Below are 72,089 nucleotides of genomic sequence, written 5' to 3' on the forward strand. Positions count from 1 at the left end.
AGGTGTGATCCCACCGATTCCCCTCCCTCTACCCACCCCCCCTTTCCCACTTCCCCCTATTGTTAAGTTGTAGCTGGGTTATAGCTTTCATGTGAGAGTCCCAAATTAGTTTCATAGTAGGGCTGTGTACATTGGATATTTTTTCTTCCATTCTTGGGATACTTTACTAAGAAGAATATGTTCCAGCTCCATCCATGTAAACATGAAAGAGGTAAAGTCTCCATCTTTCTTTAAGGCTGCATAGTATTCCATGGTATACATATACCACAATTTATTAATCCATTCGTGGATCGATGGGCACTTCGGCTTTTTCCATGACTTAGCAATTATGAATTGGGCTGCAATAAACATTCTGGTACAAATATCTTTGTTATGTTGTGATTTTTGGTCTTCTGGGTATATGCCCAGCAGAGGAATTACAGGATTGAATGGCAGATCTATTTTTAGATCTCTGAGTGTTCTCCATATATCCCTCCAAAAGGAATGTATTAATTTGCATTCCCACCAGCAGTGCAGAAGTGTTCCCTTTTCACCGCATCCACGCCAACATCTCTGGTCTTGAGATTTTGTGATATAGGCTAGTCTCATTGGAGTTAGATGATATCTCAAAGTAGTTTTGATTTGCATTTCTCTGATGATTAAAGATGATGAGCATTTTTTCATATGTCTGAAGGCCGTGCGCCTGTCTTCTTCAGAGAAGTTTCTCTTCAAATCCCTTGCCCAGCCTGCGATGGGATCCCTTGTTTTTTTCTTGCTGATGCGTTTGAGTTCTCTGTGGATTCTGGTTATTAAACCTTTGTCAGAGTTATACCCTGCAAATATCTTCTCCCATTCTGAGGGCTGTCTGCTTGCTCTGCTTACTGTGTTCTTAGCTGTGCAGAAGCTTTTTAGTTTGATCAAGTCCCAGTAGTGTATTTTTGAAGCTGCTTCAATTGCCCGGGGGGTTCTCCTCATGAAATACTCACCCAGACCAATTTCTTCAAGGGTTTTCCCTGCATTCTCCTCTAGTATTTTTATAGTTTCATGTCTTAAGTTTAAATCTTTAATCCAATGAGAGTCTATCTTAGTTAATGGTGAAAGGTGTGGGTCTAATTTCAGTCTTCTGCAGGTTGCCAGCCAGTTCACCCAGCACCATTTGTTAAATAGGGAATCTTTTCCCCACTGAATGTTTTTAATTGGCTTGTCAAAAATCAAATAGCGGTAAGTAGCTGGATTCATCTCTTGGTTCTCTATTCTATTCCAGATATCTACTTCTCTGTTTTTGTGCCAATACCATGCTGTTTTGATCACTATCGATTTGTAGTAAAGTCTGAGGTCTGGTAGTGTGATTCCTCCTGTTTTGTTTTTATTTCTGAGTAAGGTCTTGGCTATTCGAGGTTTTTTCTGATTCCATATAAAACGAAGTAATGTTTTTTCAAGATCTTTAAAATATGACAGTGGAGCTTTAATAGGGAGTGCGTTGAAAGTATATATTGCTTTGGGTAGTATGGACATTTTGATAATGTTGATTCTTCCTAGCCATGAGCATGGTATGTTTTTCCATTTGTTAACATTTTCAGCTATTTCTTTTCTTAGAGTTTCATAGTTCTCTTTATAGAGATCTTTCACGTCTTTTGTTAGGTAAATTCCCAAATATTTCATCTTCTTTGGCACTACTGTGAATGGGATAGAGTCCTTAACTGCTTTTTCAATTTGACTGTTGTTGGTGTATATAAAGGCTACCGATTTATGAATGTTGATTTTGTAACCTGAGACGCTGCTGTATTCCTTGATCACTTCTAGGAGTTTTGTAGTAGAGTCCCTAGTGTTTTCCAGATACACAATCATATCATCTGCGAAGAGCGAGAGTTTGATCTCTTCTGACCCTATATGGATACCCTTGATCGCCTTTTCTTCCCTAATTGCGGTGGCTAAAACTTCCATTACAATGTTGAAAAGCAATGGAGACAATGGGCAGCCTTGTCTGGTTCCTGATCTGAGTGGAAATGATTCCAATTTAACTCCATTCAATATGATATTGGCTGTGGGGTTGCTGTAGATAGCCTCTATCAGTTTAAGAAAAGTCCCTTCTAGACCAATTTTCTTGAGTGTTCTGATCATGAAGGGATGCTGGATATTATCAAAAGCTTTTTCTGCATCAATTGAGAGAATCATATGGTCTTTGTTTTTTAATTTGTTTATGTGCTGAATTACATTTATAGATTTACGTATATTGAACCAGCCTTGAGACCCTGGGATAAAACCAACTTGGTCATGATGTATAATTTGTTTGATGTGTTGCTGGATTCTGTTTGTTAGGATCTTGTTGAATATTTTTGCATCTATATTCATTAGTGATATTGGTCTATAATTTTCTTTTCTTGTTGGGTCTTTTCCTGGTTTGGGGATCAGGGTGATATTTGCTTCATAGAACGTGTTGGGTAGTCTTCCTTCTTTTTCTACATTTTGGAACAGGTTGAGTAATATAGGTACTAATTCCTCTTTAAAGGTTTGGTAGAATTCTGACGTGAAACCATCTGGTCCCGGGCTTTTCTTTTTAGGGAGGTTTTGTATAGTTGATGCTATTTCTGAACTTGATATGGGTCTGTTCAACATTTCCACTTCATTCTGGTTAAGTCTTGGAAGGTGGCGTGCTTCCAAGTATCGGTCTATTTCCTTCAGATTTTCATATTTCTGAGAATAAAGTTTCTTGTAATATTCATTAAGGATTTTTTGGATTTCTGATGAGTCTGTGGTTATTTTGTCTTTGTTGTTTCTGATTGATGATATTAGAGATTTTACTCTTTTTTTCCTGATTAGGTTGGCCAGAGGTTTATCTATTTTATTGACCTTTTCAAAAAACCAGCTTTTTGATTTATTGATCTGTTGTATTATTCTTTTGTTTTCAATTTCATTTAATTCTGCTCTAATTTTGGTTATTTCTTTTCTTCTACTGGGTTTGGGGTTGGAATGTTCTTCCTTTTCCAGTTGCGTGAGATGTCCCATTAAGTTGTTAACTTCCTCTCTTTCCGTTCTCTTGAGGAAGGCTTGCAGTGCTATAAATTTCCCTCTTAGAACTGCCTTTGCAGTGTCCCAGAGGTTCTGATAGCTTGTGTCTTCATTGTCATTTTGTTCCAAAAAATTGGTGATTTCTTTCTTAATCTCATCTCTGACCCAGCTATCATTCAGCATAAGGTTATTTAACTTCCATGTTTTTGTATGGGTATGCAGATTCCTGTTGTTACTCAATTCAAGTTTTATTCCATGATGGTCCGAGAAGATGCACGGAATAATTTCTATTCCTTTAAATTTACTGAGGTTAGACTTGTGACCTAAAATGTGATCAATTTTGGAGTAAGTTCCGTGGGCTGATGAGAAGTATGTGTATTCAGTTTTGTTGGGATGAAATGTTCTGTAGATGTCTGCTAAATCTAAATATTGGATGGTTAGGTTTAAATCTAAGATTTCTTTGCTCAGCTTCTTTCTGGAGGATCGATCCAACACTGCCAAGGGAGTGTTGAAATCTCCAACGATTATGGAGCTGGAGGAAATCAAGTTACTCATGTCTGTTAGAGTTTCTCTTATAAATTGAGGTGCATTCTGGTTGCGTGCATAGATATTAATAATTGAGATCTCGTCATATTGAGTATTACCCTTAACAAATATGAAGTGACCATTCTTGTCCTTCCTTACTTTTGATGGTTTAAAGCCTACTGTATCTGCAAATAAAATTGCAACACCTGCTTTTTTCTGATTACCATTTGCCTGAAATATGGATGACCATCCTTTCACCCTGAGTCTGTATTTGTCTTTTAAGTTGAGATGTGACTCTTGTATGCAACAAATATCTGGCTTGAGTTTTTGTATCCAGTCAGCTAACCTATGCCTCTTTAGAGGACAGTTTAAGCCATTCACATTGATGGAGAGTAAGGATAAGTCTGGTGGAATTTTGGGTATCGAGTTTTTCAAAGGTCCAGTGGACATTTTTAATCCTTTCGCCAGTGTGGAAGTTGGAGTTTGATCCGAAGTTTCTGAGTGAGTTTACTTTTGTGGTATAGGATTGGGTTGGTCATTGTGGAGGATAGGTCTGAGAACATCCTGAAGAGCTGGTTTACTTATCCTTTATTTTTCTTTTTGAGAGAGGGTCTCACTCACACAGGCTAGTGTGTGGTGGCATCTTTATAGCTTGCCGTAACCTCAAATTACAAATTACAAAACCTGGGCTCAAATACTTTTAACAGCATGAAAAGACAGGCCAGGCACAGTGGCTCACGCCTGTAATCCTAGCACTCTGGGAGGACAAGGTGAGTGGATCGCTTGAGCTCAGGAGTTTAAAACCAGCTTGGGCAAGAGCAAGACCCCGTCTTTACTAAAAGTGGAAAAAGTAGGTGGGTATGGTGGTGGGTACACAGCTACTTGGGAGGCTGAGGCAAGAGGATCAGCAGATCCTTATATTTCAGTTTTCTGGTTTTGAGCCCAGGACTTTGAGGTTGCTGCGATTTATAACACCATGGCAATCAACCCACGGTGACAGTGTGAGACTCCTGTCTCAAAAAATAAATAAATAAATAAATACATACATACATACATACACACACACACACATACATAAAATTTAAAAAGAATGAAAAGGCAAACCACAACCTGAGAAAAGAAAAAAGATAGTTACTAAACACATACCTGAAAGACTTGTATCTAGAGAATAAAAAGTACTCTTAAAACTAAACAAGAAGATAAATATCAATTAAAATACAGGATCAGATTTGAACAGATAATTCAGTACAGAAGATATTTACACATGAATAGATATTCAGCAGCATTAACTATTACAGAAATGCAAATTAAAACCACAATGAGATTCCACTATACATCTACTAGTAGATTTTTCAAGAAAACTGAAATAAGGATCCGCTGAATACCTGTAGCAACTGCAACTTTCACATTGCTGGTGGGAATACAAAATAGTACAGCCGCTTTAGGAAAGAAGTTAGCAGTTTCTTAAAAAGTTAAATATGTCCTTAGGATGTGATACAGTAGTCCCACCCTAGGTACTGACCTGAAAGAAATGAAAACGTATGTTCACACAAAGACATGAGTATGAGTGTTCTTAGCAGTTTTCATAATTGCCAAAAAATTGAAAACAACCCAATTGTTCATAAATTGGTGAAAGGATAAGCTGATATAGCCATACGACACTGTCCCTTGCTATCTGTGGGGAACTGGTTCCAGGACTCTGCAGATACCAAAATCTGTGAATGCTATAATATTTGCATATAATCTCTAGTATACTTGAAATCATCTCTAGATTACTCTTAGAATATTATGTAATACAGTGTAAAGGCCATGTACATTGTTGCTATACTGTATTTTAACACATATTAGTTTTTATAGTTTATTCTCCCCCCACCCCCCGACCCCACCCCAAATATTTACCAGCTGTGCTTGGTTGAAGCTGTGAATGAGGAGAGGACTAACTGCACTGACAGATACAACATGAATAGTAATATAATATCAAAACAATTATGCTAAGTGAAAGAAGCTTCACACAAAAGGTTACATACTACATCTAATTTCATTTCTAAGACAGTCGGGAAAAGGCAAAACTATGCGGATGTAAATCAGATTGTGGTTGCCAGGGGCTGATGGTGGAAGGAGGGGACCGACTGCAGAGGAACATGAGAGGCTTTTTTTAGGGCGCCAGAAACATTCTATTTGGGGAATGTGATGGTGGTTACATAATTATACATTTGTCAAAATTCATTGATTGGTGCACCTAAAAAGAGTGAATTTTACTGCATAAAAATTATACCTCACAAAAACTGACTTAAGAAAATATAAACCTAAAAAAAGTACTAAGTGAAAATAAAGCTAAGAAAAAAATAACTTACAGTTTTTCCAACTCAAGAGTTGTCATGAGGATGTTCTCGACTGTTGTAAGTGGGGCTTGTGTTGTTCTCATGTCTCTGAAGGAGAAAGTCCGAAGAGTCAAGATATTAACCCCAATAGAAAAATTCTGTACTTAAAGAGATATTTCAAGGACATGTCAGCACTTCAATTTTTGTTTCTATATAAAACAAGCCAGCTCAAGAGTTTATTTGTCATAGAAGATGATTACAGAGCTTTTACTGAAGAAATGTAATTATGTTCATTTGCAGCATCAAATTAATGACATCGAATAATGGAATGTATACACTTTTTAACATTTATCTTCCCATTTTCTTATTGGATTCACCTCCCTGGATTACTTTATTTTATTTTATTTTTTTTAGGGGGGAGGTGTTTTTTTTTTGCAGTTTTTGGCTGGGCTTGGTTCGAACCCGCCACCTCCGGCATATGGGGCTGGCGCCCACTCCTTTGAGCCACAGGCACAGCCCTTTATTTTTTATTTTTAAAATAGAAGCATGTATTCTTTTTTGCTTTCTGGGATAAATGATATTCCTACATGCATCTATATATATTATATTTATATACATTCCTCAATACTACTGTTCTCTTTCCCTGCTGGCTGTCTTACCCATTCATTACACATCCATTCTTAATCTCTTTTCTTTGCCAATAAAATTTTTTTAATAACCAGTTAAAGTTTAAATTATGACTTTTTAGCCTAAATTCAACATACTTAATCTTTGATGAAAATAAAAAATAACAGCAGAAATAATCTCATGATTCATGAGATGACCGCAATACTTACAAACATTTTAATGCTGGCAATTTATAAAGATATGAATCTTCAACAGTTGTCAGAGGATTACGATTGAGAATTCTGAAAAATGCAATTGAATTAAAATTACCTGCATTTCAATGTACATGTAACTCCACAAAGAGTTTATAGTCGTTTTTTAGTATGAAACTTGTAGGTAAAAAAATAAAAACATTTTCTGTTTTTCCCTTAAATCATCCTAAGACTCTGCCAAGCACTTTTCCTTTGGGAACTACCCAGGTTTATTATGCCAGTTACCCTCCATAATCTGAGGTGTTTGTCTTTCATCTTTTGAAAATTTTTTTAAATCCGTGGTTTAATTTATGTGATTAAGAAAAAAATGGACCAAATCCTTGGCTTTAGAGCTAAAGAAAAAGGGATAAATCTGAGAGAAGGGAATTCTTGTCACACACTTGCACTCACATCACAGCCTTTCTTACTGTGCTTGTAATCACCTGGGCACTCGTCAGTCTCCTGGACTGTCACCCCTCGAGAGTGGGGACCACGACTTAGTGACATTGTCATACCTGTGCCTGGCATGGTGCCTGAAATTTACTAGATATTTAATCAATGTTTGTTGAAAACATCATTTTATTTAAATATCAGTGAAACGAATAAATTAATTTTGACGCAAATTTGTATTCCAAAATGCTGGAACAGATTTTCTTTTCCATTCTTAAAAGCAAACAAACAGGGGGCGGAGCAAGATGGCAGCCGAGTAACAGCTTCCTTGCATCTGGGCACTGTGAGTCTGGGGAGATAGGACTCCAGGCATCTCTGGCTGGTGGGAACTGCCTATCATCACTCCTATGAGGATACAGGGAGTCAGCGAGAGACTTCTGGACCCCAAGAGGAGGACTAAAACAGTGGAAAACCGGCAAGTGGTCGCGTGTGTTCAACCCGTCTAAACCCGCCCACAACTGTAAGTTCAGTAGCAGCGAGACTGCAAACCAGAAAGGCCTTACCTGTGAACTCTTTTGATGTCCTTGGACTTGGCACTGAGTTGAACTGCCTTGGGGAAGGCCTGAGTGGGAGTGCGGAGAACTTTGGCCGTTGTCTAGGGCCCCAGTCTGAGCCGCTGAGCCAGACGGAGCTAATAGTGTTTGGTGGTGGGTCACACGGATCCATTGTCAGTGATCTGCCCCGGCAAGCTCCGCCCTCAGGGTCACAGAGCTAGAAACGGGTGGGAGCTGGTAACCCAGCAACCAAGTAGCCTAAGGGTGGGGTCTGAGCCGCCTTGCAGCCCTAACCCTCAGGGGCAGAGTGAGACCGGTTTTGGCACACTGAGTAAGTGGATAGCCACTTCAGCAGCGATTCCAGCGAGAAAGCTGGGAAAGCTTCTGCTCAGCAAGTTTACAAGTTCAAAGTGCCTTTTAAGTGGGCTGAAGAGAGATTTAGGGTGTCTACCTGCTGGGGTTTGAGAAATCAGCAGCCTCCAGTCGTATTGGAACTGTGACTAACATCCCATACCCCAAAAGACCACGTGTTGCCCAGACAATATTCAACAACATATACAAACTGCTTTGTTTTTGGTTGTGTATTTTTTTTTCTTTTTTTTTTTTTTTTGTTTGGTTGGGTTTTTTTGTTTGTTTATTTTGATGTTGTTGATGTTCTTTTGTTTCTTAATTTCAATCTTTTCCATACAGATCCCTTTTTCTTTCTCAATTTTTCTAGTTTAATTATAATTTCCCATTGCTGCCTTTTTTAATAACTACAACTTCATTTTTGCTAGTGTTTCTACCGCTATCACTTGGTTTTTCACCCAATTTTATCGCCATAAAGTTTTCTGTTTGCTTGTTTTGGTTTGAGTTATAGCATTTTTGTTTTTCCTCTCTACTTGGTGGAGGTGGGGTACTGTGTCTGACCAGGTTAGCAAAGAGCTGCTGACCTCAAGGGAACCACCCAACTGGGCACCCAACCCCCAGAAGGTGGGGTTTTTTAAGGTTGTGTCAAAGTACCCTACTGTACACCTATATTGCCCTGTCTCCCTCTTTCTGTGCCTCTCTTCTTTTTGTCAATATTCCTTATCCCTACCCCCTCTCCTTTCTCTATCTTTCTTTTTTTTCTTATCACTCGGTCCTCCTTTCTTTCATCCCTTTTTTGCTCTTCAACCTTCTCACCTTTCTGGTCCTGTAACCCTTAGTCCACAGGCACGAGAACTTAAAGAGCAAGAGGAAGTGAAAGGAAAATTAGGGCAAGGAAACAGATAAAAGAAATCACTCATGAGGAAGAATCAGCAGAAAACTCCAGGCAACATGAAGAACCAGTCCAGAACAACCCCGCCAAGGGACCATGAGGTAGCTACTGCAGAGGATTCCACCTATACAGAAATGTTAGAAATGACAGAAAGGGAATTTAGAATACACATGTTGAAAACAATGAAAGAAATGATGGAAACAATGAAGGAAACTGCTAATAAAGTGGAAAATAACCAAAAGGAAATCCAAAAACAGAATCAAATCAGAGACGAACGATATGAAGAATATAAAAAGGATATAGCAGAGCTGAAGGAAATGAAACAGTCAATCAGGGAACTTAAAGATGCAATGGAAAGTATCAGCAACAGGTTAGACCATGCAGAAGAAAGAATTTCAGAGGTAGAAGACAAAGTTTTTGAGATAACTCAGATAGTAAAAGAGGCAGAAAAGAAGAGAGAGAAAGCAGAACGTTCACTGTCAGAATTATGGGACTTTATGAAGCGTTCCAACATACGAGTTATAGGAATTCCAGAAGGGGAAGAAGAATGCCCCAGAGGAATGGAAGCCATACTAGAGAATATTATAAAAGAAAATTTCCCAAACATCACCAAAGATTCTGACACACTGCTTTCAGAGGGCTATCGGACCCCAGGTCGCCTCAACTCTAACCGAGCTTCTCCAAGACACATTGTGATGAACCTGTCCAAAGTCAAGACAAAAGAAAAGATTCTGCAAGCTGCCAGGAGTAAGCGCCAGTTGACCTACAGGGGCAAATCCATCAGAGTGACCTCAGACTTCTCTAATGAAACTTTCCAAGCAAGAAGACAATGGTCATCTACCTTTAATCTACTTAAACAGAACAATTTTCAGCCCAGAATTCTGTACCCTGCTAAGCTAAGCTTCAAAATTGATGGAGAAATCAAATCATTTACGGATATACAAACATTGAGGAAATTCACCACAACAAGACCAGCTCTACAGGGAATACTTCAACCTGTTCTGCACACTGACCACCACAATGGATCAGCAGCAAAGTAAGAACTCAGAAATCAAAGGACAGAACCTAACCTCCACACTGATGCAAAAGATAAAACTAAGCAATGGACTCTCACCAAATAAGACGAATAAAATACTACCACACTTATCAATTATCTCCATAAATGTTAATGGCTTGAATTCCCCACTGAAGAGACATAGATTGGCTGACTGGATTAAAAAACACAAGCCATCCATTTGCTGTCTGCAGGAAACACACCTGGCTTCAAAAGACAAATTAAAGCTCCGAGTCAAGGGTTGGAAGACAATTTTTCAGGCAAATGGAATTCAGAAGAAAAGAGGAGTTGCAATCTTATTTTCAGATACATGTGGATTTAAAGCAACTAAAGTCAAAAAAGACAAAGATGGTCACTTTATATTGGTCAAGGGAAAACTACAACAAGAAGACATTTCAATTCTAAATATCTATGCACCAAATTTAAATGCTCCCAGATTCTTGAAACAGACCTTACTCAGTCTGAGCAATATGATATCTGATAATACCATCATAACAGGGGACTTTAACACACCTCTTACAGAGCTGGACAGATCCTCTAAACAGAAATTAAACAAAGATATAAGAGATTTAAATGAGACCCTAGAACAATTATGCTTGATAGACGCATATAGAACACTCCACCCCAAAGATAAAGAATATACATTCTTCTCATCACCCCATGGAACATTCTCCAAAATTGATCATATCCTGGGACACAAAACAAATATCAACAGAATCAAAAGAATTGAAATTTTACCTTGTATCCTTTCAGACCATAAGGCACTAAAGGTGGAACTCAACTCTAACAAAAATGCTCGACCCCATCCAAAGGCATGGAAATTAAACAATCTTCTGTTGAATAACAGATGGGTGCAGGAAGAAATCAAACAGGAAATCACTAACTTCCTTAAGCATAACAACAATGAAGACACAAGCTACCAAAACCTGTGGGATACTGCAAAAGCAGTTTTGAGAGGAAAATTCATCGCTTTAGATGCCTATATTAGAAAAACAGACAGAGAGCACATCAACAATCTCACAAGAGACCTTATGGAATTGGAAAAAGAAGAACAATCTAAGCCTAAACTCAGTAGAAGAAAAGAAATCTCCAAAATCAAATCAGAGATCAATGAAATTGAAAACAAAAGAATCATTCAGAAAATTAATGAAACAAGGAGTTGGTTTTTTGAAAAAATAAATAAAATAGATAAACCATTGGCCAGACTAACTAGAAATAGAAAAGTAAAATCTCTAGTAACCTCAATCAGAAATGATAAAGGGGAAATAACAACTGATCCCACAGAGATACAAGAGATCATCTCTGAATACTACCAGAAACTGTATGCCCAGAAATTTGACAATGTGAAGGAAATGGATCAATATTTGGAATCACACCCTCTCCCTAGACTTGGCCAGGAAGAAATAGACCTCCTGAACAGACCAATTTCAAGCACTGAGATCAAAGAAACAATAAAAAAGCTTCCAACTAAAAAATGCCCTGGTCCAGATGGCTTCACTCCAGAATTCTATCAAACCTTCAAGGAAGAGCTTATTCCTGTACTGCAGAAATTATTCCAAAAAACTGAGGAAGAAGGAATCTTCCCCAACACATTCTATGAAGCAAACATCACCCTGATACCAAAACCAGGAAAAGACCCAAACAAAAAGGAGAATTTCAGACCAATCTCACTCATGAATATAGATGGAAAAATTCTCAACAAAATCCTAGCCAATAGATTACAGCTTATCATCAAAAAAGTCATTCATCATGATCAAGCAGGCTTCATCCCAGGGATGCAAGGCTGGTTCAACATACGCAAGTCCATAAACGTTATCCACCATATTAACAGAGGCAAAAATAAAGATCACATGATCCTCTCAATAGATGCAGAAAAAGCATTTGATAAAATCCAGCATCCTTTTCTAATTAGAACACTGAAGAGTATAGGCATAGGTGGCACATTTCTAAAACTGATTGAAGCTATCTATGACAAACCCACAGCCAATATTTTACTGAATGGAGTAAAACTGAAAGCTTTTCCTCTTAGAACTGGAACCAGACAAGGTTGTCCTCTGTCACCTTTACTATTCAACCTAGTGCTGGAAGTTCTAGCCAATACAATTAGGCAAGACAAGGAAATAAAGGGAATCCAAATGGGAGCAGAGGAGGTCAAACTCTCCCTCTTTGCTGACGACATGATCTTATACTTAGAGAACCCCAAAGACTCAACCACAAGACTCCTAGAAGTCATCAAAAAATACAGTAATGTTTCAGGATATAAAATCAATGTCCACAAGTCAGTAGCCTTTGTATACACCAATAACAGTCAAGAGGAGAAGCTAATTAAGGACACAACTCCCTTCACCATAGTTTCAAAGAAAATGAAATACCTAGGAATATACCTAACGAAGGAGGTGAAGGACCTCTATAAAGAAAACTATGAAATCCTCAGAAAGGAAATAGCAGAGGATATTAACAAATGGAAGAACATACCATGCTCATGGCTTGGAAGAATCAACATTGTTAAAATGTCTATACTTCCCAAAGCAATCTACCTATTCAATGCCATTCCTATCAAAGTACCTACATCGTACTTTCAAGATTTGGAAAAAATGATTCTGCGTTTTGTATGGAACCGGAAAAAACCCCGTATAGCTAAGGCAGTTCTTAGTAACAAAAATAAAGCTGGGGGCATCAGCATACCAGATTTTAGTCTGTACTACAAAGCCATAGTGCTCAAGACAGCATGGTACTGGCACAAAAACAGAGACATAGACACTTGGAATCGAATTGAACACCAAGAAATGAAACTAACATCTTACAACCACCTAATCTTCGATAAACCAAACAAGAACTTACCTTGGGGGAAAGACTCCCTATTCAATAAATGGTGTTGGGAGAACTGGATGTCTGCGTGTAAAAGACTGAAACTGGACCCACACCTTTCCCCACTCACAAAAATTGATTCAAGATGGATAAAGGACTTAAATTTAAGGCACGAATCAATAAAAATCCTCAAAGAAAGCATAGGAAAAACACTGGAAGATATTGGCCTGGGGGAAGACTTCATGAAGAAGACTGCCATGGCAATTGCAACAACAACAAAAATAAACAAATGAGACTTCATTAAACTGAAAAGCTTCTGTACAGCTAAGGTGACGATAACCAAAGCAAAGAGACAACCCACACAATGGGAAAGGATATTTGCATATTTTCAATCAGACAAAAGCTTGATAACCAGGATCTATAGAGAACTCAAATTAATCCACATGAAAAAAGCCAACAATCCCTTATATCAATGGGCAAGAGACATGAATAGAACTTTCTCTAAAGACGACAGACGAATGGCTAACAAACACATGAAAAAATGTTCATCATCTCTATATATTAGAGAAATGCAAATCAAAACATCCCTGAGATACCATCTAACCCCAGAGAGAATGGCCCACATCACAAAATCTCAAAACTGCAGATGCTGGCGTGGATGTGGAGAGAAGGGAACACTTTTACACTGCTGGTGGGACTGCAAACTAGTACAACCTTTCTGGAAGGAAGTCTGGAGAAACCTCAAAGCACTCAACCTAGACCTCCCATTCGATCCTGCAATCCCATTACTGGGCATCTACCCAGAAGGAAAAAAATCCTTTTATCATAAGGACACTTGTACTAGACTGTTTATTGCAGCTCAATTTACAATCGCCAAAATGTGGAAACAGCCTAAATGCCCACTAACCCAGGAATGGATTAACAAGCTGTGGTATATGTATACCATGGAATACTATTCAGCCATTAAAAAAAATGGAGACTTTACATCCTTCGTATTAACCTGGATGGAAGTGGAAGACATTATTCTTAGTAAAGCATCACAAGAATGGAGAAGCATGAATCCTATGTACTCAATCTTGATATGAGGACAATTAATGAGAATTAAGGTTATGGGGGGGTGCAGAAAGAGGGATGGAGGGAGGGGGGTGGGGCCTTAGTGTGTGTCACACTTTATGGGGGCAAGACATGATTGCAAGAGGGACTTTACCTAACAATTGCAATCAGTGTAACCTGGCTTATTGTACCCTCAATGAATCCCCAACAATAAAAAAAAAAAAAAAAAAAAAGCAAACAAACAAAACAAAAGAAAGAAATAGCAAGAGAGAAAAGAAAATCTGCCTTTAGGTTAACTCTACTGAACAATTATTAGCATACTTCTGCAGAACATTATAAAAATAACAATTATATAGCTAATATCTATTGGGCTGCCGGTCGTTTGTGATCAGCATTTTACATTTAGTCCTCACAATAAGCTTACGTGGTAAATAATATCTTTTATAAATGAGGAAACCGAGGCACAGACAGTTTATATAACTTGTCCTAGACCACTAAGCTAGTTAGAAGCAAAGCTGAAATTTAAAGTTAGTTCTGATTGCAAAGCCTGTGTTTATCTTCTCTGAAGAAAAAAGGTTTAAAATAGCTGTTACTTTAACCTTAATTCTGTGACAACTAAATATAAAATACCTCTCTAAACTTCATCTATTCATCTGGGAGAACCTCTTGAGAATGACATATCTCTTTTTACTCCTTTTCCCAGTCACTTCCCGTGATTAAATATTTAATTAGCCCATGGCCATGGAGACTTTAGAGATTTAAAACCATATTGTAGGCGGCGCCTGTGGCTCAAAGTGGTAGGGCGCCGGTCCCATATGCCGAAGGTGGCAGGTTCAAACCCAGCCCCGGCCAAAACCCACAAAAAAAAAAAACCCCATATTGTAGGCTGGGCATTGTCGCTCACACCTGTAATCCTAGCACTATGGGAGGCCAAGGTGAGTGGATTGCCTGAGCTCACAGGTTCACAGGTTCAAGACCAGCTTGAGCCAGAGCAAGACCCTGCATCTAAAAAAAAAAAAAAAAAAAAAAGAACTTGGCGTTGTGGTGGGCACCTGTAGTCTCAGCTACTCGGGAGGCAAGTACTCTTGTCTGAGACAAGAGAATCGCTTGAGCCCGAGAGTTTGAGGTTGCTGCGAGCAATGACTCCAGGGAACTCTACTGAGGGTGACAAAGAGAGACTCTGTCTCAAAAAAAAAAAAAAGGGAACAAAACCATGTTGTAGGTGACAGCAGTGAAAATGGTGGAGTAAAGACATCTGAAAATTCATCCCTTCATAAAAACAACAAAAATATGGCCAAAATGTTCAGAATCAATGTTTTCAGAACTCTAGAAATTTAATCAAAGTCACAATGCAGCAACCCAAGAAGTGTTTATTCAGGAAAAATGGCTAAATTTCAGTAAAAACAGTGAGATTTGTGTTGTTTTAGCTTACCCTAGACCATCTTTTGCTCCCAGCTCAGTAGTAGCCTTAAAAATAGCACACATCTGGGTGGCACCTGTGGCTCAGTGGGCAGGGCACCAGCCCCATATACCTTGGGTGACAGGTTCAAACCCGGCCCCAGACAAATTGTAACAAAAAAATAACCGGGCGTTGTGGCGGGCGCCTGTAGTCCCAGCTGCTTGGGAGGCTGAGGCATGAGAATCGCCTAAGCCCAGGAGCTGGAGGTTGCGGTGAGCTGTGTGACGCCACAGCACTCTACCAAGGACAATAAAGTGAGACTCAACAACAACAACAAAAAGTAGCCCACATCTTTAGTACCAGAGGGAGCAAAATGGAGCCAGAGTTCTTTCAAAGCCACAATTGAACTGTCATTATTTGACCTGTTAGTTACATGGAAGACCTTCCTGGAAAGGCTTGCTTCTATTTGACCTAAAAGGGTGTTTGTAGAAGACAATTATAGAAGTGTCTTAACATGGCAGCTACATGAGGCGATGGGTAAAAGTTGGCACCTTTTACCAATAGATGGCTTGGCACCTGCAGCTCAAGCGGCTAAGGCACCAGCCACATACACCAGAGCTGGCGGGTTCAAATCCAGCCCGGGCCTGCTAAACAAGAATGACAACTACAACCAAAAAAATAGCTGGGCGTTGTGGCAGGCGCCTGTAGTCCCAGCTACTTGGGAGGCTGAGGCAAGAGAATCGCTTGGGCCCAGCAGTTGGAGGTTGCTGTGAGCTGTGATGCTACGGCACTCTACCCAGGGTGACAGCTTGAGGCTCTGCCTCAAAAACAAACAAACTAACAAAACTTAATAGAAAAGGCCTAGGAATGAGATATCCATAGGAACTCTGAAATACTCCAACATTTCCTTGTTAAACTGGAAGACCATGAGTCATATTCCTTGAAATCTGGAAGGTCATATACATATTTAGGACTGTGAGCATGGTCAGGAAACATCAGAGAAGTCCCTAACCTCTCATCCATGTCTGATTCTGAGGTTCTGCACAAAGCAGGAAATGAAAGCTAAGGCAGAGCTATAAGACCATCTTGCTGAGTGCTGAAGGTACGCCCTAACACGCACACAAGCTCCTTGGGAAAATCTCGGAGACTTACTGGTTCTAGACTTTTAAGGAAATCTCTATTCATTCATCAGCAGACTAACCTAACCTAGTAGAGATTTCAGTGGCCACACATGACAACAAGTACAAGCCTTTACCAAATTAGTTCCAAAAAGTCACTAAATAAATTAATAATAACTACTATAATAAGCAGCAGTACACACCAAACCCTGGGGGCAGGGATCTGATTTCTAGAATTGTTACATTATATGTAGTATTATTTAAAATATCCAATTTTCAACACAATTTATAAGGGGCACAAAGAAACCATGCACAGGGGTGGGTGTGGGGGTTGGCAATCAGTAGATACTGTCCCTGAGGAAGTCAAGATATTGGGCTTACTAGGCAAGAATTTAATTCAACTATTGGAAAAATGTTCAAAGACATAGGGAAAACATTTAGTTCTATAGATTAAAGTAGATCAAGATCAAGGATGGGTACACAGAAACCTAAACAAATACTAAATGAGAAACTTTGCCTTCTGGGGCCATGTGGTCCAAACATCCATCCTGAGCATAATTGTCCTCAGGATGGGGTTTATACAAAAAGAGATGTAACAGGAAATTTATTAGCCACCTTAGGACAAATCACTAAAGAGACTAAAATAAGGTGACACAACAAAAGTCTCTAAATTCCTTAGCTTAAGTGATTAAGTTTCTAAATTCCTCCGCCTTTTTGTTACAAGCCTGCAACTAAACCTCAAAATATAGTAGCACAACACAGATCAATTAATTTTGTAGCCTTGCCTTTAACATTTTGATTTTTACCTTCATGTTGTCTAGAAGGTTTAAAAGCCTCCATGAGTACCTGTCCACCTCCAGTCCCATCTGGCCTAAAACACTTCATGGATGTAAGTCCTTTTGGCTCTTCAGTTCTCTTGGCCATGAGGGTCCCACCAAGGGCCTAGATGGAACCAGGGCAGGGGCCATACCATCCCAGCTGTTGGAGCCTAACATAGCCACACACAAACCCTTCACCCTCCTCCTCCTCCTTTCCTCCTAAGACAAAGACACAAAGGGTCTAGTTACCCACACCCCCTCAGAAATTCACACCAAAGGACCCTAACATTCTTGGCAAGCTGTAGAATTTGCCTACCAGCTACCCTACACCCCTGTATTTGAAAGAGTTCTCTAACTGCCCCTGAGCACAGACTTTTGCACTGCCCAGGTGAGTCACCCTTCCCTTCTAACAAACCTGGCCCGAACATCCAGTCTTGCTCTCGGGATGGGACAAAATAAGAGTCTGGCCATCAATGGTGCCTCTGGTGGATCTTGGCCAAAAAGGAAGAATTGTGAACCAAAATAAAATCTTAAGCCGGGGGGTGGGGGTGGGGGCACAGATCTTGGCCAAAGGGAGAAATTGTGAACCAAAATAAAATACTTAAACCAGGCGTGCTGGCTTAAGATTTTTTTTTTCAAGTTTCAAATATTTTGTCTTCGTATTCATACAGTATGAACTTTTCTAAAGATCACACAACATGATGCACCATGCAGAAGAAAAACTAAACATTCAACATAAACCACCCCTCCCCTACCCAACCCACACACAAACTAAAAAAAGAAAGAAAAGGGCGGCGCCTGTGGCTCAAGGAGTAGGGCGCCGGTTCCATATGCCGGAGGTGGCGGGTTCAAACCTAGCCCCGGCCAAAACCAAAAAAAAAACGAAAGAAAAAGAAACGAACCCATTCCCCAGTAAGGAAATAATGTCTGCACTATTTTTCTGTAACGCCAGCCAAGATATGCACAACCAAGAGAAATAGAAAGCATTTGCTAAAATATTTGTAACAAATACTAATGTGCAAAAAATTCACAAAAGACTAGGTTCCCCCTTGAAGCAGAGCACATGGCAGTTGACACTGGAACAGATTAAACCACTGGCTGGGATTATAAACCAGAGGAAGATGTTACATGAAGTGGAGATTTCCAGTTTGAATATTAACATTTCCAAAGTTTGGCAACATTGTCTTTTAAAATTATGCAAATTATGTAAACAAGAGGTACATTTTAAATTGATCTACATGCAAAATTCCATGTCATGCAAGGACACCAAGCCCCGGGATTTTTCTCTCACATGCAGAGCCCATGATGTGCAGCACTCAGTTGAAGGAACAGCCATGGCAGGAGGTGCGCTCAGCTTAAGATTCAGTCACCTCTGGGTGGCGCCTGTGGCTCAGCTGGTAGGGCGCCCACCCCATATGGCGAGGATGGCGGGTTCAAACCTGGCCCTGGCCAAACTGCAATTACAAATAGCTGGGCATTGTGGTGGGTGCCTATAGTACCAGCTACTTGGGAGGCTGAGGCAAGAGAATCACTTAAGCCCAGGAGTTGAAGGTTACTGTGAGCTGTGTGACGCCATGGCACTCTACCAGGGTGACAAAATGAGACTCTGTCTCTACCAAAAAAAAAAAAAAAAAAAGATTCAGTCAACTCGATTCAACCTGCCCTTTTCCACTCATGATTATAAAACCAGTTTTTATAGAAAAACTATATCAGGAAATACTGTCATACAAAGCTACCCAAAACTTTTTTCTTCCAGCCCATAGTACCTTTGCAGAAAAGGGAAGGGATAACATCAAGTGGTAGAACAGGATATACTACTTTTATATCACACACATCTATTAAGTTATTACCCATGACCAATTATATGCGCAAATCAAAGAAAACCGTTATGCATTCTCTATGCCTTACAGTAAAGAGAGGTACAAATTTGAATAGAATTTTGCTCTTCTGTGACATATAATTAGCAAGATTTCTCCCATTTTAATCACAAATATATATGGGTGTTTAGTACATATATGCACATTAAATGTCCACAGTTTTATTTGCTGCAAGTCTTTTGAAACATAAAGGGAAATTCATGGTTCAAACACAAGTTTAATGACAAATTATCCATTTAATGAAACAGATGGATATCCAAAGCACTTACACGATTATTTCAGGTATTCTTCATTAAGTAAGGCATATAATAAATCATGACTGCCTAAGCTAGCTTCTGGCCTTTATGTATAAAATCACAACTAGTAACTTACACTTACTCAGGGACATTCAATAAATGCGATGGCTCCTAGTTGTAAAGTAACAGAATGAAGCAGCCATAAGCACTGTGAGTTATCACGTGCACACAAGAACTAGCTCTTGGCAGTAGCGCTAAACTATACTTTCTCCTCAAGGAGAGGCATATTAAAAGCTGCTCAGCAGTGAGACCTAGTCCCTGGAAATATATTCTTAAGTATAAATAAAGTTACAGACTCCTTTGTTACAAAAATGTAATTAAGGTAAATAATAAGACATTAACAAATGCTTTGTCAATCTCTCAAAGGAGAAAGCACAGGGAAAGGAAAACAGCTGACCTAACACCGGGCTCAAATTGTACAATCTCCTGTCTATATATAAAACTGTGTGAAATAAAAACATAAACAAACAAACAAACAAAAAAACTGTGTGAAATAAAAGTAAGGATGTTTTATGTTCTGCTTGGCACTTTTACTCTATTTTGTTTCTGAATCAAAGTATATTAAATTAAAGGCAACCTGCTACATACATAGAAAGCTACATATATCTACATATAAATATTTACATATGTATACATACTTTCTTCTTATAAAACATGAAGAAAAATAAATTAAAAAGCCAACCCCTTCCCTTTCTCCACCACACTGATATGCTCTTTTCATGTTGCTGTTCTTCAGACTTTAAAGTGCTACACTGAGTTATTCAGAGAGTAAGAGTTCAATAACACTTGGTTGGCTTCATGAGGCTCATGTTGGAAAACGTGGCTTCACAGAGAAAAATACTTCCATTTGAATACACAGAGAGCATTGCTGGGCATCTTGAGCAGATCTTCAGAGATGGATAAGAAAGCAGAAGTGTTGGGTGGTACTCTTTAAAAAGAGCCACACGTCTACCACCATCTTTTTGTGGATGTCTAGGCCACCTACAACAGCACAGAATTCTTCAAAGGATATTCTTCCATCTCCATCCTTATCTGCATTTATTATGGTTTTGTCTACGATTTGCTGTAACTGTGTATCTTTCAGATTGTTCCTCACCATCATCTTCAACACCTGGAAGAGTTCCCCATTGGAAATATAGCCATCCTTATCCATGTCATAGATAGGAAAAGCAAACCTTAACTTCTGCTCCTTATCTCCTTTGACACTGAACTGAGAGACTCCCTGGATAAATTCTTTGAAATCTACTTCTCCATTCCCATCTGTGTCGAATCTATCTATTACTCGCTGTACTAAAGAATTCTGTTGTAACTCAGGCAGAGACATGAACGCTTCCACACTCAAAGAACCAAAACTGTCCAAATCAAGCTTCTTAAATCTTTTTCCTAACGTTTTAATTTCATCTGCACCAAAGTTTGAGCACATTTCCAAAGGATGACTTGCCTCATTTCCCATTTTGCTCGGCGGGTCAGAAGCTCGCTGGCATGGAGAAGTGTCGGCGCTGAGACGGGCTCCAGGCCAAGGAGGCCCAGCTGCGGCCCCGTGTCGCCTAAGGGGAGGGGGTGGCGGTTGGGGGAGGGGAGGAGGCGTGGCAGGGCCCTCGCGGCCTGGTGACTGGGCAAGCGAGGGACCGGGCAGGGCGGGGTGGAAGAAATTAAGGTCGAGATTCACAGACCGAGAGCGCGGGAGGAAGAGACGGCGACAGGGAGGAGAGGCAGACAGGCAGAAAAGAGGGGCAGAGGGCTGGGTGGCCCGGGGCTGCAGCCGCACGCTCACGCTGGAGGCTCTTGCTGACCCGCAAGCTCAGGCGCGACAAAGGCGGAGGGCGGGAGAGGGAGGGGAGGGCCGAGCGCAGCAGCGCGCGGGGCGGAGGTGGGGGGCGCGCGCGCGCCGGCGGCGGGGGCGGGGCTTCCGGGAGCTCCGTTCATCCGGAACCCGCGTGCCCGGCTCGGCTGCGGCAGGTGAGGCCTTCTAAGGAGCTGTGGTTTGTAAGGTTTTATTTTAGTTCACAACTCCCCTTTTGGCCAAGATCCGCCAGAGGCAGCATCGATGGTCAAACTCTTACTTTGTTCTATTTGTTGCCAGTGAAAGGTGTAAGCGGAGATGAGATGACACCACAGCACTCTACCAAGGGGCGACAAAGTAAGATTCTGTCTCAAAAAAAATAATAATAATAACTAAAAATAAAATCTTAAGGCTCCCCCCTCCAGCTGACTAATTGGACCCCCCTCTTGGCCAAAGGACTGAGTTGCTGGCCCTAAGAGTGGAAGTCAGAAATGCCTCATCAAGCCCCCTCCCTTCTGGGAGACTCATTAACAGGCCTGAGGCTATAGAAGACAAACCTGTAGGTCCTCTGCTTACTTAACAGTTCACTGGAGTCTAGGTATCTGTCAGATGTGTTGTCTCTAATTAACAGATGTCCTTAACTTAAAGGATCCCAAGCCTTTAGCCCCGGGGTCCTCAAACTGCGGGCCCGCGGGCCACATGAGGCCATGTGATTGTATTTGTTCCTGTTTTGTATTTTTACTTCAAAATAAAGTTTGTGCAGTGTGCATAGGAATTTGTTCATAGTTTTTTTTTTTTTTTGAACTATAGTCTGGCCCTCCAACGGTCTGAGGGACAGTGAATTGGCCTCCTGTTTAAAAAGTTTGAGGACGCCTGCTTTAGACAAAGCTTCATTTCTTTAACCAATTACAAATCAAAGACTTTTAAAACCCACCTATAACCTGTAAACCTCCATTTTCAGATGTCCCACCTTTTTAGGCCAAACCAACTTACACCCTGCCTTGTATTATTTATGACTTTACATGCAATTCCTGTCTCCCTGAATTGAATAGAAGCAAACTAATCCAGTCACAGTGAGTCCACTTGCTCAAGGTTTCTTGGGCATGGGTCCAGGCCATGGTCCTCAAATTCAGTTCTTAGAATAGACCTCTTCAAATTATTTTACAGAGTTTGCCTTCTCTTCTGTTGACAATGGTCAGTGAAGGTGGTGAGTTCAAGACATTTGTACTGATGCCATCTAAATCTCTTGGTGGAGGGATCTAATGAATCTGGTTCTTTGGTGTGAGGGCAAAAGAAAAACAGACCCTTGTGTTCTTCCTCTATGCAAGGCATCAGTAAATTAACAAGGGAAGAGAAGAGGTCCCTATAAGACCAGCCTCTGTAGAAATTGTTAATCAGTTCCACACACAACCTAAACCCCTCCCTCTAACCCAAAATGAATGGTGTGAAATTAGACTTCCAAACCTCAAGACATGTGGACAGTCTTTTCCAAAGTCAAGTTTAGAAGAGGATCTTCACCTTGAGTCTAAAATTTCCTTCAGGCCATAGATCATATATACCTACCATGATCTGCTTGTGTCACAGAGAAATTATTGAATTTTGAGCTGAAAGAAAATAAAACCTACATAGCATTTTTTTTTTTTTGAGACAAAGTCTTGCTTTGTTGCCCTTTGTAGAGTGCCATAGCAAGACAGCTCATAGCAACCTCAAATACTTGGTCTCAAGTGATCCTCTTTCCTCAGCCTCCCAAGTAGCTGGGACTACAGGTGTCCACCACAACACCTGGCTATTTTTTTCTTTTTTAGAGACAGGGTCTCATTCTTGCTCAAGCTAGTCTCAGACTCCTGAGCTCAAGAAATCCACCTGCCTCAGCCTCCTAGAGTGCGAGGACTACAGGTGTGAGCTACTGTGCCTGGCCCCTCTACATTACTTGTTGAAGGGTAGTCAGGAAAGCAAGTATATGGAATTAGGCTAAAGTAATGTATTTTCTTTCTGAACATTATTTGCACTATAGCTTTACATGAACACCATTTTCCCCCACAGTGCAAAGATGCCCACAGATCATTCTTCATAGGTATGTATTTTTTAAAAAAATAAGGTTTGGGGTGACAGGGAGAGAAGTGCCCCATGGCAGATTTTCTGGACTTCTTTCTGCTTTACCATTTATTTATTATTATTTTTTTTTTTGGCCGGGGGCTGGGTTTGAACCCGCCAACTCCGGCATATGGGGCCGGTGCCCTATTCCTTTGAGCCACAGGCACCACCCTGGTTTACCATTTAAAAGAAACTGACTCTCGGTGGCACCAGTGGCTCAGTGCATAGGGCACAGGCCCCATATACCAAGGGTGGCGGGTTCAAACCCAGCCGCTGCCAAACTGCAACAAAAAATAAAGAGCCAGGCGTTGTGGCGTGCGCCTGTCCTCTCAGCTACTTGGGAGGCTGAGGCAAGACAATCACCTAAACTCAGAAGTTGGAGGTTGCTGTGAGCAGTGTGACGCCACAGCACTCTACCGAGGGCAAGAAAGTAAGACTCTGTCTCTACCAAAAAAATAAATAAAAAACTAAAAGAAAGTGACTCTGAGAAAACATCCTTCCCCTTTTGCACCCTGGAGGACTTTGTGTTACGCTTCCTTCTTTGTGGCTATATGCTGTATACATTTCAGCAGTTAGAAACTCTGTACATGAGTAGGAATCAAAGTTATATTCAACGTAGGATTTCAAGGACAATTCACATATCAAAGCAGCATTGTTTGGGCTCCCAAGACAATGTTATTTGAGCATTACTTGCTTGACATCTTTTATCACCCATTCCAAAGATCATTTCTAGGGAAAGCAGAGCATGTCATATGGAAGTTACACAAGTCTCCTGGCCTCTTTGTACCTTAGTTTCCTCACCTGAAAAAAATGGATGGATCCTTTCTGTGAAACATAAATATAACTTTAAAAAAAATTAAAAAAGAAAAATTGGATAGATCTTAAGATATGCTATTCAGAGTCATAATGAGCTTATACCTAGTTAACTGATAACTGAATGATGCTTTTGCACATAGCTTTTTATGTGTTCATCTATTTAACTTACACCTTGTGTAAAAATTGCATTCCATGCCACACCTGAAACGTTCCGAAGCTCAGTTCAGTGATTAAATTGCAACCAAGATTTCTACAAAAAACAACAAGAAAAAGGAAAGACATAAGCCAATAAAGAAGAAGAGAAGATATTCTTTCAGAGCATTTATCATTTGGCAGTGATTCTAACTTCTATATGACAAAACATAACCTCAGTACTTTCTCCGTACATCAAGGAAATTTCGCTGTAGAAGATATTGGCTTATGATTTATACTTTATTGAATTTACTATACATGCAATGTGTAGATACAAACCAGTGAATGCTCAGCCAATACTTGTGTTAAGAGATCTTTATTTCTCTATGACAGAGTTTTGCAACTTCAGTGCTATTGATGTATTAGCTGTATAATTCTTTGGGGGATTTGTCCTGTACATTGTAGGTCAACAACATTCCTGGCTTCTGCCCACCAGGTGTCACTAACATATCCACAGTTGTGACCACTGAAAATGTCTCCAGGCATTGCCAAATGTCGTCTTGGTACAAAATCCCACTAGTTGAGACCATGGTTCTATTATGATCCCCTCTGATCTGTGTAATAATTCTCACACTAATCTTTGCTAGAGATTAAATGAATTTGGTATATATTTTAGTAACTTTATACTAGTAAAATTTTAATCATATTTCAAAATGAATAGCAGAGGGTTTATAAGTTTAATAAAAGTTCCAAATGTAATGAAGTTCTATTTGTAACTTACACATACTGCAGAAATGATAGTGATTCAAAGGTACGTCTTTCATAAGATTGGATTTTATTGCAGGATAAATCTCTAGAAAAAGTAAAAGGAGGACACTGCCTTGATTTGATGCCAAATTAGTAGGAACAACTAGTAGAGTTTAGAATGATAATAATGAATATGTAGCTTTTGTCTACATTCTAAACTTTTGGACTTGTATTTGAACTTTCCATAGCCCCCTAATGCTCCCTGTATTTCATGATTTTCACCAATAAAATATGCAACTGTAGATCTTAAAAGATTTTGCATGTAATCTTTCCCTGGGCAGCGGGAGACTTCATTAAACAACCTTTTGTAGCCTCATCAAATTCTAGATTAGAAGCTTCAAGTTTTTATTTTTCTATATAATTTCTAATATGAAAAGGAATAACCTCACAACTTACACTTTTCTGGTTTAATTCTGTTTTTCTAAGCTAGTTCAATACCAAAAGAGATAAAAGATATCCTTTCACGTCCTTTGAAAGAAAGTTACCCTTCTAATTAATACATAACTTTGAACTAATTCAGAATTATACCATATTAATAGAAATTCATTTTGGTTTTATATTGCCTTAATATTCCATGAAAGCAATTTTTTCGGTGGTACAGTGATGGGACGTAGCAAAAGGCAACACGGAACTGGATTTTTATTTGAAAACACCCCTTAACTATAGTTGACTATTTCTCTTGACTCCAGTTTATCCCTCGCTCTTCACCTGGCTGTTGTCACTCTGTTCTGACTGGTATCACTTCCTTCTAAACCAGTGGTTTTCAACCTGTGGGTCGCGACCCACAGGAACTGTGTATTAAAGGGCCGTGGCATGAGGAAGGTTGAGAACCATTGTTCTAAACTATCCTGCACACAATTGACCAGATGAACTCTCCAGAAGTGATTCTCAAAGACCAGCGTATGGGAATTTATGAAAGATGCAAATCCTTGGCCTTACTCTAAACTGACTGAATCAGTTGTGGAGTTGTAGTCCAGAACCAAGGCCTAACAAGACTTCCAAGTGCTTGTGGTGCAGACTTAAGATGGGCGTAAAGCATGGTGGTATAGCATGGTTCCCTGCGATGGCTTTTGCTTGGCATTCAAAGCCCTAGAAAGTCTGGCTCCAGTCTTCTACTCTCTCTCCTTGCACTCTACAGGTACTCAAAGCATTCCTCAAATACTTTGCTGTATTTTGCCTTTCTCCCATTTCCCTTTTCCATGTTTGGACTATTTCCCCCAAAATTTGTCTAAGGAGATCTGTCTAAGGATATCTGATGGCCTTCTGATAGATCCTGTTCTAGCAGCATTGCTCTAGGAACATCTTCTCTGATCCAAACTCAAGTCTTTTCTCCTCCTGTGCTCCAGAAGCAGTTTGTCCCTCTTAGTGCCCATAGCTATTTCTTCTTTTCAATATAGTTATTTTTGCTCCCATTTCTTTTAAGTATAAACTCCTTGAAAGCAGGGATTAGGTCTTGCTCATCTGCAAGCCCACTGTGTTTAAAATTGACACATGAGAATACAGTAGAACCTCTCTAAGCTGATCACTTAAAGAGTGACTATAACAAACCAGGCAACATAGAGTGGTAGTCGGCATAAGGAACTTCCACTGAGCACATGTGGCGCATGTCTGGTCTGTGAAAATGAGGTAAAATTATGGAGGTGGTCTACCATGGAGGTTCTACTGTATTTATAAAATGAGTGAAAAGCTGAGAACGAGGAGAAGAAGAAAAAAAAATATTTTAAAACAAATGAAATTTTATTACTTTGTATCCTTCTTCTAGGCCTTTGCAACCAGCCCTTTGTCATCCTCTTAGTGCTTGTGGCGTTATGGTTGATGCTTACATGTTTGTTTCCCCTGTGAAATGTTAAGTTCTTAGAAGGGTAGGAATCCTGTCTTACTCATCTCTCTGACTCTAATATTAGCCAAAGTGGTTGGCATATTCTCTTGTTTTTTTTAATTTGTTGGCATTTTTTAAATGAATGAGAATATATCCTAACATGAAAGATTAGCTTACAAAATAGGCATATGTCATTGTGGAAGTAAGGAAGGGCCTACTCCATTGAGCAATTACGTCATTTACTTTTTTCCCCAAATGTGGCAGAGGTGCCTAAGAAGACCAGTACAAAGGTGGTCATGCCTTTAAGGCCTAGAAGGTTAGATCATTCAAAGGACTATTTTTAGTGCCATGTACCTACTTCCCTTAAATCTTCTACATTTGAAAGAAGAATCTATTTGCTAAAGAGCAACATTAGTGAGCTTAATAAAGATTAATGATGTACACACTTCTTGACCACACTTCTTTGCCGTGGGCAAAGGATAAAACTCAGACTTTCATAGCAAGGGATATAGTATCTTCTTATCTTTAAAAAGATAGAAATAAATACTATGCAAGTATTCCCTCCTTGGCAATAAGGCAGGAGAAATGTTCATTTTGTAATTTGGGAAGAATTAGGAGCATTGGTAATATGCTTATTCATTGTAAACATTTCTAGCTATACCATTTAACCATAATTTAAACAACTTTTTTTTCCTTTTTGAGGCAAAGTCTCATTCTGTTGCATCAGGCCAGAGTGCCATGGTGTCAGCCTAGCTCACAGCAACCTCAGACTCCTGAGCTCCAAGCTATCCTCCTACCTCAGCCTCCTGAGTAGCTGGGACTATAAGCACCCACCATAATGTTTGGATAATTTTTCTATTTTTTAGTAGATACAGGGTCTCACTCTCAATTAGGCTGCACTCGAACACATGAGCTCAAGGGATCCTCCTACCCTGGACTCCCAGAGTGCTAGGATTACAGGTGTGAGCCACTGCACCTGTCCTTAAACAACTGTTTTCAATAAGAGTATATTAATTCCTACACTGAAATCCTCACTGCCAGCCTATTCTCCTAAATACATATATTTACTATATGATTAAGTTAAATCATATCTATATGATTTTTATATAATGTTCTTATATTAAATATTTAATATTCTTTAATATTTTATATTCTTAAATATATTTATTCTTTATAATTCATCTGCTTATTTAATAGTTATATGTTAATTTAATTCAGATTAAATTCTCAAAAACTTCTGGATTAATGGCATTCAAACTAGTGTAGATGGTCTATATTTTCCTTTCCTTTCCTTTGAGCAAGAACTTAAAGTTTAATTCTTCTCATGCTACTAAACCAACTTTTTCAAATCCTTTTCCTTTCTTTCTTTTTCTTTTTATTTTTTTTGCATTGTTTTCGCCGGGGCTACGTTTGAACCCACCACCTCCGGCACCTAGGGCTGGCACTCTAGTCCTTCGAGCCACAGGCGCCACCCAAATTTAGCCTTTTCCTGAAGGCTAAATAGTAATATTTTAGGCTTTGTAGGTCACATATGGTCTCTGTTGCATATTCTTGTCTTTCTCTTTCTTTTAAGACCCTTTAAAAATGTAAAAACAATTCTTAACTTACAGGCTCTAAATAAAAACAAACTGTTGATTAGATTTGCTCTATGGGTTGTAGACTAAATATAAATATAAGTAGATGATATATAAAACTTAAAAAACAAGGTTCAATGGGTGTCAATAATTGCTCAGATGTTATTACCACTTTTTCCTTATAACCAAAGTTTTTTCTATCCGTATCTTATCTATATGATTTTAAAAACTAAAAATGCACAGAGATGGGCTAGAGACGGGCTAAAACTCTACACGGATTTAGAGAACTGCAGCATTTTATTGCTGAAAGAAGTTTTAGAGATTATCTCATTTGAACCCCTTATTCACTTTACAGATCATATCACTAAAAGCTCATAAATAAATGTGATTAACTAACTAACTTACAAATACTGGAGGGATAGCAGGCCTTCAAATGAATCTTTATGTAATTCGGTCAAATGATTTTCACTGAGAATTCTGAAAAAGGATAAGGTTATTTGTTATTTCTTTTTTAAGATTTTATTATTGGGCGGCGCCTGTGGCTCAGTCAGTAAGGCGCCGGCCCCATATACCGAGGGTGGCAGGTTCAAACCCGGCCCCGGCCAAATTGCAACCAAAAAATAGCCGGGCGTTGTGGCGGGCGCCTGTAGTCCCAGCTACTTGGGAGGCTGAGGCAAGAGAATCGCTTAGGCCCAGGAGTTGGAGGTTGCTGTGAGCTGTGTGAAGCCATGGCACTCTACCGAGGGCCATAAAGTGAGACTCTGTCTCTACAAAAAAAAAAAAAAAAAAAAAAAATATTATTGTTTCGGGTTAATCTGAGGGCACAAAGAAATAGGTTACAATGTTTGCATTAGTTAGGTAGAGTTCCTCTTATAATTGTGTACTGCCCGCAAGAAGTGTGCCATACACTCGAACTTTGGGCCCATTGAGTGTGAGCACCTCCATCCTCCTCCTTCCCCTCTCCCTGCTCCCTCTTTCCCCATCCCAGGCCTTGAATTGATTTGAGTTTTTCTCTTATTTGGGAACATATCAGATTATCTACTAGCCTCATGTTAGTATTGAGTACATTGCATTCTTGCTTCTCCACTCTGTGATACTTTACTAAGAAAAATGTGTTTCAATTCCATCCAGATTAATACAAAAGATGTAATGTCCCCATCTTTTTTAATGGCTGAATAGTTTTCCATGGTATACATATGCCACAGTTTGGTATATCCATTCCTGGGTTGGTGGCATTTAGGTTGTTTCCACATTTTGCCAATTGTAAATTGAGCTGCGATAAACAACGTAGTATAAAAGTCCTTATGATAGAATGATTTTTTTTTTCTTCTGGATACATGACTAATAGTGGGATTGAGGAATCAAATGGGAGATCTAATTTGAGTTCTTTGAGGATTCTCCATACTTCTTTCCAAAAAGGTAGAATTAGTTTGCAGTCCCACCAACAGTGTAAAGGAAGAGGTTATTTCTAAATAAAAATGCAAACTATTTGCCATATAGGACTAACTCCTATCTGTGGAGGAAACCTGGGTAATGGTGCCAATTGAATACACTCATTCTTATTTAATTTCAAGGTGGCAACATCTGCTTTGTTTTCATTCAAACCTTCTTTCACATTTTCCTTTTTGTGTCCAAATCTCTACACACACACACCCCTACCCACTATTCCCACCAAATTGTATACTTAATGCCTACTCTCTAGATCACAAAATCCCTGTTAGAACTCAACTCTGGTTCTAATCAAGACCAGCAGAACTGCCATTTCCTCATCTCTTTCCCCCCCATTTTTTTTTTTTTTGTTGTTGTTGTTGCTTTTTTTGAGACAGAGCCTGAAGCTGTCATCCTGGGTAGAGTGCTGTGGCGTCATAGCTCACAGCAACCTCCAACTCCTGGGCCTAAGAGATTCTCTTGCCTCAGTCTCCCAAGTAGCTGGGACTACAGGTGCCTGCCACAACACCCAGTTGTTTTTTGGTTGTAGTTGTCATTGTTGTTTGGCAGGCCCAGGCTGGATTTGAACCTGCCAGCTCTCGTGTATGTTTCTGGCGCCTTAGCCGCTTGAGCTACAGGCACCGAGCCCCACATGTTATTATTAAAGCCCCACATGGACCAATGTCAGGCTACAAGTGAAGTCAGTAGGCTTTTCCCCCCAATGAAAAAAATGTTTTGTTTTTTTTTTTTGAGAAATACAATGTGCATATGATGCATATAACTTAAATGTTCAGTTTAAATAATTTTAAAGCAGGTACCCATGTAATATCATCACATCAAGAAAGAGTACCATGAGCATCCAGAAGCTCGTGTGGCCCTTTCCAATCACAACCCTCTCTCTGACCTCTGAAGATAACCACTATCTTAACTTTTATAGTAATTTCCTTGTTTTCAAAATATAGTTTTACCTGTTATATGTCACTCATACACAACATACTTTAGTTTGCCTCTTCCTGAACTTTATATAAATGGAATCATATTACAAGGGGACAAACTTTATTGGAAAATAAAATGACATCTCTATTTTCAAAAATGAAAACTCAGAGATCACCTATACAAGTTGAACTGATGACACACAAACTACGGTATTTTTCCAAAATAACTTATGTATCTAAATTGACTGCTTTAATAAATTAATAAGAAAATGATAAAAACAATTCAAAAGGAAAATGGATAAAGGACAGAAAACTCAGAAAAAACACAAATGTTCACCAACTTTTAACAAATAAAGGTATTTAAATTCAAGAGTAATCAGAAAAATTCAAACAGGACCCTTTTTGTTCACCCATCATATCAGCAAAGAGTTGGAGAATACTCAGTGGTAAAATGCTGTCATATTCTGTTCAGTATAGTATAAGTTGGCACAACTTTTTTGAGGACAATTAAAATTTAATATCTACATTGTCCTCATATCAACCATTCCATTTCTAGATATCTGTTCTACAGAAATATTTGCCCAAGTTTACAAAGAAGCAGCAATGCACCTAGCAAGAAAACTGGACATAGGAGGGTGTCGCCTGTGGCTCAGTGAGTAGGGTGCCGGCCCCATAAACCGAGGGCGACAGGTTCGAGCCTGGCCCCCACCAAACTGCACCAAACTGCAAAAAGAAAATAGCCGGGTGTTGTGGCGGGCGCCTATAGTTCCAACTACTCGGGAGGCTGAGGCAAGAGAATCGCCTAAGCCCAGGAGTTGGAGGTTGCTGTGAGCTGTGATGTCAGGGCACTCTACCGAGGGTGACACGATGAGACTCTGTCTCTAAAAAAAAAAAAAAGAAAAGAAAACTGGACATAATCTAAACATCCATCCATAGGGGAATTATTAAATAATTCATGCCACATTCATAGTATGGAATCCATAATATGGAATGATGCAAGAGTTTAAATGAATAGGGTAACCCTCTAAGTGCTGTGAAAGAAAAATCTAACATGTATCATGAAGTGAAAGAATCAAGTTGTAAGATGGTACTATTTCTATAAAACAAAAAACATAAGGCCACACAAAAAATTTATTTTGCTATATGTAAATATGTATGTAGGCAAATACTTGGGGAAAGGTCTGGAAGGATATGTACCAAACTTAGGAGCAGTGGTGACCTCAGGGACCAGGCATCAGGGCACAAGGAGGGTTTCCATTATACCTGTTATTTTGTATTTATATATTAAGAGTATAATCTCTATTACTTACATAATAAAAAATACATTTAAATTGCCTCTTTCTTTTAAAGAGAGCCCACCAAATTTAATTTTAAAATAATTATAGAATTATAATCAACAGACATTGATTTGAGATGTGGAGGAAGAAATACCTTTCCTTAAATGCGTTGACCTCAAGATTCTGGACCAGGAAGGATCTTACAATGCAGCTAAGTTTTTGTACTCATATCTGGAGAGAATACACTCACAGTTTCTCAGTCCAACGGTATGATTTCCATACATTCTCATCAATGTAAGAAATAGCATTTCCTTGGAAATTTGTGTGAAGAAACACAGGAGATATTCAAATACAGAAAATGCTTCCAGTTTTCTCATTTCCAGAGCTATGAGCTTCCTAGTTTGTACAATTAATCAAAAAATAATTTGGGGATTCCTGGCGATTCTAGGTGGCTCTGCAGCAGCCTCTGTCACCCTGTGACCCGCAGTTACTGGGACATCTCGGGAGCTGGGAAATGATGCACAGCCAGAAAGAAGAAGGCGGCACCGAGGATTCTGAGCAGCGTTTGTCTCTGGAGTTGGGCTCTGAGATACGACCTCCTCTTCAGCTGTTCCCTTTCCTGGGGATCCTAAGTGTCTCTGCAGCAGCCTCTGTCACTCTGATTCTGCAGAGAATTGACCTGCAGGACACCGGGACATCCCGGAAGCTGGGAAATGCCCAGAGCTGTCTGAGCAGCTGTCTGCCTGCAGCGCCCAGCGTCCCTACCTCATGGTGACATTCAAAAGGTCCTCAGGGAAGAATCCAAAGGAGTGTTGACATTCAAGGACATGTCTGTTGAATCCTGTATGGAAGAGTGGGCCTGCTTGGACCCTGCTCAGCAGCATTTGTATGGGGAAGTCATGTTAAAGACCTACAGAAACCTGTTCTTCTTGGGTCTTACTGTCTCTAAGCCAGAACTCATCACCTGTCTGGAGCAAAGCAAAGAACCCTGGAAGGCGAAGACACACCAGACACCAGTCAAGCACCCAGCTCTATATACTCATTATACTGAAGACCGTTTTCAAGAGTGGGGCACAAATATTTTATTTCCAGAGATGATCCTGACCAGATATCAAAGCTATGGCTCCGAGAATTTAAACTTAAGAAAATATTGGGAAAGTGTGTATAAGTGTGATGAGCAGAAAGTAAGTTACAGCGGACTTCACCAATGATTAACAGCTACCTATGGCAAAGTATTCCAATGTAGTAACTCTTTGAACACCTTCAGACAATTGTTAAATCTCAATGGACAAATAATGATATATACCTCAGAGAAAACTTTTAATTGTAAAAGCTATAGGAAAGCCTCTAACTTCTGGTCACATGTTACAGAACATAAGATCACTAATATTGGAAAAAAACAGTCCAAATGCAAAGAAGGTAGCCAAGTTTTTAGGTCTTGCTCAAGATTCGATACTGGAGAGAAACTGGACACGTCTGAAAATGATGGCAAATGTCTTAGCCACAGTTCAAAATATCGTAACCATGAGAATTTTGATACTGGAGGAAAAACCTGCAACTAGAAGGAATGTGACAAACTTACCAAGCAACACTCACACGTTTCTGGAAAAAAAAAGAATTGATTCTGCAGAGAAACCTTTCAAATGTGAAGAATGTGGCATAACCTTTAACCAGCACTCTCTCCTCGGTAGACATCAAAGAATTCATTCTGGAGATAAACCCTACAAATGTCAGGAATATGGCAAAGCCTTTAACAAGTACTCAAACCTTTCTGTACATCAAAGAATTCATTCTGAAGAGAAACCCTATGGATGTGAAGAATGTGGCAAAGCCTTTCAACACCACTCACACCTTTCTAGACATCAAAGAATTCACTCTGGAGAGAAACCCTACAAAGGTCAAGAATGTGGAAAATCCTTTAAGAACTACACAAGCTTTTCTAGACATTAAAGAATTCACTCTGGAGGGAAACCCTACAAATGTCAAGAGTGTGGCAAAGCCTTTAACTGTGACTCAAACCTTTCTGTACTTCAAAGAATTTACTTTGGACATAAAACTTACAAATTTAGAGAATGCACTAAAGCCTTTTTCCTTAGTTAAACTCATAGTGAACATAACAGAATTTCTTGTGGAGAGAAACTCCACAAATGTGAAGAAGGGGGCAAGGCATTTACACTGTACTCAACCCTTTCTGTTCATCAAAGTAGTCATTCTTGAAAGAAACTACAGTGGTCAAAATGTGGCATAGACTTTCATTAGTTTGTGAACATTTCTAGACATTGAAGAATTTATTCTGGAGAAAAACCTTTTAAATATGGACAGTGTGGCAAACTCTAACTCAAATTCAATCCTCACTGTACATAGAGGAAATCACACAGAGAGAAACCCTCCATTTGAAGACTGCGGCAGTGCCTTGACCTGGTGTTGATAGCATGCTAAGCATAGAGGAATTCAAACTGGAGAGTAATCCTACAAATGTGAACAGTGTGGCAATGACCTTAACCATAGCTCAGACCTTAACATACAAACATTCATATTGGAGAGAAATCTTCCAAATATCGATAATGTGGCAAAGGTTTTCAGTGGTCCTCAGTCTTAGTAAACATCAGAGAAACCATAGGAGGGAAAATGGAAACGATGTGAAGATGTGACAGAGCCTCATGCCAGTATGCACTGTTTTCTGTACACCGTAGAATTCATGTGGAAGAGAAAGTCTAAAAAGAAAAAGGAAAAAAAAAAATCCAAGACTTCAGCCAGGCACAGTGATTCATAGCACTCTGGGAGGCCAGGATGGGTGGATTGCTTGAGCTCACAAGTTCGACACCAGCCTGAGCAAAAATCAAGACCCCTGTCTCTACTAAAAATAGAAAACTGAGGCAAGAGGATCACTTGAGCCCAAGAGTTGCAGGTTGCTATAAGCTATAGCACCATGGCACTCTACCAAGGGTGACAGCTTGAGACTTTGTCTCAAAAAAGAAGAACAATCCAAGAGTTCAGATGAAAGGACTGGATTGGGTTGTGGGGAGAGCTATGAATGGTCCCCTATCATTGAAGGTAAGTGGATGTACCTGAATTGCCTCGCCACCCAGAATTGGTCATATTCTCCATTAGTTGGGTCGTGGTCTTCGTACTTCTTTCCAGTGTTTGTGTGGCATATAATAAAAAAAAAATGGCCATCTCTAATAATTCATTTGCAAATCTTACTTGATTTTGAAGCTATAGGATGCATCAACTGTTAGCTGGGATTCCTGGAGTTTAGTTTTTAATTCTAATAGCAAAACACTTCAAAGTCTACTTTAAGATCCTAAGAAGGACCTTTAATGCAAAATCTTAACAGTTCAGGAGCTTTCTGACCTTGAGGAAAGGGAAAATGAAGATATTGTGGCACTTCAGAAGCAAAGCCTGACATCCTTCTGTGCTTTAGAGGTGCTGCTGCCGTTCTATGAGTGCAGGAGCCTTGGAGCTGGCAGCAGAAGAGCCTGTACATAACCTGGAGGAAGGTCTGTTTTCAGTCAGGGAAGTATCTCTCTTTTTTCTTAGTTTCTGAAGCTTATCATTTTAGATACCTATCAGCCCCCCACCCCTGCCCCCTGCTAAGCTACTAAAGTCCTGGGCACAGTTTTTCTCCCTTATTATATAGGTTTTTGTTTTAGGCAATTCCTGATAGAGCCTTTAAGTTAAAAATTTTAGAGCTGACCTCCTACCAAAAAGCTGAGGAGGAGGAGGAGGGAGATAATGTTTTTCTAGTTTTTGGTGAAGACCTTGCTTTGTGTTAAAATAGTCCTTCAGATACAGATCTCTTGTGACCTTCTGTTGTCTCAGCAAAACCATCATCTGAAGATTAAAAAAAAAAAAAACTCCTGTGTAAACGTTCAGTCCATTTCCTACTCATGGAAGGGCTTGAGTCAAAAAAAGAGTCACATATGGATACCTAGTTAGGGTATTAAGTTGGTACTGATACTAAATTTTTCTATAATCCATGGCCCCCAAGCTTAAGGCTGTGACTTAAGAGAGAGAGAGAGGTGGAATAGAGCAGGTGCCTGTGGTTATGGCCAGGATGGAGCCAGACCATCTGCACTACCACCAAACCCTTGATGGGTAGGGTCTATAGTGGTGTAGCCTCAACTGGTCAATTTGAAATCTGTGGGTGGTATAGAATTGTACCAAGTTCCTGGCTTGTATCTCCCTTCTAGTTCTTCAGGAACTTCCAGCTTAGACAGAAGCAGTAAAACAAACAAACAAACAAACAAACAAAAAAATCAAACGAGCCCTGTCAGTATGTGCTTGCAAAAGTGCCATTCATTCAGCCATACTCTTGTATTCTGTCTGCCCTAATCACTAAGATAGCGATCTAAGAATCATGAATGTATTTTCATTTTTTAAACACTTAACAACCAATTATCATTCAAATAGGCATTTAAAAACCATTTGTTTTGGTTGGATTTAGGACCATTATCATTCCTTATGAAAGCTTGGGCTTAAGCGATTCTCTTCCCTTCACCTCCCAAGTATCTGGGACTACAGGTGCCAGCCACAATGCCTGGCTATTTTTTTGTTTGTTGGTTTTTGTTTAGCAGGCCCTAGCTGCGTTTAAACCCACCAGCCCTGGTACATGTGGCCAGCACCCTGACCACTGAGCTACAGGCACCAAGCCAAAATGTCTGTTGTTGGTTTTTTTTTCTGTTTGTTTGTTTGTTTTATTTTGTTTTATTTAGCAGGTCCAGGCTGAGTTGAAACCCACCAACACCGGTACAGGGGGCCCACACTCTAACCATTGAGCTATAGGTACCCAGCCAATTTTAAATAATTTTTAAAAATAGAGACAAGATCTCACTTTGCTGCCCAGGGTAGTCTCAAACTCCTGGCCTCAACCAATATTCTTGCCTCAGCCTCCCAAAGTACTGGGATTTTGAAAAGTTAAGTGGATGAAAATATTGATATCTAAAACACTCCATCTTATGTTCTTATTCACTAAATTCTTCTACAGAAATGGTCTCAGATTTGTTCTCTGTGACATTTGTGAGAAAAATGACAGCAAATATTATTGTATGCATTTTGTAGGTGTAGAATGACTTGCCTCAGTTCACATAGAAAGTCTTTGATCCAGGTATTCTTTCTCAATTGTTTGCCTAGCATGCAGAATACTGATTATGAGATTTTTTTTTTTTTTTTTTTTTGAGATAGAGTCTCACGCTGTTGCCCTGGGTAGAGTGCCGTGGTGTCGTAACTCATAGCAACCTCCAACTCTTGGGCTTAAGTGGACCTCTTGCCTCAGTTCTTCTATTTTTAGTGGAGACAGCCTCATTTTTGCTCAGGCTGTTCTTGAACTCGTGAGCTAAAGCAATCCACCTGCCTTGGCCTCCCAGGGTGCTAGGATTACAGGCATGAGCCACCAAGCCCAGCCTGACTATAAGCTTTGAACACCTGGGTTCAAGTTCTAACTCAATCTCTTCAAGATTTTTTATGTAATTTAGGTTTTATAACCAGAGAGATTTGAAGATGGTTAATATTTCTAAGCTACAGTCATTTTCTCTGCAAAATGAAGTTAGTAATTCAACCTACCATATGGGAGATAATTGTATGAGTAAGTGAGGTGACAAATGCAAAAACTCAGAACTATGCTTATGTAGTAAACAGACAAAATATGTTAACTATTATCAGTGTTGTTTTCTACCTGAATAAATAGATAAATGAATTCTGTTGAAGAGAAAGTTTATTAGATTATGTTTTTTGAATCAAGAATTCAGTTTCAGCTTTCATTTCTGGCATTGATATTGGGCGAATATGATTCCTATGTAGTACACATAATTGGCTGCTTTCCTGTGAGCCGTGAAAGTGGTTGTGCTATTGAATGGCACTGATTGTGTCCCTGTTGAGTTCTACAGCACTGTGAATGTTACAGGAAACTTGATGAACAGGAAGTGCTTGAACAGAATTGCTGTCTGCTTCGTAGCCCTGAAGGGTCAGAGAGTGAAAAATCAGAGATGGCCCTGATAAGTCTCAGCCTTCCAACCTGGGCAGCCCTTCTATTGGAAGTCTTACTTCCCTGCTCAGCAGGTAGACCGTTTTAAAAGAGATGGCCCTGATAAGTCTCAGCCTTCCAACTGTCAAGTCTGAGTAATAACCTTCAAGCACCAGACTAGATGTTTGTGTTGTTTATCTCTCCCTAGTATGCAAAGATATCCCTCATACATACACAAAATCCTTAGACCAAAAGCCTATGGCTTTAGTTTGCCTTGAAGGAATTTGTATTGTCTACAATATATAGGCCAGTTTCTACCAATAAAAGGTTCAAATGCTATCTGAGAAGCTTTGTATATTGTATTTGGTGGAATTTTTGTTCCTGGGGAGTCAATACTTGTCTCTTGCTTCTAATATGTCTCCTGGTCCAGGGGTCTCTATCCCAGGTTTGAACTCACTTTGACCCTCATTTTGACCCCCATTTAATGCCTTACTATTTAATCATATTATGATTGAACTTTTTTTATTTTGAGACTGAGTCTCACTCTGTTGTCCAGGCTATTGGAATCAGCCTAGCTTATAACAACTTCAAACTCCTGGTTTCAAATGATCCTCCTGCCTCAGCTGCCTAAGGAGTTGGGACTACAAGTACTGCCACAATGCCGGCTGGGTTGTTTTTTTTTTTTTAATTTTTTTTTTTATCTTTCGTAGAAACAGGGTCTCACTCTTGCTCAGGCTGGACATGAACTCCTGAGCTCAAGTGATCCTTCCACCTCAGCTTTCTAGAGTGCTAGGATTACAGGGATGAGCCACCATGCCCAGGCATGATTGAACATTTTTGTTTTCACATTTTTTATTTCCTATAAATTGTAAATGCCTTAGTTCCTGCCTGTAAGATCATAAAGTTTTTTGGACCAAACACAGTTGATACTTCATACATATTTTTAATAAATGGTTATTGTTGTGCCCAAGTCATGAGATCCCCCACATAAATCTCCCAGAGACCAAGTCTTTATTTATAAGCTTGAGCCTGGGCTCCCTGGACCTGATGCAGCAGGAGAGCAGAGAAGTCCCAATCTCGAAAAGGAGGGAGGATTTTAAGGGTACAGAAAGGATAGAAAAGGGAGGGGGTGTGAGGTGAGCTGCTGGGGCGAGCTAATAGGGGTCTAGGGGATTGAGCAGTATTTGTCCTTGGGTGTCTGGGAGAGTGTTGCTATCACTCGGAGTAGACATTGTGCAAGGGCACAGATCATGGGGCAAGGACAGGGGGGCAGGGGAGGGAGCAGGTTGCCTAATGCCTTTGGTATGCAGCTGCAAAATGAAGACTGAGGGACAAGATGAAGTTAGTTTTAACAAAATGGAGTTAACTTGGTCCTTACAGTTATGTTAAAAATTAAAATGTGAGATGAGGAAATTTCCAGGAAAATGCCCTTATTTTCTGCTTTTAGAAACCAAAAGAATGTCTCATTATGGTGTTGCATCGAGAATCAGAATCCCCAAGAGAGAGCTGGACGCTGATGCAAATCACATTAGGGCATTTATTCAGGCTCGAGCCAAGGCTGTCGGCCTTCCCCCAGACTCAGTTGGTGAGACCTAGAGCCCAGAGCCCTGTACTCGTCGTGGGTGGGGGTTTTTATGCCATGGATATGGGGTGAGGGGCGTGGGAAGCAAAGTGTGGCCTTTGGATTGGTTATCTCTTATGCCTATACTAGAATTGAAAGCTGATAGGGTCCCACCAATCTCAACAGCCAGAAGGGTGGGGTGTGGGGTGTGGAGGGTTCTGACACACTCCGGGAGATAGGGACACATCCCAGGAGACAGAGCTATCCCTTTATGTTCATCTACATAGAGATGAAATGGTTTTGTAATATCAGGGAGTCACAAAGTGGGGGAAGAGAGCAGAGCAGTCTTAAGTTCTCTTTCTGTTGTCCATTCGAAGGGGTGTCCCTCCCTCATGGCTTCATAGAGGGGTTTTGCAATTTCAGCAAAGCCTGGTACCCAAAGTCAATAGAACCCTGCAGACCCCATAAACTCTCGCACTTGCCTGGGGTTTGTTGGGGTTGGGATCTTAAGTACAGTCTGCTCCCTGGCCTCGGTGAGCCATCTCTGTCCATCTTTAAGGATATATCACAGATAAGTCACAGTTTGCTGACAGTTCTGGGCCTTCTTTGCCGATGCTCGATATCCCAGTCCCCCACCCCCCCCAAGTGTGACGAGCAGGTCTCAGTTAGTCTCTCCCACCTGGGGTTAGGGATTCTAGGCTACTTGAAGAGAAGACTTTTCTTTTTTTTTTTTTTAACTTTTTTTTTGTAGAGAAAGAGTCTCACTGTACTGCCCTCGGGTAGAGTGCCGTGGCATCACACGGCTCACAGCAACCTCTATTCTTGGGCTTACATGATTCTCTTGCCTCAGCCTCCCCAGCCGCTGGGACTACAGGCGCCCGCCAAAACACCCAGCTATTTTTTTTTTTTATTGCAGTTTGGCCAGGGCTGGGTTTGAACCCTCCACCCTCGGCATATGGGGCCGGCGCCCTACTCACTGAGCCACAGGCACCGCCCGAAGAGAAGACTTTTTAACTCCCCTAAAACAGGATCCCAGGAATTTGAGCAGAAAGTAATTATTGACCTAAGTGTGATTATGCTATAGCTTTTAAAAACTATTATGCCTTTCTAATGTAGCTTATTACCTAGAGTTCAACATCTACTTATCTTAGATGGAATATTTTGCTGAAGATCCTTTCTGTAAATCAATTACAGTCATGTGCCACCTAACAAGCTTATGTCAACAATAAACTACATATGTCATGGTAATCTCATAAAAATAGAACAAGGCTATACAGGTGTACCTTTTAAAAATCGTTTCTACTATATTTTTACTGTATCTTTTCTATATTTAGATACACAAATACTTCACCATTGTGTTATAGTTGCCTTCCCTATTTAGTACCATAACATACTGTACAGATTTGTTACCTAGGAGCAATAGGCCATACCATATAGCCTGGGTATATAATAGGATACATGTATACCACCTATACCACAACAACTAAATTGCCTAATGCATTTTTTTAATTTATTTATTTTTATTGTTAAATCATAGCTGTGTACATTAGTGCAATCAAGGGGTATAATGTGCTGCTTTCATATACAATTTGAAATATTCTCATCAAACTGTTCAACATAGCCTTCATGGCATTTTCTTAGTTACTGTATGTAGGCATTTGTATTCTGCATTTAGTAAGTTTCACCTGTACCCATTCTAAGATGCACCATAGATGTGGTCCCACCCATTACTCTCCCTCCACCTAAACCTCCCCCCTCCCTTCCCCTTCCTTGGCCCTTTCCCCATAATTGCATTTTTTTTAATGATGCATTTTTCAAGCTCCTCCTCACATGGCAAGCAATGCATAACTGTATGTGAAATCCCTTAATTAGGGATTAAGTTACTAAAGTAATTTCTAAAGTTATCATTATCATTATTTACTATATGTGAGATTTTTTTTTTTAAGGAGCCAAAAATGTGTTTTGTGTCAGGGGAACTTAATTTGGGGCTAGATTTTTGATTATTTAAGTTGCTCCAGAGTTGCAAGTGCTTTGTTTTGAAGAAGGGAGTGAAAGAGAAAGTGGTTGAAGCCTGAAAAATTATTTGAAGTTTTATTCTATTTAAGGTAAATTTTTATAATTCTATTTAAATAAAACCAGTAAAGAAAATGTCAAACTTTAAGAATAGCAATTTCTTCCCAGCTACTCGGGAGGCTGAGGCAAGAGAATCGCTTAAACCCAAGAGTTTGAGGTTGCTGTGATGCCACATGGCACTCTACTGAGGGCCACATAGTAAGACTCTGTCTCAAAAAAAAAAAAAGAATACTCATTTCCTGTGAAATGTGAGAGGAAGGAAGAAAGTCAGCACCAATTTCAGAAATCTGATTCTAACAACAGGTCATCCCTAAATGAGGTAAATCTTGAAATCACCTCCAACTTTAAAACCATTACTGTGCACCAAGTCATATGCTAGATTCTGGGAAAAAGACGAAGCACTATTTTATCTCCAAGTGAGAGAGACAAACCTCTCTCCATTGTCCACAACCATATTAGAATTCTAACAGTCCTCATTTCTGCTCTCCAAACTTCAAATAAGGCGTCAGAGCCAAGAGCCAGGACTTTAGTAAAAGCACCAGAAATACTCTCAGAGTTCCACATTTTCCTAAGAGTGATACACGCTGAAGAGTTGTGAAATAAGTCACTTGGGTTCCGTTATAGTAGTATTTGAAGATAATTATTTAACATGCTGACTTTAACACACTATGTGTCTTTCTCCATGTGTGCGTACAGGATAGACCTCTGAAAAGCGGCCTGGTTACTTCTAGATTATTGACTGTGTTTGCCCATTGCTGACCTAAAGGGCTATTCACTTGCAGCAATACCTTCTCTGCTAAGTTGAATTGCTCAACTCTTAAAACCCTTCCTACAGAAATTTCAGAGTCATCTCTGATTCCATGGCAGCCCCTACATGATAGAGTGGTGAATTAATTGTCAAACATGGAAGAAAGGATACTGAAAGTTGAGCAGAAATGGCAACACTTTGGAGTAAATAACCAATGGAACAAATGTGTGTTCTGCCTGCCGCCCTAACTGGTGCTCATTTTTTTTTTATCTTTTCAGTGGGATTTATTTACGTTTAAGTAAAAGTAGCAAATATTACATAAGTTATTTCTTAGAACATTTAATTTATATAACTACATTGTTATCAAGCAACATTTATGGAATGTGCCCTGGATCTGGGATATTGAACTTTGTAACTATTGTAGCATTCTCTTTTCCAAGTTTAAACACGACCTTGTGCAGTGAAGAAGCATGGCTTCTCATTGTAGAGTTATCATGTATGACAACCTGACCTGCAGGAAGGCTTTGGGTGTTTAATCTTCTATTGATTTACAAAATGATTTGTGTGTGTGATTATTCAACCCATATGATTGTTTCAACTCACTTTTCTTCTACTGTGATTAAAATAAATCAGCTAAAACTAAGAAGTTTAGAAACATAGTCAACCAAATAGATATGATGTTATATCTTCTATAAGATGTCTTAGGAGATATTGATGTTTTATATTACACATATGTAGTTAATATACTTTGGGCAATAAAAAGTTAAAACATGTGTAGTAAATAAACAAAAAGAAAATTCTGAAAATCAATGCATTGTTTTAACAATCCCCCAAACCTGGATTTGTGTGTGTGTGTGTGTCTGTGTGTATGTTAGAGTAGTGTGATATTAAAATAAAAAAATCTTGACACCTGCAAGATTTTTTACATATTCCTATTTTATACATTTTTAGATAATGGAATAATTCTATAATTTTATTGCTAAAATCTTATTACTTGTTAGTCATGATTATCAGATTTTCATTATTATCTGAATTTGCTGCTCTCATATTTGTGAACATCGATTATTTCACTGTTAACTTTTCCAAACATGTACTTACACTAAGATTCAAAAACTCTAAAGAGGAGTCATTGATAATAATAAATGTACAATGATCAGTTGGGACAATGAATAATCTTAAAGATTGAAAATTTTGTTGCTATGATAAGAATTCTGACTATCCAGTTAAGTTAGCTGTACAGAGTAGTATGGGGGGATCAGGAAATGCATATTTCCAAAAAATGATATTGCATGCTTATTTGATTGGGAGAAATTCTCTGGTCTGATGCATCACTGGTATTTAGGAGGGATTCTACCTACATGCAGCTTCTTCAGCGAGCTTGTTGGTCCCTCAGGGAGCCCAGTGATGATACGATGTCTTACAGCTTGTCACTGCAGATGTCTGTCTCTGCTCACTGCCAGGAAGGTTGCAGATTCTCCACAAAATCCAATGCTAGATTTAGAACTGAAGGAGCTTTGTTACAGATACCTGTAATACCGAAATAATCTACTTAATATCCTGAGAGTTAGGATTTTTGCTTAAATTTGGCTTCTTGGTACAGTTGTTTAGCTTTTGCCCTATCATTCTCCTAATTGAAACATCATCCGTATTGGTAAATAATTGTTTTGTTACTCCTATGATTTCTTGAACTTCATTCTGATTCATAGCTGGTTTTCCGGCTTTGTCCCTTGAAGTACAGGATTTTGCTCCCGTCAGGCTGTGTGTGGCCATATATTCATTTGTGTATAGCACTTGCTTTAAGTCATTAATAAACTTCTGAGGCTTGCTCTTATTACAACGGGCAATCTGCCATTTCTCAATCTTGAACTGCTTCTTATCAGCCTGATGCTCTTCCTCAGCTTTCGAGGAAACTGGTGAACTGCAATTAGAATTAGAGTTACTGCATGTTGAAGTAAATGAATCTGGGGAGGAGTTGTTTGTTGCTCTCCAGAGGGTGGACGCAGACGTTTACGTGGTTCCTCCACCTTTAAGCAGGGCTTCTGCCATACCAACCAGCTCTTCAAACTGGGTGACTGCCTGTGGTAACACTTGAAGCATGACCAAAGACTGTCCAAGTCCGCTGTTTTCTTTTCGTGTTGGTTAGTTTTTCTTTCAGGCTTTTTATTTTGGTGCACAATTCCTCCTTAGACAGTTCTGCTAAGGGCTCTTTATCCTCACTGGAGATCTCACCGGGCAGAAAGGCATTTCCCGAATATGGGTCTCTCTGTCCTTTATCCAGGTCATTATTTGCATTTTGTGAGTTCATTGTCTCTGTCCTTTTCCTCTTTCCTTTTCTAAAAGCTTGAGTATTGGCGATTTCATCTGTTGGAAAGATCATCTGCATTTTCTCAATTTGTTATCAAAGGTTTTCTGAGATCGTAGGAGGAAGGAATGTCCATGTAGATGATGCTATTCTGCACGTGGCCCAAAAGTTAATGTTTTCCCGGGCTGCCTGCTCCAAAGCCCCAGCCTCGGGGCCGGGCGCAGGGAGGTGGGAGGTAGGGGGAGCACCGCCAGGAGGCTCCCGCCAGCGCCTCGCCGTTCCCCCTGGCTCCGTGGCGCCCCCTGATGCCGGACTCCCCAGCAGTTGGGCCTAGGAAGGCTGGACAGGCGGAAGCCCCAGGTGTCCACGAAGCGAAGAGGTGCCTGGCCAGTGCCCCTGAGGACAGTGCAGACAGGCCGGCAGCCCCGCGGGAGGGCGCTGGGCGCTGGGCGCTCAGGCCAGAGCACAGCCCGCCGCCGCAGCTGCCGCAGCCATGTCCGCGCACCCAGCAGCAGCCTCCCGGCCCTGGTGTCCAACTGGTGATCGTTTTGCAGGTGAATTGTGTTTCTTGGAAGCAGAACTGCCGGGGGGAAGAAGAATATCTCTGGGATTTCAGCTAGGAGGAAGACGAGTTCAGGCTGCCAAAACCGAGCTAGCACTTCTGAATGTGCCAAGAGGCGAGGCCCTGTGACGTCCTTGGGAAGCTCCGGCGCCCCTACCTTAATGGGCTGGTGGAGTCCTGGGGCTACCCTAGTCTGTGGGCGAAATCTTGCTCTGCTAAGGGCGGGAGGGATGTCCTGGTGTGAGACAGTTGTATATCTCTGGGGAGGGGTTTGAGCTCAGGGACTGTGGGCAAAAGCTCACCCTGGTGGCATGGAGCCAGCCCGAGCTTAATAAAGGTTGCTGCGTAAACAAAGGTTGTGGTAGATAAAGGGTGGGGGCGGGGCACGCAGTTGCCGTGGGTGCTCGCGCTGCGGAGCTGCCATAAGAGTTCCGGCTCTCATTGGCCCCGGAGTCTCTGGACATTATGTCCCTACTGCGACTGTGGACCCCACGGGTCCTTCTCACGGGGCAATTGTTGTGGCTGCTGATACAGGCAGCTCCTGTTTGGAGGTGGCCCCGGGACAGGGTCCAGCCTACCTCCGAATCCCCAGGGCCGAAAGAGCCCTGGTCTTCCCTCTCTTCCGATCTCTCACCCGAATCCCCTCATGTGCCTACACCCCCAGCAGATCCTGGGGACTTTGATTACCTGGGGTCTTCTGCTCCTTCCCACTTGTTGGCTTCACCTCAGGAGTTGCCTGAGAATTTGGCTCCATTCCTGGACAGGGATTCAGCTCAAGAGCTACTTCAAGGGCCAGATAGGCTTACTATTCTACGTCGTCGGCTTCTGAGGAATAAGCTAAGGAGACGAGGAAGGCTTCCAGAGGTGGTTCCAACGCCCGGTTGGGATCAGAATCAAGTCCTGCGTCCTCAACTCATAAGGAAGATTAAAACTGTAAGTCCAGATGAGGTTACAGGTCACCAGGCATTTGAAATACTTGTTCCGCCTCTAGATAGTCACAGTTCAAAACCAACAACATTCACTGTTTCACCAAAGAACCTAAAGGAAGATCTACCTCAACATCCACAGCTCACTAAAGTTGTTGCTGGAGCTCTAGACCAATTTGAATCAAAATCTCGGTCTTACAAACAAATGCTGCAGAATGACGATTATACAGATCAAAGTATGGATTTACTTTACCCTGGCAGCATACCTCTGGGATTTGCGAGAAACCCAGAGGTGGCTCAAGACGACCCTGCTCAAGGTGAACTTTCTCAGTTGAATGTAAAAGATGAAAGTCGAAATCCAGAGACCCCTGAGGAGATCCCATCCTCTTTACTCCATCAAGAAACCCTAGAAGAGTACCCTGAGGAAGTAGAACCTTTAACTGAGCAGCAGGCTCCATCTCAGGCTCCACAGCCTTTTGAGCAGGTAGAACCTTCTTTAACAGAGCAGGAGGCCTCAGCTCAGCAGCCAACTAATACTGAAGAGGATGTGTCTCAGCCAGTGATACATCATGAGGTAAATGTTCCATCTCCAACTCGGGCTGAAATTTATCATTCAGTCTTGCCCAAAGTCACAGTTAAACCTGTAGATCTGGAGCTTACACTAACTTCAGAGCCAAGTAACAACATTGAACCTACTTTAAGCCAGCAGCAGGCCCCAGCTCAGCCTCCAGAGCGCCCTGAAGAGGTGGAACTTTCCTCAACCCAACAAGAGGTCTCACCTTTTGAGGAGGTTGGACTATCTCCAACCCAACAAGAAGGCCCAGCTCAAAATCTAGAGCACCCTGAGGAGGTTGAACCTTCTGCAACACAGCAGGGAACCCCAACTCAGCCTCCAGGTCTTCCTATGGAGGCTGAGCCTTCCGTTAGTGAGCAGGAGCAGCCACCTCAGCCTTTTGTGTCTCCTGTGGCTCAAATCCAGCAGGAGGTCACAGCTCAAGCTCCAGAGTCCCCCATGAAGAATATAGCTCAAACTCCACCTAATCATGAGGTGACAGTTCAACCTCCAGGTGAGGATCAACCTCATCTTTATTACTTCCCCAATGTTATAGTGAAACCTTCAGATGTGGAGGTTACCATAACTTCAGAGCCTACCAAAGAGGCTGAATCTTCTTCAACCCAGCAGGAGACCCCAACTCAGCCTCCAGAGCATCCTGAGGAGGTGAAACCTTCTGCCACCCAGGAAGAGACCTCAGCCGAGTCTCCAGGCTTTCCTGGGGAGGCTGCACCTTCCCTCAGTGAGCAGGAGCAGCCACCTCAGCCTTTTGTGTCTCCTGGGGAGCTCGAACCTTCTCAAATCCAGCACGTGGCCACAGCTCAAACTCCAGAACCCCCTATGGAAAGTATAACTCAAACTTCACCAAATCATGAGGTGACCATTAAACCTCCAGATGTGGAGGTTACCATAACTTCAGAGCATACCAGTGTGGCTGAATCTTCTCAAACCCAGCCAGAGGCTTCACCTCCAGAGTATCCCAAGGAGGTAGAAACTTCTCTAACCCAGCAGGAGCAATCAACCCTATCTCCAGAACATCATGAAGTAACAGTTTCACCTCCAGAGCACCATCAAACTCAACATTCAAACTTGCCCAATGACATTGTTAGGCGTGCAGATGTGCAGGTCACCATATCAGGAGAGCCTACTGCAGGGGCTACAGATAAGCTCTCAGTGCCAATCAGTGATATGGAACCTTCTGTAACCCAGCAAGAGGCCCCACCTCTGTCTCTAGAACCTTCTGAAGAGGTTGAACCTTCAGATCATGTGGTTACCCCGACTCCAGAAGTCACTAATGAGGTTGACATTTCATCCCAAATAGAGGCTCCAGTGCCCCCTCAGCAGTTTGAACCTTTGAAAGGCCAACAGCAGCCAAATGTCCCTGGAAAGGATGAACATTCTCCAATCCATCAAGGAGTCCCAACTCAGCCTGAGGAGCTTCCTGAAGAACCATCTTCAGGCCAGCAAGGAATATCACCAATTTCTCAACAACCCACTGTGAGTGTTGAACCTTCACTGTTCCACACACCTAAGCCTCCAGGATTCTCTACAATGGCTGAACATTCATTGTCAGATGAGGTATTTTCACCTCTAGATCTGTCTACAATTTTCAGAAGTCTTTCAACATTGCCTGCCACCACAGTTAAACATGTGGATTTGGAGGTTACCGTATCTACAGAGCCCACTTCTAAAGGCGAATCTTCCTCAACCCAGTGGGAAGATGCCACTCTGCCTGCATTTCCCACTGAACAGGGTGAATTTTTGCCAACCCAGTCTGATCCCCTTTCCCTACCTCCAGATCCCCCTGAAGTGTTTGCATCTTCTCTAGTCCAGCAAGAGGCTGTGGCTCAGACTCCAGATCCCCCTAAGGAGCTAGAACTTTCTTCAGTCCAACAGGAGTCCCCAGCTGAGGCACCAGAGCCCCATAAGGAAGTTGGACCATCTGGGAGCCATCAGGAAGCCTTAGGTCGACCTCCAAAGTCCACTGAAGAGGTCAGACCTTTCCCAACAGAGCAGGAGTCTCCAGCTCAGCCTCTAGAGCTCCCTAAGGAGGTTATGGCTCAACCTCCAATGAATTATGAGATGATGGTTCCAACACCAGGTCTAGATCAAGCTCACTATCCAGCATTGCCCAGGGTCACACTTCAACCTTTGGACCTGGGGATTACCGTAACTCCAGAAGTCACCACAGGGGTTGAACATTCTTCATTCATGCAGGAGACGCCACCTCAACCTCCAGAGCTACCTAAGGAAGTTGTGGCTCAACCCCAACTATATCAGGAGGTGACAGTCATAACACCAGGTCAGGATCAAGCTCACTATGCAGCATTGCCCAGTGTCCCACTTCAGTCTGCGGACATGGGGCTTACTGTAACTCCAGAACCTACTACAGAGGTTGAACATTCTTCATTCATACAGGAGACCCCACCTCAACCTCCAGAGCCACCGAAGGAAGTTATTGTAGGTCAACCCCAAATATATCAGGAGGTGACAGTTATGACACCAGGTCAGGATCAAGCTCACTATCTAGCATTGCCCAGTGTCCCACTTCAGTCTGGGGACCTGGGACTTACTGTAACTCCAGAACCTACTACAGAGGTTGAGCATTCGTCATTCATGCAAGAGACTCCACCTCAACCTCCAGAGCCACCAAAGGAAGTTGCTGTAGCTCAAACTGTAATATATCAGGAGGTGACAGTTCCAACACCAGGTCAGGATCAAGCTCACTATCCAGCATTGCCCAGTGTCCCACTTCAGTCTGCGGACCTGGGTCTTACTGTAACTCCAGAACCCATTACAGAGGTTGAACATTCTTCATTCATGCAAGAGACCCCATCTCAACCTCCAGAGCAACCTAAGGAAATTGTGGCTCAAACTGTAATATATCAGGAGGTGACAGTTCCAACACAAGGTCAGGATCAAGCTCAGTATCCAACATCACCCAGTGAAACATTTCAATCTTTGGACCTGGGAATTACTGTAACTCCAGAACCCACTGTGGAGGCTGAATATTCTACAGCTCCAATGACTACAGTTCCTCCAAGGCTCCCTGAGGTGACACTTGCACATCCCAATCAGGTTCAGGCTGAAAATCCAAATCCACTTCAGCCTGTGGACCTGGAGCTTTCCATAACTCCAGAACCCACTACGGACATTGAACTTTCTCCAATCATGCAGGAAACCACATCTCAACTTCCAGAGCCACCTAAGGAAGTTGTAGCTCAACCCCCAGTGCACATAGAGGTGACACTTCCAACACAAAGTCAGGATCAAGCTCAGCCTCCAGCATTACCCATTATCACACTTCCGACTTTAGGCCCAGTATTTTCCATAACTACAGAACCCACTGTGGAAGTCGAAAATCCCATAACCCTGAAGGAGACTCCACCTCCTCCTAAGCTCCCTGAGGTGACCTTTCCACTTCCCAACCAGGTTCAGGTTCAGAATACAAAAGTGACTGAAGGTCCAGTTCCATCTTATGTTGTGGAACCAACCTCACCTCCAGGGTCCAATACAGAGGTTGAACCTTCTCCAACTATGCAGACGACCCCAACTCAGCCTCCAGAGCCACCTAAGGAACTTGTAGTACAACTACCAGTATATCAAGAGGTGACACCTCCAAACCAAGGTCAGGATCAAGCTCAACATTCAACATCTCCCAGTGCCTCAGGTAAAAATTTGGAACTGAGTCTTCTCATAACACCAGTGTCCACTACAGAGGTTGAACCTTCTACAGCTCAGATAAGTACTGCTCCTTCTTTAAAGCTTCCTGAGGTGACGCCTCCACATCCAGACCAAATTCAGACTTGGCAGCCAAACCTGACCGAGGTCACAACTAAACCTTTGGACCAGGAATCTACTGTAACTCCAGAACACACCATGGAGGTTAAACCTCCAAACATGCCAGAGACCCCAACTCAGCCTCCAGAGCCACCTAAGGAAGTTGTAATTCGACCCCCAGTATATCAAGAGGTGACACTTTCAACACCAGGTCAGGATGAAGCTCAGCATTCAACATCGCCCATAGTTACGGGGCTTTCCATAACTCCAGTGTCCACTACAGAGGCTGAACCTTCTACAGTCCTAACAAGCACAGCTTCTTCTTCAGAGCATCCTGAGGTGACACTTCCACATCCTGAAGTCACAGTTCTGCATCCTGAGGTGACACTTCAGCATCTTGATGTGACACTTCCACATCTAGACCAGATGGAGACTCAGCAGACAAACCCAGCTGAGGTCACAGTTAAGCTTTTGAACCAGGAACTTACCATGACTTCAGAACAAACTAGAGAGGTTAAACCTTCTCCAACCATGCAAGAGACTCCAACTCAACCTCTAGAGGTACCAAGGGATGTAGTAGCTCCAGCCTATTATGAAATAACAGTTCCAACACCAGGTCAGTATCAAGCCCAGCATAAAACATCCCCTGGTGTCACGATCACAGTTTTACCTTTGAGCCTGGAATTTGTTGTAACTTCAGCAACTACATCAGAGGTTGAACATCCTGTGGCTCTGGAGACGATGGCAGCTCCCCATCCAGACCAGATTCAGACTCAGCCTCCAATCCCGACTGAAGTTACAATTCAAATATCCGACTCGAACATTACCGTAACTCAAAATTCGTTGCCAAATTACAACATGGAACAAGAGATTGCCAATATCAACACCGACATGAACACCAGCATATGTGAACTCTGTACCTGCAGAGATGAGACACTGTCGTGTGTTGGTCTCAGCCCAGAGAAGAGACTCGGCCGAGTGCCTGTGCAGGAGCCTGAAGCCTATAATGGCACCTTCACCGTCTTGTAAGTCACTTATCCTCATTCGTTCTCTGCATCCTGCCTCACATGGCAGCCTTTTCCTTGAGACACTTGTGGGCTTTCTTCATTGGTTGACTTTCTGCTTTTACCTTTTAATTGTCAGATTTTCCTTATCCTCATTCTCCTTTGTACTATTGTGCCCCTTCTCCAAACTTTTACCTGTGACTACTCTTTTTTTCTTTATCCATTTCTCTTTAGTCCCATCATATCATTGCTTACCCTCTACTCTTCTGAGTTTGCTTCACTCTCTTCACAGAAGCATATTCCTCTGGGTGGCACCTGTGGCTCAAGGAGTAGGGTGCCAGCCTCATATACCAAGGGTGGCAAGTTCAAAGCCAGCCCCGGCCAAAAACAACAACAACCCAGGTCTGTCATTTATTAGTTTTGTGACCTTGGGCAAGTCATTCCACTCTGTGGCTCAATTTCCTCATCTTTAAAATGGGGATTGTGATACTTACCATTTCATAGGATCGTTGTGAGATTTAGGGGTGGGAGTACATGTAATACTTACATGTGTATCAGTGCCTAGCATATATATGAATGTTAACTATTATTATCATTATTCAGTCCTTTAATTATGTCCAGGCCTCATCTTTGTACCTGGTTTCCTGTATGTAGTGCCCATTTTGTGCCCAACTCAGGGCAGAGTATGACATTATCTCTAGAATATGAAAATGATAGGTAGGAAGAAAAGAAACAGGCATCAAAAGGGAGGTGGTTTTTAATTAAGTACTAAAGAGATATAGAGACCATAGATGCTGTAATTCACCGGAATCTATAATCATTGAGGTGTGGAGGTCAGGGAAAGCTCCCTGGATAAGCTGAAACTTTGCCTGGGGCTTAAAAAGCATCTATAATCTGTTAAAGAGAAACATTGGGAGTAAAGCCTAGGCAACTGCATGGTTGCAGTAAGGATGGGGATTTAGAAGACCAGTCTTTCTTCCAAGAATTGGGTTAGGAAGCAATGGAAAACGTGATTATGAAAAACCTTGAACATCAGATATTTGAGTATGAAAGTTATATGCAATGACGTATGGAGAGCCATGGAAAGCTTTTAAGCAAGAGAAAGAAATGATTAAGTGCCTGTGGCTCAGTCGGTAGGGCGCCAGCCCCATATACTGAGGGTGGCGAGTTCAAACCCGGCCCCGGAGAAACTGCAACCAAAAAATAGCCGGGCATTGTGGCGGGCGCCTGTAGTCACAGCTGCTCGGAAGGCTGAGGCAAGAGAATCGCGTCAGCCCAAGAGTTAAGAGGTTGCTGTGAGCCGTGTGACACCACGGCACTCTACCTGAGGGCGGTACAGTGAGACTCTGTCTCTACAAAAAAAAAAAAAAAAAAAAAATCTTTAATCCAGGGAGAGTCTATCTTAGTTAATGGTGAAAGGTGTGGGTCCAGTTTCAGTCTTCTACAGGTTGCCAGCCAGTTCACCCAGCACCATTTGTTAAATAGGGAATCTTTTCCCCACTGAATGTTTTTTTTTTTTTTTTTTTTTTGTAGAGACAGAGTCACACTGTACTGCCCTCGGGTAGAGTGCCGTGGCGTCACACGGCTCACAGCAACCTCTAACTCTTGGGCTTACGCGATTCTCTTGCCTCAGCCTCCCGAGCAGCTGGGACTACAGGCGCCCGCCACAACACCCGGCTATTTTTTTTTTTTTTTGTTGCAGTTTGGCCGGGGCTGGGTTTGAACCCGCCACCCTCGGCATATGGGGCCGGCGCCCTACTCACTGAGCCACAGGCGCCGCCCACCCCACTGAATGTTTTTAATTGGCTTGTCAAAGATCAAATAATGGTAAGAAGCTGGATCCATCTCTTGGTTCTCTATTCTGTTCCAGACATCTACTTCTCTGCTTTTGTGCCAGTACCATGCTGTTTTGATCACTATCGATTTATAGTAAAGTCTCAGGTCTGGTAGAGTGATTCCTCCTGCTGTGTTTTTATTTCTGAGTAACGTCTTGGCTATTCGAGTTTTTTTCTGATCCCATATAAAATGAAGTATTATTATTTTAAGATCTTTAAAGTATGGCAGTGGAGCGTTAATAGGGATTGCATTAAAATTGTATTTTGCTTCGGGTAGCATGGACATTTTAACAATGTTGATTCTTCGCAGCCATGAGCATGGTATGTTTTTCCATTTGTTAACATTTTCAGCTATTTATTTTCTTAGAGTTTCATAGTTCTCTTTGTAGAGATCTTTCACATCCTTTGTTAGATAAACTCCCAAATATTTCATCTTCTTTGACAGTACTGTGAATGGAATATAGACCTTAACTGTTTTTTCAACTTGACTACTGTTGGTATATATAAAGGCTACCGATTTATGAATATTGATTTTGTAACCTGAGACACTGCTGTATTCCTTGATCACTTCTAAGAGTTTTGTAGTAGAATCCCTGGTGTTTTCCAGATATACAGTCATATCATCTGCGAAGAGCAAAAGTTGATATATGATAATTTAGACACATAAGTGATTTTATCCATTTATTCATTCATAACTGATATTATCTTCCAAGAGATTGCACAGACAGGAAGTTAAGCTTCTGAGGAGATGCCTTATTATTTGAGCCCATAGCCCCACATTCTTTCTTTTTTTCTTTCTTTTTCTTTTTAGACTTTCTCTTCCACATGAATTCTATGGTGTACACAAAACAGTGCATACTGGCATGAGGCTCTGCCACATCTTCACATCGTTTCCATTTTCCCTCCTATGGTTTCTCTGATGTTTAATAAGACTGAGGACCACTGAAAACCTTTGCCACATTATCGATATTTGGAAGATTTCTCTCCAATATGAATGTTCGTATGTTAAGGTTTGAGCTCTGGTTAAGGTCATTGCCACACTGTTCACATTTGTAGGATTACTCTCCAGTTTGAATTCTTCTATGCTTAGCATGCTATCAACACCAGGTCAAGGCACTGCCGCAGTCTTCAAATGGAGGGTTTCTCTCTGTGTGATTTCCTCTATGTACAGTGAGGATTGAATTTGAGTTAGAGTTTGCCACACTGTCCATATTTAAAAGGTTTTTCTCCAGAATAAATTCTTCAATGTCTAGAAATGTTCACAAACTAATGAAAGTCTATGCCACATTTTGACCACTGTAGTTTCTTTCAAGAATGACTACTTTGATGAACAGAAAGGGTCGAGTACAGTGTAAATGCCTTGCCCCCTTCTTCACATTTGTGGAGTTTCTCTCCACAAGAAATTCTGTTATGTTCACTATGAGTTTAACTAAGGAAAAAGGCTTTAGTGCATTCTCTAAATGTGTAAGTTTTATGTCCAAAGTAAATTCTTTGAAGTACAGAAAGGTTTGAGTCACAGTTAAAGGCTTTGCCACACTCTTGACATTTGTAGGGTTTCCCTCCAGAGTGAATTGTTGATGTCTAGAAAAGCTTGTGTAGTACTTAAAGGATTTTCCACATTCTTGACCTTTGTAGGGTTTCTCTCCAGAGTGAATTCTTTGATGTCTAGAAAGGTGTGAGTGGTGTTGAAAGGCTTTGCCACATTCTTCACATCCATAGGGTTTCTCTTCAGAATGAATTCTTTGATGTACAGAAAGGTTTGAGTACTTGTTAAAGGCTTTGCCACATTCCTGACATTTGTAGGGTTTATCTCCAGAATGAATTCATTGATGTCTAAGGAGGAGAGAGTGCTGGTTAAAGGTTATGCCACATTCTTCACATTTGAAAGGTTTCTCTGCAGAATCAATTTTTTTTGTCCAGAAACGTGTGAGTGTTGCTTGGTAAGTTTGTCACATTCCTTATGGTTGCAGGTTTTTCCTCCAGTATCAAAATTCTCATGGTTACGATATTTTGAACTGTGGCTAAGACATTTGCCATCATTTTCAGACGTGTCCAGTTTCTCTCCAGTATCAAATCTTGAGCAAGACTGAAAAACTTGGCTACCTTCTTTGCATTTGGACTGTTTTTTCCAATATGAGTGATCTTATGTTCTGTAACGTGTGACCAGAAGTTAGAGGCTTTCCTATAGCTTTTACAATTAAAAGTTTTCTCTAAGGTATATATCATTATTTGTCCATTGAGATTTAACAATTGTCTGAAGGTGTTCAAAGAGTTACTACATTGGAATACTTTGCCATAGGTAGCTGTTAATCATTGGTGAAGTCCACTGTAACTTACTTTCTGCTCATCACACTTATACACACTTTCCCAATATTTTGTTAAGTTTAAATTCTCAGAGCCATAGCTTTGATATCTGGTCAGGATCATCTCTGGAAATAAAATATTTGTGCCCCACTCTTGAAAACGGTCTTCAGTATAATGAGTATATAGAGCTGGGTGCTTGACTAGTGTCTGGTGTGTCTTCCCCTTCCAGGGTTCCTTGCTTTGCTCCAGACAGGTGATGACTTCTGACTTAGAGACAGTAAGACCCAGGAAGAACAGGTTTCTGTAGGTCTCTAACATGACTTCCCCATACAAATGCTGCTGAGCAGGGTCCAAGCAGGCCCACTCTTCCATACAGGATTCAACAGACATGTCCTTGAATGTCAACACTCCTTTGGATTCTTCCCTGAGGACCTTTTGAATGTCACATGAGGGAGGGACGCTGGGCGCTGCAGGCAGACAGCTGCTCAGACAGCTCTGGGCATTTCCCAGCTTCTGGGATGTCCCCGTGTCCTGCAGGTCAATTCTCTGCAGAATCAGAGTGACAGAGGCTGCTGCAGAGACACTTAGGATCCCCAGGAAAGGGAACAGCTGAAGAGAAGGCCGTAGCTCAGAGCCCAACTCCAGAGACAAACGCTGCTCAGAATCCTCGGTGCCGCCTTCTTCTTTCTGGCTGTGCATCATTTCCCAGCTCCCGAGATGTCCCAGTACCTGCAGGTCACAGGGTGACAGAGGCTGCTGCAGAGACACCTGGAATCTCCAGGAATCCCCACATTATTTCTTGATTAATTGTGCAAACTAGGAAGCTCATAGCTCTGGAAATGAGAAAACTGGAAGTATTTTCTGTATTTGAATATCTCCTGTGTTTCTTCACACAAATTTCCAAGGAAATGCTATTTCTTACATTGATGAGCATGTATGGAAATCATACCGTTGGACTGAGAAACTGTGAGTATATTCTCTCCAGATATGAGTACAAAAATTTAGCTGCATTGTAAGATCCTTCCTGGTCCAGAATTTTGAGGTCAAGGCTTCTAAGGAAAGGTATTTCTTCCTCCACATCTCAAATCAATGTCTGTTGATTATAATTCTATGATTATTTTAAAATTAAATTTTGTGGGCTCTCTTTAAAAGAAAGAGGCAATTTAAATGTATTTTTTATTATGTAAGTAATACACATTATACTCTTAATATATAAAAACCAAATAACAGGTATAATGGAAACCCTCCTTGTGCCCTGATGCCTGGTCCCTGAGGTAACCACTACTCCTAAGTTTGGTGCATATCCTTCCAGACCTTTTCCCAAGTATTTGCCTACATACATATTTACATATAGCAAAATAAATTTTTTGTGTGGCCTTACGTTTTTTGTTTTATAGAAATGGTAACATCTTACAACTTGATTCTTTCACTTCAAGATACATGTTAGATTTTTCTTTCACAGCACTTAGAGGGTTACCCTATTTATTTAAACTCTTGCATCATTCCATATTATGGATTCCATACTATGGATGTGGCATGAATTATTTAATAATTCCCCTATGGATGGATGTTTAGATTATGTCCAGTTTTCTTTTCTTTTCTTTTTTTTTAGAGACAGAGTCTCACTGTGTCACCCTTGGTAGAGTGCCCTGACATCACAGCTCACAGCAACCTCCAACTCCTGGGCTTAGGCGATTCTCTTGCCTCAGCCTCCCGAGTAGCTGGGACTATAGGCGCCCGCCACAACGCCCGGCTATTTTTCTGTTGCAGTTTGTTGGGGGCCAGGCTCGAACCTGTCGCCCTCGGTATATGGGGCCGGCACCCTACTCACTGAGCCACAGGTGATACCCACCTATGTCCAGTTTTCTTGTTAGGTGCATTGCTGCTTCTTTGTAAACTTGGGCAAATATTTCTGTAGAACAGATATCTACAAATGGAATGGTTGATATGAAGACAATGTAGCTATTAAATTTTAATTGTCCTCAAAAATGTTGTGCCAACTTATACTATACTCAACAGAATATGACAACATTTTACCACTGAGTATTCTCCAACTCTTTGCTGATATGATGGGTGAACAAAAAGGGTCCTGTCTGAATTTGAATTTTTCTGATTACTCTTGAATTTAAATACGTTTATTTGTTAAAATTTGGTGAACATTTGTGTTTCTTCTGAGTTTTCTGTCCTTTATCCATTTTCCTTTTGAATTGTTTTTATCATTTTCTTATTAATTTATTAATGCAGTCAATATAGATACATAAGTTATTTTGGAAAAATACCGTAGTTTGTGTGTCATCAGTTCAACTTGTATAGGTGATCTCTGAGTTTTCGTTTTTAAAAATAGAGATGTCATTTTATTTTCCATTAAAGTTTGTCCCCTTGTAATATGATTCCATTTATATAAAGTTCAGGAAGAGGCAAACTAAAGTATGTTGTGTATGACTGACATATAACAGGTAAAACTATATTTTGAAAGCAAGGAAATTACTATAAAAGTTAAGATAGTGGTTATCTTCAGAGGTCAGAGAGAGGGTTGTGATTGGAAAGGGCCACACGAGCTTCTGGATTGTCATGGTACTCTTTCTTGACGTGATGGTATTACATGGGTACCTGCTTTAAAATTATTTAAACTGAACATTTAAGTTATATGCATCATATGCACATTGTATTTCTCAAAAAAAAAACAAAACATTTTATAATGGGGGGAAAAGCCTACTGACTTCACTTGTAGCCTGACATAGGTCCATGTGGGGCTTTAATAATAACATGTGGGGCTCGGTGCCTGTAGCTCAAGTGGCTAAGGCGCCAGACACATACACCAGAGCTGGCAATTTCAAATCCAGCCTGGGCCTGCCAAACAACAATGACAACTACAACCAAAAAATAACTGGCGGGCACCTGTAGTCCCAGCTACTTGGGAGACTAAGGCAAGAGAATCTCTTAAGCCCAGGAGTTGGAGGTTGCTGTGAGCTGTGACGCCACTGCACTCTACCCAGGATGAAAGCTTGAGGCTCTGTCTCAAAAAAAGCAACAACCACAACAAAAAAATAATTGGGGGGAAACAGATGAGGAAATGGCAGTTCTACTGGTCTTGATTAGAACCAGAGTTTGGTTCTAACAGGGATTTTGTGATCTAGAGAGTAGGCATTAAGTATACAATTTGGTGGGAATAGTGGGTAGGGGTGTGTGTGTGTAGAGATTTGGACACAAAAAGGAAAATATAAAAAAAGGTTTGAATGAAAACAAAGCAGATGTTGCCACCTTGAAATTAAATAAGAATGAGTGTATTCAATTGGCACCATTACCCAGGTTTCCTCCACAGATAGGAGTTAGTCCTATATGGCAAATAGTTTGCATTTTTATTTAGAAATAACCCCTTCCTTTACACTGTTGGTGGGACTGCAAACTAATTCTACCTCTTTGGAAAGAAGTATGGAGAATCCTCAAAGAACTCAAATTAGATCTCCCATTTGATTCCTCAAAAACCACTATTAGTCATGTATCCAGAAGAAAAAAAAAATCATTCAATCATAAAGACATTGTACTAGGTTGTTTATCACAGCTCAATTTACAATTGGCAAAATGTGGAAACAACCTAAATGCCACCAACCCAGGAATGGATATACCAAACTGTGGCATATGTATACCATGGACTACTATTCAGCCATTAAAAAAGATGGGGACATTACATCTTTTGTATTAATCTGGATGGAATTGAAACACATTCTTCTTAGTAAAGTATCACAGAGTGGAGAAGCAAGAATGCAATGTACTCAATACTAACATGAGGCCAGTAGATAATCTGTTACATTCCCACATAAGAGAAAAACTCAAATCAATTCAAGGTCTGGGATGTTGAAAGAGGGAGCAGGGAGAGGGGAAGGAGGAGGATGGAGGTGCTCACACTCAATGGGCCCAATGTTCGAGTGTATAGCACACTTTTTGGGGGCAGTACACAATTATAAGAGGAACTCTACGTAACTAATGCAAAAATTGTAACCTATTTCTTTGTGCCCTCAGATTAACCCGAAACAATAATAAAAACTTAAAAAAGAAATAACAAATAACCTTATCCTTTTTCAGAATTCTCAGTGAAAATCATTTGACCGAATTACACAAAGATTCATTTGAAGGCCTGCTATCCCTCCAGTATTTGTAAGTTAGTTAGTTAATCATATTTATTTATGAGCTTTTAGTGATATGATCTGTAAAGTGAATAAGGGGTTCAAATGAGATAATCTCTAAAACTTCTTTCAGCAATAAAATGCTGCAGTTCTCTAAATCCGTGTAGAGTTTTAGCCCGTCTCTAGCCCATCTCTGTGCATTTTTAGTTTTTAAAATCATATAGATAAGATACGGATAGAAAAAAACTTTGGTTATAAGGAAAAAGTGGTAATAACATATGAGCAATTATTGACACCCATTGAACCTTGTTTTATAAGTTTTACATATCATCTGCTTATATTTATATTTAGTCTACAACCCATAGAGCAAATCTAATCCACAGTCTGTTTTTATTTACAGCCTGTAAGTTAAGAATGGTTTTTACATTTTTAAAGGGTCTGTAAAAGAAAAAGAAAGACAAGAATATGCAACAGAGACCATATGTGACCTACAAAGCCTAAAATATTACTATTTAGCCTTCAGGAAAAGGCTAAATTTGGGTGGCGCCTGTGGCTCGAAGGAGTAAAGTGCCAGCCCTAGGTGCCAGAGGTGGTGGGTTCAAACCCAGCCCCGGAGAAAAAAATGCAAAAAAAAATAAAAAGAAAAAGAAAGAAACGAAAAGGATTTGAAAAAGTTGGTTTAGTAGCATGAGAAGAATTAAACTTTAAGTTGTTGCTCAAAGGAAAGGAAAGGAAAATATAGACCATCTACACTAGTTTGAATGCCATTAATCCAGAATTTTTTGATAATATAATCTGAATTAAATTAACATATAACTATAAATAAGCAGATGAATTATAAAGAATAAATATATTTAAGAATATAAAATATTAAAGAATATTAAATATTTAATATAAGAACATTATATGAAAATCATATAGATATGATTTAATTTAATCATATAGTAAATATATATATTTAAGAAAATAGGCTGGCAGTGAGGATTTCATAGCAGAAATTACTATACTCTTATTGAAAATAGTTGTTTAAGGACAGGTGCAGTGGCTCACACCTGTAATCCTAGCACTCTGGGAGTCCAGGGTAGGAGGATCCCTTGAGCTCATGTGTTCGAGTGCAGCCTAATTGAGAGTGAGACCCTGTATCTACTAAAAAATAGAAAAATTATCCAAACATTATGGTGGGTGCTTATAGTCCCAGCTACTCAGGAGGCTGAGGTAGGAGGATAGCTTGGAGCTCAGGAGTCTGAGGTTGCTGTGAGCTAGGCTGACACCATGGCACTCTGGCCTGATGCAACAGAATGAGACTTTGCCTCAAAAAGGAAAAAAAAGTTGTTTAAATTATGGTTAAATGGTATAGCTAGAAATGTTTACAATGAATAAGCATATTACCAATGCTCCTAATTCTTCCCAAATTACAAAATGAACATTTCTCCTGCCTTATTGCCAAGGAGGGAATACTTGCATAGTATTTATTTCTATCTTTTTAAAGATAAGAAGATACTATATCCCTTGCTATGAAAGTCTGAGTTTTATCCTTTGCCCATGGCAAAGAAGTGTGGTCAAGAAGTGTGTACATCATTAATCTTTATTAAGCTCACTAATGTTGCTCTTTAGCAAATAGATTCTTCTTTCAAATGTAGAAGATTTAAGGGAAGTAGGTACATGGCACTAAAAATAGTCCTTTGAATGATCTAACCTTCTAGGCCTTAAAGGCATGACTACTTTTGTACTGGTCTTCTTAGGCACCTCTGCCACATTTGGGAAAAAAGGTAAATGACGTAATTGCTCAATGGAGTAGGCCCTTCCTTACTTCCACAATGACATATGCCTATTTTGTAAGCTAATCTTTCATGTTAGGATATATTCTCATTCATTTAAAAAATGCCAACCAATTAATAAAACAAAGAGAATATGTCAAACACTTTGCCTAATATTAGAGTCGGAGAGATGAGTAAGACAGGATTCCTACCCTTCTAAGAACTTAACATTTCACAGGGGAAACAAACATGTAAGCATCAACCATAACGAGACAAGCACTAAGAGGATGACAAAGGGCTGGTTGCAAAGGCCCAGAAGAAGGATACAAAGTAATAAAATTGCATTTCTTTTAAAACATTTTTTTTCTTCTTCTCCTCGTTCTCAGCTTTTCACTCATTTTATAAATACAGTAGAACCTCCATGGTTGACCACCTCCATAATTTTACCTCATTTTCACAGACCAGACATGCGCCACATGTGCTCGATGGAAGTTCCTTATGCCGACCACCACTGTAGTTGCCTGGTTTGTTATAGTCCAGCAAGTGATCAGCTTAGAGAGGTTCTACTGTATTCTCATGTGTCAATTTTAAACACAGTGGGCTTGCAGATGAGCAAGACCTAATCCCTGCTTTCAAGGAGTTTATACTTAAAAGAAATGGGAGCAAAAATAACTACATTGGAAAGAAGACATAGCTATGGGCACTAAGAGGGACAAACTGCTTCTGGAGCACAGAAGAAGGAGAAAAGACTTGAGTTTGGATCAGAGAAGATGTTCCTAGAGCAATGCTGCTAGAACAGGATCTATCAGAACGCCATCAGATATCCTTAGACAGATTTCCTTAGACAGATTTGGGGGGAAATAGTCCAAACTTGGAAAAGGGAAATGGGAGAAAGGCAAAATACAGCAAAGTATTTGAGGAATGCTTTGAGTAACTGTAGAGTGCAAGGAGAGAGAGTAGGAGACTGGAGCCAGACTTTCTAGGGCTTTGAATGCCAAGCAAAAGCCATCGCAGGGAACCATGCTATACCACCATGCTTTACGCCCATCTTAAGTCTGCACCACAAGCACTTGGAGGTCTTGTTAGGCCTTGGTTCTGGACTACAACTCCACAGCTACTGATTCAGTCAGTTTAGAGTAAGGCCAAGGATTTGCATCTTTCATAAATTCCTATATGCTGGTCTTTGAGAATCACTTCTGGAGAGTTCATCTGGTCAATTGTGTGCAGGATAGTTTAGAACAATGGTTCTCAACCTTCCTCATGCCGTGGCCCTTTAATACACAGTTCCTGTGGGTCGCGACCCACAGGTTGAAAACCACTGGTTTAGAAGGAAGAGATACCAGTCAGAACAGAGTGACAACAGCCAGGTGAAGAGCGAGGGATAAACTGGAGTCAAGAGAAATAGTCAACTATAGTTAAGGGGTGTTTTCAAATAAAAATCCAGTTCCGTGTTGCCTTTTGGTACGTCCCATCACTGTACCACCGAAAAAACTGCTTTCATGGAATATTAAGGCAATACAAAACCAAAATGAATTTCTATTAATATGGTATAATTCTGAATTAGTTCAAAGTTATGTATTAATTAGAAGGGTAACTTCCTTTCAAAGGATGTGAAGGGATATCTTTTATCTCTTTTGGTATTGAACTAGCTTAGAAAAACAGAATTAAATCAGAAAGGTGTAAAATGTGAGGTTATTCCTTTTCATATTAGAAATTATATAGAAAAATAAAAACTTGAAGCTTCTAATCTAGAATTTGATGAGGCTACAAAAGGTTGTTTAATCAAGTCTCCTGCTGCCCAGGGAAAGATTACATCCAAAATCTTTTAAGATCTACAGTTGCATATTTTATTGGTGAAAATCATGAAATACAGGGAGCATTAGGGGGCTATGGAAAGTTCAAATACAAGTCCAAAAGTTTAGAATGTAGACAAAAGCTACATATTCATTATTATCATTCTAAACTCTACTAGTTGTTCCTACTAATTTGGTATCGAATCAAGGCAATGTCTTCCTTTCACTTTTTCTAGAGATTTATCCTGCAATAAAATCCAATTTATTGAAAGACGTACCTTTGAATCACTATCATTTCTGCAGTATGTGTAAGTTACAAATAGAACTTCATTACATTTGGAACTTTTATTAAACTTATAAACCCTCTGCTATTCATTTTGAAATATGATTAAAATTTTACTAGTAGAAAGTTAGTAAAATTATATAGCAAATTCATTTAATCTCTAGCAAAGATTAGTGTGAGAATTATTACACAGATCAGAGGGGATCATAATAGAACAATGGTCTCAACTAGTGGGATTTTGTGCCCAGACAACATTTGGCAATGCCTGGAGACATTTTCAGTTGTCACAACTGTGGGTATGTTACTGACACCTGGTGGGCAGAAGCCAGGAATGTTGTTGACCTACAATGTACAGGACAAATCCCCCAAAGAATTATACAGCTAATATATCAATAGCACTGAAGTTGCAAAACTCTGTCGTAGAGAAATAAAGATCTCTTAACACAAGTATTGGCTGAGCATTCACTGGTTTGTATCTACACATTGCATGTATAGTAAATATGAAAGTATAAATCATAAGCCAATATCTTCTACAGCAAAATTTCCTTCATGTATGGAGAAAGTACTGAGGCTATGTTTTGTCATATAGAAGTTAGAATCACTGCCAAATGATAAATGCTCTGAAAGAATATCTTTTCTTCTTCTTTATCGGCTTGTGTCTTTCCTTTTTCTTGTTGTTTTTTTGTAGAAATCTTCGTAGCAATTTAATCCTTGAACTGAGCTTCGGAACGTTTCAGGCGTGGCATGGAATGCAATTTTTACACAAGGTGTAAGTGAAATAGATGAACACATAAAAAGCTATGTGTAAAATCATCATTCAGTTATCAGTTAACTAGGTATAAGCTCATTATGAACTCTGAATAGCATATATTAAGATCTATCCAATTTTTCTGTTTTAATTTTTTTTAAAGTTATATTTATATTTCAGAGAAAGGATCCATCCATTTTTTTCAGGTGAGGAAACTAAGGGACAAAGGGGCCAAGAGACTTGTGTAACTTCCATATGACATGCTCTGCTTTCCCTAGAAATGATCTTTGGTATGGGTGATAAAAGATGTCAAGCAAGTAATGCTCAAATTAGCATTGTCTTGGGAGCCCTAGCAATGCTGCTTTGATATGTGAATTGTCCTTGAAATCCTACGTTTGAATATAACTTTGATTCCTACTCATGTACGGTTTCTAACTGCTGAAATGTATACAGTATACAGCCACAAAGAAGGAAGCGTAACACAAAGTCCTCCAGGGTGCAAAAGGGGAAGGATGTTTTCTCGGCGTCAGTTTCTTTTAGTTTTCTATTCATTTATTTATTTATTTTTTGATAGAGACAGAGTCTTACTTTATTGCCCTCGGTAGAGTGCTGTGGCGTCACACTGCTCACAGCAACCTCCAACTCCTGAGTTTAGGTGATTGTCTTGCCTCAGCCTCCCAAGTACCTGAGACGACAGGCCCACGCCACAATACCTGGCTCTTTATTTTTGTTGCAGTTTGGCCGGGGCTGGGTTTGAACCCGCGACCCTTGGTGTATGGGCCCCATGCCCTACGCACTGAGCCACTGGTGCCACCCAGAGTCAGTTTCTTTTAAATGGTAAACCAGGGTGGAGCCTGTGGCTCAAAGGAGTAGGGCGTCGGCCCCATATGCTGGAGGTGGCGGGTTCAAACCCAGCCCCCGGCCAAAAAAAAAAAAAACAAAAATAAATAAATGGTAAAGCAGAAAGAATTCCAGAAAATCTGCCATAGGGCACTTCTCTCCCTGTCACCCCAAACCTTATTTTTTCTTAAAAATACATACGTATGAAGAATGATCTGTGGGCATCTTTGCACTGTGGGGGAAAATGGTGTTCATGTTAAGCTATACTGCAAAAAATGTTCAGAAAGAAAGTACATTACTTTAGCCTAATTCCATATACTTGCTTTCCTGACTACCCTTCAACAAGTAATGTAGAGGGGCCAGGCACAGTAGCTCACACCTGTAGTCCTCGCACTCTAGGAGGCTGAGGCAGGTGGATTTCTTGAGCTCAGGAGTCCGGGACTAGCTTGAGGAAGAATGAGACCCTCTCTCCAAAAAAGAAAAAAATAGCCAGGTGTTGTGGTGGACACCTGTAGTCCCAGCTACTTGGGAGGCTGAGGAAAGAGGATCACTTGAGACCAAGTATTTGAGGTTGCTATGAGCTGTCTTGCTATGGCACTCTACAAAGGGCAACAAAGCAAGACTTTGTCTCAAAAAAAAAAAAAAAAGCTATGTAGGTTTTATTTTCTTTCAGCTCAAAATTCAATAATTTCTCTGTGACACAAGCAGATCATGGTAGGTATATATGATCTATGGCCTGAAGGAAATTTTAGACTCAAGGTGAAGATCCTCTTCTAAACTTGACTTTGGAAAAGACTGTCCACCTGTCTTGAGGTTTGGAAGTCTAATTTTACACCATTCATTTTGGGTTAGAGGGAGGGGTTTAGGGTGTGTGTGGAACTGATTAACAGTTTCTACAGAGGCTGGTCTTATAGGGACCTCTTATCTTCCCTTGTTAATTTACTGATGCCTTGCATAGAGGAAGAACACAAGGGTCTGTTTTTCTTTTGCCCTCACACCAAAGAACCAGATTCATTAGATCCCTCCACCAAGAGATTTAGATGGCATCAGTACAAATGTATTGAACTCACCACCTTCACTGACCATTGTCAACAGAAGAGAAGGCAAACTCTGTAAAATAATTTGAAGAGGTCTATTCTAAGAACTGAATTTGAGGACCATGGCCTGGACCCATGCCCAAGAAACCTTGAGCAAGTGGACTCACTGTGACTGGATTAGTTTGCTTCTATTCAAGTCAGGGAGACAGGAATTGCATGTAAAGTCATAAATCAATACAAGGCAGGGTGTAAGTTGGTTTGGCCTAAAAAGGTGGGACATCTGAAAATGGAGGTTTACAGGTTATAGGTGGGTTTTAAAACTCTTTGATTTGTAATTGGTTAAAGAAATGAAGCTTTGTCTAAAGCAGGCGTCCTCAAACTTTTTAAACAGGAGGCCAATTCACTGTCCCTCAGACCGTTGGAGGGCCAGACTATAGTTCAAAAAAAAAAAAACTATGAACAAATTCCTATGCACACTGCACAAACTTTATTTTGAAGTAAAAATACAAAACAGGAACAAATACAATCACATGGCCTCATGTGGCCCGCGGGCCGCAGTTTGAGGACCCCGGGTCTAAAGGCTTGGGATCCTTTAAGTTAAGGACATCTGTTAATTAGAGACAACACATCTGACAGATACCTAGACTCCAGTGAACTGTTAAGTAAGCAGAGGACCTACAGGTTTGTCCTCTATAGCCTCAGGCCTGTTAATGAGTCTCCCAGAAGGGAGGGGGCTTGATGAGGCATTTCTGACTTCCACTCTTAGGGCCAGCAACTCAGCCCTTTGGCCAAGAGGGGGGTCCAATTAGTCAGCTGGAGGGGGGAGCCTTAAGATTTTATTTTTAGTTATTATTATTATTTTTTTTGAGACAGAATCTTACTTTGTTGCCCCTTGGTAGAGTGCTGTGGTGTCATCTCATCTCCGCTTACACCTGTCACTGGCAACCAATAGAACAAAGTAAGAGTTTGACCATCGATGCTGCCTCTGGCGGATCTTTGCCAAAAGGGGAGTTGTGAACTAAAATAAAACCTTACAAACCACAGCTCCTTAGAAGGCCTCACCTGCCGCAGCCGAGCCGGGCACGCGGTTCCGGATCAACGGAGCTCCCGGAAGCCCCGCCAACGCCGCCGGCCCGCGCGCGCCCCCCACCTCCGCCCCGCGCGCTGCTGCGCTCGGCCCTCCCCTCCCTCTCCCGCCCTCCGCCTTTGTCGCGCCTGAGCTTGCGGGTCAGCAAGAGCCTCCAGCGTGAGCGTGCGGCTGCAGCCCCGGGCCACCCAGCCCTCTGCCCCTCTTTTCTGCCTGTCTGCCTCTCCTCCCTGTCGCCGTCTCTTCCTCCCGCGCTCTCGTCTGTGAATCTCCACCTTAATTTCTTCCACCCCGCCCTGCCCGGTCCCTCGCGTGCCCAGTCAGCAGGCCGCGTGGGCCCTGCCACGCCTCCTCCCCTCCCCCAACCGCCACCCCCTCCCCGCAGGCGACACGGGCCGCAGCTGGGCCTCCTTGGCCTGGAGCCCGTCTCAGCGCCGACACTTCTCCACGCCAGGGAGCCTCCGACCCTCCGAGCAAAATGGGAAATGAGGCAAGTCATCCTTTGGAAATGTGCTCAAACTTTGGTGCAGATGAAATTAAAACGTTAGGAAAAAGATTTAAGAAGCTTGATTTGGACAGTTTTGGTTCTTTGAGTGTGGAAGAGTTCATGTCTCTGCCTGAGTTACAACAGAATTCTTTAGTACAGCGAGTAATAGATAGATTCGACACAGATGGGAATGGAGAAGTAGATTTCAAAGAATTTATGGAGGGAGTCTCTCAGTTCAGTGTCAAAGGAGATAAGGCGCAGAAGTTAAGGTTTGCTTTTCCTATCTATGACATGGATAAGGATGGCTAGATTTCCAATGGGGAACTCTTCCACGTGTTGAAGATGATGGTGGGGAACAATCTGAAAGATACACAGTTACAGCAAATCGTAGACAAAACCATAATAAATGCAGATAAGGATGGAGATGGAAGAATATCCTTTGAAGAATTCTGTGCTGTTGTAGGTGGTCTAGACATCCACAAAGAAATGGTGGTAGATGTGTGGCTCTTTTTAAAGAGTACCACCCAACACTTCTGCTTTCTTATCCATCTCTGAAGATCTGCTCAAGATGCCCAGCAATGCTCTCTGTGTATTCAAATGGAAGTATTTTTCTCTGTGAAGCCACGTTTTCCAACATGAGCCTCATGAAGCCAACCAAGTGTTATTGAACTCTTACTCTCTGAATGACTCAGGGTAGCACTTTAAAGTCTGAAGAACAGCAACATGAAAAGAGCATATCAGTGTGGTGGAGAAAGGGAAGGGGTTGGCTTTTTAATTTATTTTTCTTCATGTTTTATAACAAGAAAGTATATATACATATGTAAATATTTATATGTAGATATATGTAGCTTTCTAGTATGTGGAAGGTTGGCTTTAATATACTTTGATTCAGAAACAAAATAGAGTAAAAGTGTCAAGCAGAACATAAAACATACTTACTTTTATTTCACACAGTTTTTTGTTTGTTTGTTTATGTTTTCATTTCACACAGTTTTATATATAGATAGGAGATTGTACAATTTGAGCCCGGTGTTAGGCCAGCTGTTTTCCTTTTCCTGTGCTTTCTCCTTTGAGAGATTGACAAAGCATTTGTTAATGTCTTATTATTTACCTTAATTACATTTTTGTAACAAAGGAGTCTGTAACTTTATTCATACTTAAGAATATATTTCCAGGGACTACGTCTCACTGCTGAGCAGCTTTTAATATGCCTCTCCTTGAGGAGAAAGTAGTTCAGCGCTACTGCCAAGAGCTAGTTCTTGTGTGCATGTGATAACTGCACAGTGCTTATGGCTGCTTCATTCTGTCAGTTTACAACTAGGAGCCATTGCATTTATTGAATGTCTCTGAGTAAGTGTAAGTTACCAGTTGTGATTTTATACATAAAGGCCAGAAGCTAGCTTAGGCAGTCATGATTTATTATATGCATTACTTACTTAAGAAAACCTAAAATAATCGTGTAAGTGCTTTGGATATCCATCTGTTTCATTAAATGGATAATTTGTCATTAAACTTGTGTTTGAACCATGAATTTCCCTTTATGTTTCAAAAGACTTGCAGCAAATAAAAACTGGGGACATTTAATGTGCATATATGTACTAAACACCCATATATATTTGTGATTAAAATGGGAGAAATCTTGCTAATTATATGTCACAGAAGAGCAAAATTCTATTCAAATTTGTACCTCTCTTTACTGTAAGGCATAGAGAATGCATAACGGTTTTCCTTGATTTGCCCATATAATTGGTAATGGGTAATAACTTAATAGATGTGTGTGATATAAAAGTAGTATATCCTGTTCTACCACTTGATGTTATCCCTTCCCTTTTCTGCAAAGGTACTATTGGCTGGAAGAAAAACATTTTGGTTAGCTTGTATGACAGTATTTCCTGATATAGTTATTCTATAAAAATTTGTTTTATAATCATGAGTGGAAAAGGGCAGGTTGAACGGGTTGACTGAATCTTTTTTTTTTTTTTTTTTGGTAGAGATAGAGTCTCACTTTATCACCCTGGTAGAGTGCCGTGGCGTCACACAGCTCACAGCAACCTCCAACTCCTGGGCTTAAGTGATTCTCTTGCCTCAGCCTCCCAAGTAGTTGGGACTATAGGCACCCAACACAATCCCTGGCTATTTTTTTTGTTATTGCAGTTTGGCCCAGTTTGGCTGGGGCCAGGTTTGAACCCGCCACCCTCGCCATATGGGGCGGACGCCCTGCCAGCTGAGCCACAGGAGCCGCCCAGAGGTGACTGAATCTTAAGCTGAGCGCACCTCCTGCCTTGGCTGTTCCTTCAACTGAGTGCTGCACATCATGGGCTCTGCCTGTGAGAGAAAAATCCTGGTGCTTGGTGTCCCTGCATGACATGGAATTTTGCATGTAGATCAATTTAAAATGTATCTCTTGTTTACATAATTTGCATAATTTTAAAAGACAATGTTGCCAAACTTTGGAAATGTTAATATTCAAACTGAAAATCTCCACTTCATGTAACATCTTCCTCTGGTTTATAATCCCAGCCAGTGGTTTCATCTGTTACAGTTTCAACTGCCATGTGCTCTGCTTCAAGGGGGAACCTAGTCTTTTGTGAATTTTTTCTACATTAGTATTTGTTACAAATATTTTAGCAAATGCTTTCTATTTCTCTTGCTGGTGCATATCTTGGCTGGCGTTACAGAAAAATAGTGCAGACATTATTTCCTTACTGGGGAATGGGTTTGTTTCCTTTTCTTTCTTTCTTTTTTTAGTTTGTGTGTGGGTTGGGTAGGGGAGCGGTGGTTTATGTTGAATGTTTAGTTTTTCTTCTGCATGGTACATCATGTTGTGGGATCTTTAGAAAAGTTCATACTGTATGAATAAGAAGACAAAATATTTGAAACTTGAAAAAAAAAATCTTAGGCCACCACGCCTGGTTTAAGTATTTTATTTTGGTTCACAATTTCTCCCTTTGGCCAAGATCTGTGCCCCCACCCCCACCCCCCGGCTTAAGATTTTATTTTGGTTCACAATTCTTCCCTTTCAGCCAAGATCCAGCAGAGGCACCTTTGATGGCCAAACTCTTACTTTGTCCCATCCCGAGAGCAAGACTGGATGTTCGGGCCAGGTTTGTTAGAAGGGAAGGGTGACTCACCTGGGCAGTGCAAAAGTCTGTGCTCAGGGGCAGTTAGAGAACTCTTTCAAATACAGGGGTGTAGGGTAGCTGGTAGGCAAATTCTACAGCTTGCCAAGAATGTTAGGGTCCTTTGGTGTGAATTTCTGAGGGGGTGTGGGTAACTAGACCCTTTGTGTCTTTGTCTTAGGAGGAAAGGAGGAGGAGGAGGGTGAAGGGTTTGTGTGTGGCTATGTTAGGCTCTAACAGCTGGGATGGTATGGTCCCTGCCCTGGTTCCATCTAGGCCCTTGTTGGGACCCTCATGGCCAAGAGAACTGAAGAGCCAAAAGGACTTACATCCATGAAGTGTTTTAGGCCAGATGGGACTGGAGGTGGATAGGTACTCATGGAGGCTTTTAAACCTTCTAGACAACATGAATTTAAAAATCAAACCATTAAAGGCAAGGGGTACAAAATTAATTGATCTGTGTTGTGCTACTATATTTTGAGGTTTAGTTGCAGGCTTGTAACAAAAAGGCCAAGGAATTTAGAAACTTAATCACTTAAGCTAAGGAATTTAGAGACTTTTGTTGTGTCACCTTATTTTAGTCTCTTTAGTGATTTGTCCTAAGGTGGCTAATAAATTTCCTGTTACATCTCTTTTTGTATAAACCCCATCCTGAGGACAATTATGCTCAAGATGGATGTTTGGACCACATGGCCCGAAAAGGCAAAGTTTCTCATTTAGTATTTGTTTAGGCTTCTGTGTGCCCATCCTTGATCTTGATCTACTTTAATGTATAGAACTAAACGTTTTCCCTTTTTCTTTGAACATATTTCCAATAGTTGAATTAAATTCTTATCTAGTAAGCCCAATATCTTGACTTCCTCAGGGACAGTATCTACTGATTGCCAACCCCCACACCCACCCCTGTGCATGGTTTCTTTGTGCCCCTTATAAATTGTGTTGAAAATTGGATATTTTAAATAATACTACATATAATGTAACAATTCTAGAAATCAGATCCCTGCCCCCAGGGTTTGGTGTGTACTGCTGCTTATTATAGTAGTTATTATTAATTTATTTAGTGACTTTTTGGAACTAATTTGGTAAAGGCTTGTATCTGTTGTCATGTGTGGCCACTGAAATCTCTACTAGGTTAGGTTAGTCTGCTGATGAATGAACAGAGATTTCCTTAAAATTCTAGAACCAGTAAGTCTCCGAGATTTTCCCAAGGGGCTTGTGTGCGTGTTAGGGCGTACCTTCAG

At 40.8% G+C, this 72,089-nt stretch overlaps 1 protein-coding gene and 2 pseudogenes across 1 annotated transcript; 1 reads left to right on the plus strand and 2 right to left on the minus strand.

The window, feature by feature from the left end:
• Positions 1–19,953: 19,953 nt before the first annotated feature.
• On the minus strand, positions 19,954–20,751 carry LOC128584237 (calcineurin subunit B type 1-like). The gene has a single exon (XM_053589298.1). It carries the CDS (start codon positions 20,749–20,751, stop codon positions 20,188–20,190), a length of 564 nt encoding a protein of 187 aa, XP_053445273.1. The 3' UTR covers positions 19,954–20,187.
• Positions 20,752–35,442: 14,691 nt separating this feature from the next.
• LOC128584231 (BEN domain-containing protein 6-like) lies at positions 35,443–44,690 on the minus strand (annotated as a pseudogene).
• Positions 44,691–67,720: 23,030 nt separating this feature from the next.
• On the plus strand, positions 67,721–68,284 carry LOC128583465 (calcineurin subunit B type 1-like; annotated as a pseudogene).
• Positions 68,285–72,089: the final 3,805 nt, after the last annotated feature.

This window comes from Nycticebus coucang, chromosome 4 (assembly GCF_027406575.1).
Source record: "Nycticebus coucang isolate mNycCou1 chromosome 4, mNycCou1.pri, whole genome shotgun sequence".
Lineage (NCBI taxonomy): Eukaryota > Metazoa > Chordata > Mammalia > Primates > Lorisidae > Nycticebus > Nycticebus coucang.

What these genes read in the sequence shown, in the direction of transcription:
- LOC128584237 (XM_053589298.1), bottom strand. Translation starts at nt 20,751, where the DNA reads ATGGGAAATGAGGCAAGTCATCCTTTGGAAATGTGCTCAAACTTTGGT.